Source organism: Bidens hawaiensis, unplaced genomic scaffold (assembly GCF_021521415.1).
Source record: "Bidens hawaiensis isolate Kalapana, Puna unplaced genomic scaffold, B.hawaiensis_p1.1 tig00011271_1, whole genome shotgun sequence".
Classification (NCBI taxonomy): domain Eukaryota; kingdom Viridiplantae; phylum Streptophyta; class Magnoliopsida; order Asterales; family Asteraceae; genus Bidens; species Bidens hawaiensis.
Genome location: NW_027491878.1, coordinates 763,526 through 835,614, shown reverse-complemented (window position 1 = coordinate 835,614; position 72,089 = coordinate 763,526). Strand labels below are relative to the sequence as shown.

Here is a 72,089-nt window from a genome sequence, read left to right as displayed (position 1 = left end):
ACATTGGACTATAAGTATATACATCACAGACGTGGGAATACGAAAAGCAACAAAATACTAATTTCTATCCTAAATAACTGATACAAGGAATAGACTAATTCTTTATCGCGATGTCCACTTCCTCAAGCATAAGCCTTCACTACAAGTGATCAACATCTGCCCACTTTCATTATTTAACTTGCAGAGAAAGCAACAACCTGGTCCGAAGGACCCGCTAACCTACTGATCCGAGTGCCCAATTTGCTTGGGGATTAGGTTGAAGAAATGACCACAAGATGCAGTCACATGTATTGTCATGGATGCATTAGAAGTGCTACGTCAGCTCAGGGGTGATCTCTTCCCGACAGATTATGCACTTGCTGACATGGCACTTCTTATGCAGCCATAGCAATAAAAATGTGACCACATTTTGTGGTAATTTCTTCAAAATAAGAGCCCAACCAAATTGGAGCGGAGACTCCATACATATTCTCTTAGCCGGAACAAGAAGAATGAATACATTCTTACGGGAGGCTAGAGTGCTATGAACAAGCCTAACACACCACTATGAACAATCAATATGTTATGATCTGATCCGGATAGACTGTCAAAGATCAGTGTGTAGAGTGAGAAAACAAACTAAATTAATCAAACATAAAAACAACAAAAACATATTGAAAACACACCATTTTGAAAAAAAATCTACTCTTTCTGTCCTTGGTTTCTTTTGCAAAAAATCACTCTTTTCAAGTAGTTCTCCTGAAGTTGGTTGTTCTTCCGATTCATCTATAACCAAAAGAAAAATATATTTTATGAATCGCGCAATCCAAAAATTCACATCAAATAAACTGAAGGGAACAAATTACTTTCACTAAGTCTATAAAAAATGTATATAAACTGATAAGAAAAATAAATGTTGAAAGGATTAAAATGAATTTGACCATGCGACACAAATCCTAACGGGCTTAACGACCAAAATAAAAATTCTTTATTGTGCGAAAAGAGCTATATTTGTCTCAAATCAATAATAAGAAACAACTTTACTTTTGGGTATATCCCGAAACAGATTTAAATTGAAGTGTAGTGTTTTGCAACATAAACATATCCTTATTACCGAATTTGCTCGTAACTCATAAACAAGATCTACTTCAAAGTTATTATAAAAAATGATATAACTTTAACTAAACTCAAAAAAAAAGCAAGGTAAAAGATCCATTTTAAAAAACGCAGACGCGATTGATAAGTTCAACAATGCAAGAATTAAATTGAAAGGAAGATCCTACCATTCTTAGTCATTGTGCCCTGCTAGCTACTTCTGATAAACCTTGGTATGTGTGTGTCAGAGCCCTTTTTGCAGGATTGAACTGAAATGGAGAAGAATAGAGAATATTTATAGCCAGATATTAACATCATATTTTAAACATAACAAAAATAAGACTATTAATTAATGCACATTATTTCAATATATCGAACACAAAAGATATAAAATGATTGCAATGAACTAATTCTTTAATCGAAGACATAAATATCTTCATTTATACCATTTAGGGGTGTGAACCCTTGAATATGTTCATCAAAACCGCAAGTAAATATGTACATCATATTTTAATTAAATAAAATAATTTAAGTCTAGACATGAATGCTCGTTAATTCTGTCAATGAACTGAACAAACTCATCGTACGGTCGGCAATGAACTACATTTTATTCAAAAATATCTTATTGCAATTCCAATTAGGAGTGTGAATTTCTTACACAACACAAACCTTACACGAATTCGCAGGGTTTGGGTTTGGTACAAACGAGTTTAAGTCCTTTTTGGATCGACCTGCGAACATGTTTAGCTAGACAAGTCGTGTATGTGTCATCCTGATGGGTTCACAGGCTGACCCATATATTTACTTTTTATATTTTAAAAGTGTGTTACATGTCTACCCTAATGAATAATTGCATTATATGTCAAATAAACCAAATAAATGAACATTATAAATTATTACGCATTAATAATTCAGTATAATGAGCATTATATGTCAAAATACACCAAATAAATAAACACAACAAATTAATGCGAATTATTTTATTAAAAAAAAAAATAATTGTGTTTTTAGTTAAACCATGATGAGTTTGAGTGAAAAATTAGTGAGAGCCCCCAATCCTACGTGCAATGACGTGGCATGCTCGTATTTCAGTTTTTGTTAAACCACCACACAGTCACATAGTCTCAGCCTCTCGCGTCCCTCACACTTCGCCTTCTTCTCAACCTTCATCATTGTCTTCTTCAACTAGTCGACAACTCACACTTCGAAGCGATTCAAGAACCCGCCATTTTCTAACGAACAGTTCTAAATAATGTATATATGATATGGGATCTTTGTTGTTATCAGCAAACTTTCAATTTGCAATTTGCAGCCCTTAAGTGTCTTGAGATCATGAACAATATCTTAGTCAATGCTGAAGTCAAAATTGAACAAGAACAGTTGTATTTCATTAGAAGTCTTACTACATTAACAACAAAATTGACCCTTTACAACTTAACTGGTCAATAGATACATGACAACAAAAAAGTAAAACAAACTGAAGGCGATAACTAACAACATAAATTGTGCAACAGTAACAGTCAAAAGCAACTATACAAAGACTAGACTCAAGGCGCGATAACTCCTCCATAGCAAGCTCCAATCCATCCACAGTCTCCTTCCACTTCGTTTCAAACTCGTCAATGGACTTCTGAGCCTCGACCAATTTCGGGGCTAGTTCATCTAGCTTTTGTTTAGCCTTGTCACAGGCCTCCCCACTAGAAATTCTTTCAGCTCGTGCAGCAGCAGCCTTGGCCTCGGCTTCTGCCTTTTTCCCCTCCGCCTTCTTAACATACGACTTAGAAGCTTGATTTCATCTGTGCGTTCATTGATATCATCTTGTGCCTCTTTAAGCGCCCGATCATAAACGGTGCATCTTTCTCCCTCCTTGGAGAATTCTAAAGCCACTTGGTCATGGCCAGCTTTTATCTCAAATTCAGAATGCAGTTTCTGTTTGGCTAGAGCTTCTTTGTCACACTGGTGACTAATAACAAGATAAACAGCTTTGTACAACGGTGTGTAATCTACCCGGAGAGCATCAAGAGATGTGAATGCGTCGGATGACATATCAATCATATCATCAGCATCATCAGCCTCTTTGATGTAGGAAATCAACTTTTCTGATTTCCAGTTTAGTATCAAAAGAGATGACAGTTTCGTGCTGAAACCATCGGATCTTGATGGAGGCTTGAGTTCGGACAAGCGCGGGTGTTTATGAACAGCTATGTGTTGATTGTCCTCTTCCTCACTGGATGAGGGGTTGTTGTAACATGTTGGCCCTTGCATGCGAACTCGCTTTGTTCGGCTTCTTCTAGCAGAACTTTCCAACAAATTACTACTTTCAAGACAATGTGGTGTCTCAAGTAGCAATGCTCCGTCTTCATCGTCTGTAACATTAAAAAAAACAGAATATGATTCACATAATCCAAAAATTCACAAAAAAAAAAAAAAAAAAAAGTAATCAGATGGAGCAGTAAAAATTTATCGAACTTTCTTTTTTTGCATATATATAATTTAAAAATCAAAACTTACATATTATATATATTTTTTAAAGCAATTAAGTTTAAAATATGCCAATTTTTCTTTAAAGATTAAAAATGTGGCATAAAAACACCCAAAAAGATTTTTAGTTATTGCATAAGTACATTAAAAAAATAAAAAAAAACAGCTAAAGAATTAATGAATAAGTTAAACACGCCAACCCGCGAACCCGCCGGATTCGACACGAACACGACCCGTTTAGCTGAACGTGTTCGTGGTTCGACCCGAACTCGCTTACACAAAACGCAAAAGTAGGCAACTAGAGAGATCTTTTTCACAATCCTCTTCATAGCCGCTCCTAAGAGATTGATTATTAAAAATGGTAAAAGCTTTAACTAAACTCAACAAAAAAATCGATCCGTTTCAAAACAAGCAACCGCGATCGATAGATTCAACAATGAATGAACGAAATCAAAATATAGATGTTACTGATTTCAGCCATTGCACCCTGCCGTTGATTTGGCTTACGCTGGCGGAGATTATATGACATCTTGACAAACCTCGGTGTGTGTTTGTGCTAGTGTGTGTGTGTGTTTGCAAAGAATAGTGAACAGAATTTATAGCAGTGTGTCTGTGCTTGTGTATGTGTGTTTGCAAAGATCAGTGAACAGAATTTATAGCAGTGTGTCTGTGCTTGTGTATGTGTGTTTGCAAAGATCAGTGAACAGAATTTATAAAAAACTTATAACAAACCACAGGTATATATTTACATCATATTTTAAATAGTAGATTAACGCTATAATTGAATGCTCATTAATTCCAAATGATGTGCTAGAAGACAGAGAACGTAACGGTCTGCACCCCGCAATGAACTACCTCTTAACCATATTCTCGGGAGGGTGGGATGTGGGCGAACCTTATAGTAAAACAAATAAAATAATATATTAGAAGGGTGTAGTATTTAGTCCTAGCAAAAGGTTTAAAATAAAAATAAATAATAATTATAAATTTATAATAATAATAATAATAATAATAATAATAATAATAAAAGTAAAGAATGCTAAGTAGGTAAAGTTATGACTATAACGCATATTTCTAATCAAAACTATCTCTTCCCCATAAAAGTCATTAACCTTTTAATCCTACGTCTCCAAGAAGTCCTATTATCAACCATATCCTCACTAAGTATAATGCAGCCTGACCCGTATATCCAGAACCGGTGAAATTATATTGTTAAAAAACTAAAGATATAGGCATGTAAACAACTCCAATGAATACAATTACGAACGGAGCATGTTCGTATTCGTTCATTTAAGTTTAACCGCTTAAATGATCGAACATGAACAATTAAAATAACGAACGATTTTCTTGTCTATGTTCATTTGTTAAGAAAATGAGGGTGTTAAGTTATGTCCGTTTGTTATTAGTATAAACATACAATTCACGAATGTAAACAAACGAACATAAATGTGAACAACAATGTGTGGAGCCTAAAAAGATATTAAAACTACACTAAGTTGTAATGGGCCGAAACAATTTAAATGCATATATTAAGTGTAACGAACGTAAACTAATGAATCGAAGCAAACACATACTAACAAACATGAATGAACAAATGAGACATGTGTTCATGTTCGTTCGTTTAATATAAAGTTCATGTTATCCAGTGTCATACAGTTCTTTTGATCCAAATAGCATATGGATCAAAGAATGGTGTTCATAAAGAAGCATAACATACAGTTGCTTAAAGATTTCTTGAAATGGTAAACAAACTCCAAATTAACCGAAAAACAAACACAAAAGTGCAATAATAAAGCTGAAAGTTGTTCTGAAGCATACCACAAGAACTAAACGTTTTGAAACTTGGCGTCATTTTTTCAGCTTGCGCAGCAGCAAGCTTGGCTTCATCTTTTACATTTTTATTCTTTAATTCTTCCACTAGATAGTCAATGTTAGCTATAATGACAGCAAGCTCATGTTGACCGTCTTTGACCACCGAGTCAACTCCAGACTTTGTTTCTTTGACCAAACTTTGACATAATTTGGTCATGCAAATTTTGAAACAAATGCATGATCCTATTTTTGTTTGTGAAGAGGCGGAAGCTTATTTATCTCTTTGACGAAGGAGAACGATAAAAAACGCTTTGTACATAACTGCAGTGAATAAGGAAGTAGTGAACAACTTACAACAGCTAAAACAATGATTGCAGGCTAATAACAATTTAACAGAAAACGTAACTAAAAGAATCACATAGACAGTGAACCTAGAAGTATAAACCGAAAAAAACCGATTTGAAACCGAGAAATCCAAATCGAAACAAAACGAAAACTGAAACCGAATGGTTTTTAAATATCAAAAACTGAACCCTAAATTACTAATCAAACAAACAGTATATGGGAATAATCAGACATTTTGTCAATGAAAAATAAAAATGTATGTAAATTAAAGTAACAAGTTATTCCTAATTTGAGTCTATGTATGTGTATGTGTATCTTATTAAAGTAACAACCATAAAATAATTCTGATTCAACAATTAACAAACTCAATTATCAAGAATTAAGCTTCTTATAATAAAAATAAAAACTTTACTTGGTCTTCGCCGGAGCTGAGGTGTCCGGTTAGGGTTTACCATAGACACACATTCGCCGTTTCAAATCATTTTGAAGATATACATACATATATTTAAATATTATAGATGCACAGTTTCTTCACAAAACTGAACTGTTGTTTGTTTTTATAACAACCATTTAGGTTTTTTTATATACTTTTATGCCAAAAATTTGAAGTTCAAAAATAAATTACCATGCTTTTAACTTAATTTCTTTTTAACTAAATTAATATGTAAGTTAAGAATTTTGAAGTACTAATATGCATAAAAAAATATTATAATTGTTTTTCAAGCTAAACCTGTCGAGTTCATGTCAACCTGCGAATATATGTGTCATGTTCAGGTCCATGTGTGTGACATGTTGTGTCAGGTTTGACCTGCTAACCTACAAAAACAACCCGTTTAATGCGCCTAAGTAGAACCGGTTGTTATGTACAAATGTATGAATCTCATTTATGAATTAAATTAATGTTCCAGGTTGTTTGGGCCTTAACTCTTTGAGCCCCATCTCATGTCACGCGGTTGTTTAGATCTAAATGACAAACAGTTACACACTAATGATGTTGAACAGTTTATTAGAAACCTTCCAACTAAATGTAAGCATGAACAAAATTGTTTTGTTTATTTGATTAAACGAACGAGCATAAACACATGTTTTGTTCGTTATTTATGTTCGTGGACGTCCATTTATGTTCACTCGTTTAAACTTTAATAAGTGATATAATTAGTTATAACTATATAAATATAAACATTAATTCATACATTTGAATAAATTGTTATGTATTAGACTTGTTCGTGTGTGTTCATTATTGATGTTAACTTATGTCTGTTTATGTTTGGTTAAATATGTTCGTTTGAATTTGTTTGTTTACGTTAGTGAACTGTTAGTATAGTTTTAAACAAACAAACATGAATAAACACGATTAATGAACATGTTGATTTTCTTGATGAACGAACATGAACAAAAAATTGTTTTATTACGTGTTATTATTTGTTCGGCTCGTTTACAAACTTGTAAGGTTTAGAACCGGACGTGACACAGAAAATAGTTTTTCTCTACATAATAAAATTCAAATATGCAATACTAGGTTTTAAGCTTACAACTCTTCCGGTCAGTTATGTTATATTGCATTTATCCTCAAAAAAAGTCATTCTTTTACACTAGGTTGCTTCTTCAAATTTGTATCTCTTAAAACAAAAATTCATAAAACTATGACCAGATCTATTTTCCCAAAAACTGCAAATTTGTTATTGCAACACATCCTAAAAAATCAGATTTATTAATATAGTTAAAGCAAACTCCTTATGTAGCAGGTAAGAACACAAACAATATACAGCTAACAGCCCTATTCATATTCAGCATGCCCAAAAGTTATATGATGATATTATTAAATATTAAGTTCTTAAAGGCACCTATGAGTTGAATAAAAACTACCAACTATCTTCTGTCAGTCTGTCACTGTGTCATGAACATAACATTTTGATGATGATGATGATGATGATGTGAATTCATTATCTATTTGAAATTGTGGTTTTGTGAGTTCTCAAAAAAGATGTTCTAACTTTGTAATATTCCAATAAACTGACACATGTTTTACATAGATTGAAAACCATAAATAAATGAATACCGGTATCAGTTCTAATAATACTATTACTATAGTTTATAGTACCAAGAAACACTCTATTCTAAATACTTAACTTTCAACATTGTTCGGTCAGAACAGATTCGGTTGATCATGGCACGTGTACGATACCGGCACTAACTATATAGTTTACTATACCAAAGAAAAAACACTCTATGTTGCTAATAACTCCGTTCACAAGAAAAATTTTACCACAATGTCAAGAGAAAAAATTAAACACATTGTGTGTTCATCTTTTTTTTTTAAGTTAACAAACAAAGATTATTAGAAAACAACTCTGATAAAAACTAAATGAGCTAAAAACGTATATTATTTATAGCATTAGTGATAAAACTGAAACTTATAAAAAACATTACAAACATGTTTTGATGAGTTATACCTCATCGATCATTATTCATAAACACGCTTTTTACGGTTAATATAATGTAATGCAATGTAATTGACAACCGACAAGGACAGTTATTATCAATCTGAATAATTGTTTTATACTTATTTAAGAATAAAAAGGTATATGGCATTATGAGACTACCTCTGAATCGTGTGACTATTTCGGGATAGTTGTTATAACTGCGTTGAGCCGTTTAGAAGTCAAGCGATTAAGCAAGTAGCCTCCAAACCAGTAAGTATGTTTCTAAAACTTATCCATTAAAAGGCTCAATGAACCATTAAGCGGTGTATTCTTAAGAGGTTGTCATACAACCTCTTAATCAATTAAAGATCATTTTAGTTAATATTCGAATTATATATTGAAATCAATAAAAAGTTACATCAAAAGCATAATGCCAACTCAGCTAGGGCATTCACATTCAATCCATTAAAAAATATAAATGAATTTTTTATAATGTAGTACTGGTTTAGGGTATTGTGAGTGGAGATGAGAGGAATATAGTGATTTTCTATAAAATTTAAAAGTTATTGTTCACCCCTATAATTTTTTAATATATTTTGAAAGTGGTTGTGAGTGAAAGAAAGATAACGTTAATGATAAATGTATAAAAAAATATTATTTAATTATAGATATGAGAGAAAATGTAATTATTTTTAATGTAATTTTGGGTCTACAGATAGAGGAAAGAATGAGAATGCTCTAATTCACATCTCTTCCTCTATATATTGTTAGTGGGTGTTTTTGTAATTTAGAAAGGGTTGTGAATGAAGTAGAAATATATGTTATTGTATATCAATATAGAAGACACTATTCACCCCATTAATTTTTTAATTGTTTTGAAAATGGTAAAAAAAAAGTTAATGATAATAATATAAAAAAGTATTATATAATTGAAAAAGAAAAAATAAAAGTAGTGCTTTTTAGTATAGGTATAGAAACGAGAATATCGAAAGGGATATGAATGCTCTAATGTAATGTAATAATATAATGTAATGTCATATCATGTAATATGATGTAATGTGATATAATATAATATAATAGTATTGTTTTATAATAACAAATAAAAAACATAATAATTACAAATGGTCATGTTATTCTATAAAAAAGAATAAAAATGAGAACGATGAGAATGTTTTGTAGCTACAAAAAAAACCTTAAGAAAATAATAAAAAAAAATCATAAATCAAAATATAATTAAAAAAACAAAAGTAAAAATAAAAACACAAATAATGTTTTCATTGTCTCCCTCGTACTCATAAAAAAACGCAATGTTGAGGAAAAAGATAATTATGTCATTTTATTTATCATTGTGTTTGTGTTTATTTCCATCATTGGTTGTGTATTTTTTTCGTTGAAATTGTGTATTTTTCTTGATATTGTGTTATGGTATTCAACATTTTGTTATATTTTGTTCTGCATTGTGTTATATTTGCAATCTATTATGTTTTTTTATTTATAATTGTGTCTTTTGTTAATTTTTGACACTGTGTTTTTTTTGTCGTCGTTTTTTTTCTGAAACATGAATGACAGAGGAAACATTTAAGTTTTAAATTTTTTTAGTTTTTTATTTATATTTGAGTTATGTTTTTTTTAATGTTTTTTTAAATATTTTTTATGGTATTTTTTTCCACAAATCCTTCTCATGCTTCATATTTTTGTCTCAAATTGTATTTTAACTTTCCCTTAATAACAAAAGAATCGGAATCAACAACAACATAATAACAACAGATAATCATAAGAACAAAATAAATAAATAAAAATGATAATAACAACAACAAAATTGAAATCAACAAACACTTATAATGTTTCATAATCGAAAATTAGGAAAATCCGAACAAAAAATAAGAGCAAACACTTGTAAAAGCATACCTAATATAACAATAAATTGATTCTCGTTGTTTTCATACTAATAAGTATTTGTGTTTGATTCTAAAACATATCTAGCATAATATAGTATAGTGTGATGTGATATTTTATGTTATGTTATGATAATATAATATAATATAACATAACATAATATTGGTTAAAAGTTAAAATTTGAGGGAAATAAACTTTATAATTTTCTTGATCGGTAATGTAAAAAAATATTAAATACACTATAATTTGACTGTTTTTATCTCAACTTAAAAAAAATTACTTTAGAAATTTATATTATTCTCAAGTAGCTTTATTCTTGGTTGGATGGTCGTTTGTTTTATACATTATATTTTTTTAAGTATTATTATACTAACTTTAGAAACCCGTGTATTATACGGGATAAATTAATGTATAAACTACAATGAATAATTTAATACAAATAAAAAAATAATTAAGTCTCTTTATATTACGTAAAAAATGTATTACAAATATAGTCGTTTTATATCATCAAATATATTTGAATTTTAAATTAAGAATGTTTGTTGTTAATTTTTGGATTTCACTAAGTTTTTTTTATGTTAATATTTATTTTGGAATAAAATGTAAAAGGAAAGTGAATATGGCAAATATTGAAATCAATTAAGATGTTGGTTTGAGAGGGAAAAAGTTGTGAGGTTTAACCACAAACTGACACGTGTCACAATTATTTTCTTTTATTAAAAAAGTTATTTACAATTAAAGACAGAATTGCAAACTTTGTCCTTTAAAAAAAGCCAAATTACGGTTCGTGTCCTTTTTTTAGTTTCCTTGCAGGCGGTATCCTTTAAATATTTTTTCCTACACGTTATGTCCTTTATGCTAACTGGGTTAGAAAAACTTAGTTAAATACCCACACGTGAAGCGCATGTGAGGGCATTTTGGTCTTTTCAAAACAAACTCATATATACTCGTATTAATAATAATAACAATAAATATACATACACATACACCACTCTCCCTACCAAGTCTTCTTCACCATTCTCTTCTCTCAACAACAATGGAGGAGTTTACCAGGTGAAGAGGTAGGTCCCAGCAGAGGTGGTTAGGACCCGCAAGACTCCCTTAAAAGGAGACGTCTGCGCAGTTGAACACGCAAGACTACTTAAACGGACGTCTGCGCAGTTGAACCCGCAGACTTCACCATAGGGACGTCTGCGCCGCGACCTACCAGACCCGCAGGACCCACCACGCTCAGAGTTGTGACGACCTCACATGCGGTACGCAAGCTGGTCCTGCAGGAAATGCCTCCCTATGGTTTCCAAGTAACCCGCCTGTTCCCGCAGGCGCGGGTACCCGCCATCAGGGACTGGTCACCCGCGCAGCATGGCTACACGCATAAGGCTCAAACTCGTAATAATTCAGTAGTCACCTGAAGAAGGAATGAGCAAAGCCGGGAACATTCCCGCATAAAGGCGGGAGGGGGAAAACTCCCGCCTAAATGAGCCAGTCCGTATAATAATGGAGGATCTTTTGTGTGATACCTGACGAGGTATGGACAAAAGATCTGACCAAGGATACGACAGCTCACTGACAGCAGCATGGCGGACAACACGCCACAGCACTGTGACCAATAGCCGCCGCCTGCTCACCAACTCCTGCCATACCACGTGCCTAGCCTGTAGTTGGTGGAAAAGGAAAAGTGAACAGCACGCCTGGTCACTGCCAGCCGCTACCTATCCACCAATTACTAGCAGAGCACGTGTGTAGGCCACAGTTGGCAGAGTAGTAGGCCGGCTAAACCTCCTTGGAAACCCACCTTCGGCTATAAAAGACATCAAATGGTATTATCATTTCATCATCTTATATCATCTAATATCTTGTATAATTTACCTGATAACTGCTCTAGTATTCTTAATATACTTTTATATTCAAAGAGTAATATAGACTGATTCTCACGCCGGAGGGTGGTCACAAGGAGGAACCCCCCCCCCCTTTCTTAGTGACGAGCTCACGGTGTCTGTTTTGCAGGTTATCGGAAGAACCATCTTGCCGGAATTAACCCCTCGTGGGAAACGTCTATCTAACCCTCAGGTTACTCGTAACCTGTCGGGGTTCGACTGGTGTTTCTTCATTGGCGCCATCCGTGCATAAAGCTAGAAGTTTATTTTTCTCCAGTTTTTTCAAAATCTCTGGAAAGATGGTTAAGGATACTCCGGTCCCAAAACCGAGTAACCAACAAACTCCGGTAATTACGACCCCAGCTATAGGGGGGAATACCGAGTACACAAACTTTACGAACACTACCCCAGCTACCCAAGCCGGGGCAAGTGAAGTAAATAATCAGACACTGGGATTCACCGATACCCAGTTAGAAAATCAACAGACGAAGTTCCCCTGCCAAACACTCGATGAGGTTAAAGCGTGGGCCGAAGCACGTCAAAGAGAGTTCCAAGCTGAGTTGGATGAACGTTTACGTTCACTCCAACAAGTGGAAGAATTCGAATACGACGATGATTCGGAGGAATCCGAGGAAGACGCGAACCCTCGCCATAGGGCGAAAGGGAAGCGTAAAGAAACGGATTCCCAACCGAGAAGGCGTTTTGGAGAAGCATTCAGTCCAATAAACGTGGGCAACAGCCCACGAGACTTCTCCAAAACATTCACGCCAACCGCGGCAAGGGCGGGAACGTCCAAATTCGCAAGGGACATTGCGGAAGCAATCGCCCCAAGAAGTGCCAAACAAATGTCCAACATAGGCACGTACGATGGTATTTCTGACCCTGACGATCACTTGAACAGATTCATCGCGGGGGCGACCGTCAGTAACTGGACGGAACCCACGTGGTGTTATATGTTCCAAATGACGCTGGTCGGGGCAGCTAGAGCGTGGTTCGACCGTCTGCCGGTCCACCACCTCTACGATTGGGCAGACTTCCAACAGAAGTTCAGCCAACACTTTAGTCAGCAAAGAAAGTACACTGAGGAGCAGTGGACAATCCTCAAGTGTGTCCGAGAGGAGGAAGAATCTTTGCCTGACTTCATCACTCGCTTCAACTCGAAGAAGCTAAGCCTGGGCAACGTTAGCGAAGATCTCGTTCGCGCCGCTTTCATCCAGGGCGCAAACGATCCGGAGCTCATCCGCACCCTAACGGGCAAAGATGGCATGCCATCCACATGGGATGCCATCATGACCGCAGCTAAACGCTTTGCGGAAACTGAGAGGCAACTGGGCAGAGATCTTCCGCAGAGCACGAACCTCTACACCCAGAAGACGAGGGAAAACAACGTCCTTACCGCCCGATTGAACAAAAAACGGAAGCTGGGCATTTGGCAGTCAAGGGTAAACTTTGACACCCTGTCTGGCTTCCAACATCGGTTGGGCGGAAGAGATAACGTGAAACCGGAGAAGAACTCCAGGTGGACGCCACTCACAAAGAGTGTGTCCGAGATATTCGCAACGAAGGAGCTCCCGTGGCCGAAGGCTCCATACATCCGACATCGCCACAATGCTGACCGGAGAAAGTATTGTGATTTTCACAAAACCAAAGGTCATAACACTGAAGAATGCTTAGACGTAAAGGACTTGGTCGAAGCATTTGTCAAGGATGGGACACTCGCGTACCTTGTGGCGAAGTGAGCGTCGAGCAGGCTGATGCGTGAACCCCAGCTGGGGAAACGCACGAATAAAATCGCAGCTTCAACGGAGACTACATACTGCGTAAACAACGAGATCCCGAACAAGATACATGTCGGCTCGATGGTGCTCCCATCCAAGCCACGTCTAATGGGAGCTCAATTACACAGTTTGTATGTAGATCAAATCCAAATTTGTAAAGAGAAGGCCTAGAGCCACTTCTAATGGAAACGATTCTCCTTTAAATTGAAGCTGATGATTTTACATTTATATTTTATGAACTTTGCACATGGAGATGCCGGTATCCGCCGCATCAAGTGAAGAATCGTTGCGCAGGGAAGGCGGCAAAACACGCACAAACCCAAAAGCATCAAACCTTCACGCAGGTTAGTTAAAGGGGAAAGGTTCAGCCATCCCACTATGTGAAAGTGCCGGTATATCCGCATGAATCCTGGTAGAGGAAGCTGAACACTAACCTATTAACAACCACGTGTTGAACGGTCGATTCGAACACTAATGCCGGTAGTCATCGCATCAAGTCAAGAGTCGTTGCGCAGGGAAGGCGGCAAAACCCGCATAAACCCAAAAAACGACAGGACCTTCACGCAGGTTAGTTAAAGGGGAAAGGTTCAGCCATCCCACTATGTGAAAGTGCCGGTATATCCGCATGAATCCTGGTAGAGGAAGCTGAACACTAACCTATTAACAACCACGCGTTGAACGGTCGATTCGAACACTAATGCCGGTATTCACCGCATCAAGTGAAGAATCGTTGCGTGGGGAAGGCGGCCAAACCCGCATAAACCCAGAAAATGACAAGACCTTCACGCAGGACAGTTAAAGGGAAAGAGTTCAGCCATCCCACTATGTGAAAGTGCCGGTATACCCGCATGAATCCTGGTAGCGGAAGCTGAACACTAACTCATTAACAGCCGCGCGTCGAACGGTTAAAAGTCATTCTGAAAGGATAAGGAAAAACCTATGCACAGGTCAGACATAGGTAAAGTTTAGCCATCCTACCAAGTGCAAGTGCCGGTGCTATCCGCACACTCACAAAGGGGAGCAAAACTTCAACCTACTGAACCACATTCAAGGTTAACTTATTCTAAACACTTGGGAAATCGCTAATTTAAACTAAGTATGCAAGTCATATAAGGTTTATAAAGCAATGAACCCAAAGGAAGTAACAGTCTTATCCGCAAAAAGATTTGTATTTCACAAAAGATATATTACAAGAATGGCCGGGTAACTACCCGCCTACAAAACAAAATCTATAGTCTATCCTAGCAGCGGGAAGGGATCTTCAGAATCAAGCTTCAGGACCACTTCCACTTGGACCCGCCCCATCAGTAGAGCGTGGCGGTTCAAGGAAAGCCTTGAGGATAGCAAGTCCATCATCAGCAGCAGCGACTTCCTTCACCTTCTCCACCACTGGATGCGGGAAGGCGGCATATTGGTTTACCGCTTGGTCATATGCAGCTTCGGTGTCCACATCGAACAAAGGGAAGTTGGAAGGCGGGACGCCTTTCTCAACGAACCCTAGACCAAGCAGAAAGCCGGCCTTTTCCCCATCCTCATGAGAAGCGTTGAGGGCTGCGCTCATGGCATCATCGTAAGTAGTCTCTGAGAAGACCCGATGCACAACCTACAAAGAAAATACAAGTGTCAAACACCTTTTCTATGTACAAAGGAAAGCGTGAAGACATAAAGCTAAACATACCTGAGACAACGCTTCTCGAAGAAGCCATTCCTTGGCAACCAGAGCTTCTTTAAGGGCGGCTTGGGCTTGGGTGCAGGCGAGTTCGGCTTCGCTTTTGTTAAGGTTGGCAAGTAGCACTTCCTTTGCGGCAGCCTCTTCGACGCCCTTAAGCTTCCGCTCGGTGTGGTCAAGCACGCCCCTCTGGTCCAAGATCTCTTGGAGCTTCTTGGCATCTTCCATCGCCAAGGCATCATGAGCACGTTGGAGAGCCTCTAATTTGGCCTTGAGCTCCTCGTTCTCCATGCGTAAAGGCTCAGCAACGGCTTCAGCCTTGGTGGCCCTCTCGGTTGCGTTCCTCGCAGTCTCCTTAGCCAGCCGAAGCTGTTCGTTAACAGCTTGGACAGCCTTGGAGCGGGCCTCGAGTCGCGCTTGAACCTCAACCTCGAGGGCCTTGAAGGCCTTCTCCTTCTCCGCAGCAGCTGCGGCCAACTGTTGGTTCTCCTCCCGAAGAGCCCGCGCTTGAGATACTGCCTTGGCGCGAGCTGCTTTCAACTTGTCGTTTTCACGACAAAGCAGCTCGACGCGCGGCTGCATCCGGGCCAGGAGAACCCGAAGCTCATTGGTTAGCCTACCCTCCTGGTAGCTAGCCATGGCTTCCCCAACGCACCATGGGGAGCAGCATGGCGAGCCCATTCCACGCACTCCACAGGGGTACGAAGGGTTGTTCCTCGGCGGATGTTCCATCGCGGAACATACACTTCATTGGAATCCGGCACTGCAAAAGAAACAAAGCAGTTAGGAAAAGATGAAGAAAAATATAAAGGCCAAAAGAACCCTACGCACCTGTAGGGTCGATCACAGGCCGATAGCCACCGAACCCATCACCTGAACCTAAGGGAAATCCATCCAAAAGGTCGGGCAGATGGGAAGGTGACAAAGATTGGCGAGAAGCCCCGCGCGTACCTGATGGGCCGGCCGTCGTTGCCGGTGGCGGAGGCATAGTAGCGGCCGCCGTAGTCGCCGCCGCGGTCGCCGCCGCAGAATCCACAGCAATCGTAACCGCCGGCTCGGTGAAAGATGCTGTAAAAATCGCACTTACCACCGGCGGTGACGTCATCTCGGCGGGAACAGTCGGCTCAAGGGAGTGAGCAACTGATCCAGCGGAAGCAGGCGCAGGCGCCTGGGTCGTCGCCTCAGGTAGGCTGACCGAGCCTACCGTCATCGGCGGAAGGGTACTCTGCGCTCCACCCTGGAATGCGTCAACATCCACGCCTGCACAAGAAGACAAGTGTTTCAATAAATTTATAAAGTGACAAATCTACAGAAATAAGGATGGTTGTACTTACGGGTTTTCTTGAGCCTGAACGTACGGACGGGCGGGGACGAGCCCGATGGAGCCGGTCTCTTGACGCCGGTCACCGTCGTCGTCGTTGGTTCTCCGGAGGTAACAGTCGTAGCCTCCGGAGCAGTGGTCTTCTCACCACCGGGGTTCCCCGCCACCTCTTCACTATTTGACTCGGTGTCAGATAGAAGCACCGGATCAGCTGTGGAGGCCACCTTCTCCTTCCCTTTCCCGCCGGCAGCCTTCCTCTTCCGCACCAGCGGGGGACCATCTGCGGATTCCTCAGAAGACAGGATTTCAGGAATTCCAGCAGCAGGTACAGCATTGAGGGGTTGAGGATAGAGTATCGCCTTACCTGGCCGCCGGTGGCTCAAGATCTCGTGGCCCAGCGGATAGACCTCCACAAACCGATCCACTGTTTGCTCCAGGATGGGCAACTCGTTCTCGTCTAGAGCACGAGTACCCACCCGCACGGGACTGTCAGCTTCCCGCGGGTACAGGAGCGACTCCAAATCGTTCCCCTTTGAAAGAAAATAAACAGTTAGAAGACAAACTAATATCAGCAAGAAAGTCTAAGACATACCATAAGGAATAGAGTTCAAACCGTATTCGAGAATGATGGGAAACCGAGACGCCTCCTTCCATACCCGGCTCATCCCCAGCATCACCATCCCGGACTCCGCAAACCGGTAAACCGGAGATTGGACCCGGGATATCTTCGCGAACCATTCCGCCTCCTGGTAGTTGGAAGCGTGAAGGCTCGGAAGCGCTTGCCCCTTCTTAAACTTCATGGCAATAGGGATGGCGCGGGCAGAAATGTAGAAGAACTCCCGCTTCCACGATCGGAGACTGCGCTCGGTAACGCAAATCTTCAAACCCTTAATACGGGTTGTCAGGGTGTACCACCCCTGGATGCACCTCCAAGTATAGAAGGTCATCAGGCGGTCCACATAGGGCTCAATGCCCAGAATCCGGCACACCCACTCGAAGTGCCGGATCTTGGCAATAGCCATCGGATGCACCTCGGTCAGGTGCACACCGTGCCTCTCCAGGACACGGTACACAAACTTTGTCAATGGAAACCTAAGGTTCCCATAAACAAAGAATGCAGCATATACCCCGATCTTGCCGCTGGGGGCATCGTACACAGTCTGGTGGGGTTCAGGAAACTCAGGCTCGAGAGACTCAAGCATGAATTTCCTGACGACGTACTGGTACTGATCGACAGGTAGAGCACACTGGCACTCGCCAGCAGTACTCCTATCGTCGGCTACAGCTTCAGCATCATGGGAAGACATATTGCAGAGGAAGAAGAAACGATTTCGGAGGAATGCTCAACTGAATAAGGGAGTATTCACCAGAAATCGCTTTAGAGATGAAGAGAAGAAGTGAATGTGTGAATTACAGAGGACCCTCTTCCCCTTTATATAGTGATCACAATTAATGCGGTGAATTTAATGCGAAGGAGAGAGAAATTGAAGGTGCAATGGAACCATGACATGTGGCACCGAGCAAGCTGGCAACAGCTGTTGACAGGACGAGTGCCATTAATTTTACGGCCACGCGCCCGAAAAATCGCGCCCACGCGCCGTAAAAAGCGTCTGGAATGACCATATAATGTCACGTCGCCATAACTTCCTGCACGTCCTGACACAGTCAGAAGAAACTGTCGCACGACGACTGTTCTTATCCTTTCACCAACTCTTCAAATTTCAAATATTCAAAAAGATTTGAAAAGTAAGCGGGAAAAAACCCCTTACCCTGGCTATCCAGTTGACCGTAAGTCGGCTGCGGGTACAGTGTTAAGGCAAAACCCTTCACATACCTAGCACCCGCAGGGAACAGAGGCCAAGAATACCCAATTATGAAGCCGGGTGCGGGTACAGTGTTAAGGCAAAACCCTTCACATACCTAGCACCCGCAGGGCACGGAAACCGAAAAAACCAGACTATGAAGTCGGGTGCGGGTACATTGTAAAGGCAAAACCCTTCACATACCTAGCACCCGCAGGGAAGTGAAGCCGAGAATATCTTGGCATTCCACCCAACTACAAAACGGGCACAGGTGCAGTGTTAAGGCAAAACCGTTCACGTGCCTAACACCCGTAAAAAGTCATACCTCGGCACCCAATTGTAAGTCGGGCGCGGGTACAGTGTTAAGGCAAAACCCTTCACATACCTAGCGCCCGCAGGGGATTAAACGCCAGGAACACCTCGGCAACCATAAGTCAGGCGCGGGTACAATGTCAAGGCAAAACCCTTCACGCACCTAGCCCTGCAGGGATTTAAGGCCAGGGATACCTTGGGAGTAAAGTAACTAATAAGACGAAGTGCGGGTACAGCGTCAAGGCAAAACCCTTCGCATACCGAGCACTCCATGGGAATTGAAACCAAGAAGGATCTTCTGGGCCATGCTTGCAGAAACGGGATTAACATCCCCGCATAGCGGGAACATCAAGAACTAGATTGTTTGAAACTTCAGGATGGAATTGGTGGTTATAACATGATTGATCACTATGTTCAAAACCACCAAGACCTCATGGAGAATCTATACAAAAGGTTCTAAACGCTCCTGACTTGCGGGGAGGTTACAGACCTATCCGCATCATCCCAGAAATCAAGCAGAACATTGGGAAATTCTGCGTGACATTGGGAAACCCGTGGGTAAGACTTCCCGCGGAAAACCCATAAAACTAAACCCTTTTCAAAAACCCCTTGCTTAAGTCCAAAAGTTCACCTCACTTTATTAAACATTCATGAGAAGAACATTGGACTGGGGGGACTTGAAGAGGTAGGTCCCAGCAGAGGTGGTTAGGACCCGCAAGACTCCCTTAAAAGGAGACGTCTGCGCAGTTGAACACGCAAGACTACTTAAACGGACGTCTGCGCAGTTGAACCCGCAGACTTCACCATAGGGACGTCTGCGCCGCGACCTACCAGACCCGCAGGACCCACCACGCTCAGAGTTGTGACGACCTCACATGCGGTACGCAAGCTGGTCCTGCAGGAAATGCCTCCCTATGGTTTCCAAGTAACCCGCCTGTTCCCGCAGGCGCGGGTACCCGCCATCAGGGACTGGCCACCCGCGCAGCATGGCTACACGCATAAGGCTCAAACTCGTAATAATTCAGTAGTCACCTGAAGAAGGAATGAGCAAAGCCGGGAACATTCCCGCATAAAGGCGGGAGGGGGAAAACTCCCGCCTAAATGAGCCAGTCCGTATAATAATGGAGGATCTTTTGTGTGATACCTGACGAGGTATGGACAAAAGATCTGACCAAGGATACGACAGCTCACTGACAGCAGCATGGCGGACAACACGCCACAGCACTGTGACCAATAGCCGCCGCCTGCTCACCAACTCCTGCCATACCACGTGCCTAGCCTGTAGTTGGTGGAAAAGGAAAAGTGAACAGCACGCCTGGTCACTGCCAGCCGCTACCTATCCACCAATTACCAGCAGAGCACGTGTGTAGGCCACAGTTAGCAGAGTAGTAGGCCGGCTAAACCTCCTTGGAAACCCACCTTCGGCTATAAAAGACATCAAATGGTATTATCATTTCATCATCTTATATCATCTAATATCTTGTATAATTTACCTGATAACTGCTCTAGTATTCTTAATATACTTTTATATTCAAAGAGTAATATAGACTGATTCTCACGCCGGAGGGTGGTCACAAGGAGGAACCCCCCCCTTTCTTAGTGACGAGCTCACGGTGTCTGTTTTGCAGGTTATCGGAAGAACCATCTTGCCGGAATTAACCCCTCGTGGGAAACGTCTATCTAACCCTCAGGTTACTCGTAATCTGTCGGGGTTCGACTGGTGTTTCTTCACCAGGGAAGAAGTTGATGCCCTCTTGAATACCTCGACAACAACACTAGCAACCAAAAACCCATTTCTACATTTTACACTACTCTTTCAAATTAATAATAATCATTTTAAGAAAGAAGATCTAAACAATTAATATTAATAATAATATTTTGTGGGTTTTTAATGTTAAAGATCTGAAAAGGATGGTGGGAACAGCTAACGGCAGGAGCAGAACACCGATTACACCGCGCCAAGCATTCCGGGTCGTTAATGGCGGTCAAGATCCGAGTAATGGCCGGGTCGGATTGTGGAGCACCCATGGAGTTTACCAGGGAAGAAGTTGATGCCCTCTTGAATACCAAGATCCGACGAACGGTTACGAACCCACAAACCCAGATCCAATTCACGCCGGTAATCGGTTTCCCGTTGAAACCCAGATCGGCCGTTACGATTCCTACGAGTTTGAACCAAATCTCACCGGAGAATATAACACCGACGAGTTCGATAGTTTGGCCGAGGTGTACGACCAGGTTTTGGTTTGATTTGAATTTGGATTGAGGAATGGGGAGATGGTGGATTTTAGGAACTGGGTTTTTGTTTGATTTGAATTTGGGATGATGAAAATTTGTAGGAAAATGGATTTTAGGGTTTGGGATGATGAAAATTTGCAGGTAAGTGGACCTGCAGGTTTTGGGGTTGGTGGTAGGTTTTGGGGTTTTGTAAGTTAAAATTTGCAAGTACAGACGAAAAGACAAAAATGCCCTCACATGCGACTCACGTGAGGGTATTTAACTAAGTTTTTCTAACCTAGTTATCGTAAAGGACATAACGTATAGGAAAAAAATGTTTAAATGATACCGCCTGCAAGGAAACTAAAAAAAGGACACTAACCGTAATTTGGCTTTTTTTAAAGGACAAAATTTGTAATTTTACCACAATTAAATGATTGTAAGATCTTATACTTGTATTATCTAGGACTTGTGGTGAAAGATGAAAAAAAAAGACAATTGTGCATCAATTTGTGTGTGGTGGTGACGATTTGTGTGATCGACAATTCAACAAACATTTCTCACTATTGAGTGACGAGCGTAGTTAATTAAATAAAATTAAACGATGTAGTAAGTCCAAGAAATATGTTTTGAGTTAAATGGAAAATTGGGTGTGATGAAAAAGTGGAATAGCCTTTTCTTTCTTCCTTTCTATTTTTGTAATGTGTTCTTTGTATTATATAAATTGTTGTAAGTTAATGAAATAAAAAAAAATTTCATGACCCATGAGTAAGTTTGAATAAACATATTGCACCCTTCGTAATTTTTTAATGTTTTTATAAATTGATTGTGAATGAAGGAGATAAATATTATGATGATAAAAGTATAAAAACTAAAAAGTATTATTTAATTGTAAAGAAAAAATAAAATATAATATTTTTTAATGTAACTATGGAGATAGAGATGTCACTGATGATTTTTTTTTCCATACGCTCTGCTTGAGGTGCGCGCATATTATGTATATATGTGTAAACCCTCGGGTGGGCAAAAGTGAAATTGCACTAATTTTGACGTTATTTTACTAATCTCGTGAAAATAACGTTAAAAGTGGCGGAAGGTTAATTAGGCATCATGTGGTGGCGTTGATAGCCGAAAGACGAGGGTACATGCACCAATCAGCCGGTATCCCGATGATTGAGTGCTATGTGCTTTATGTCCAATGCTTGATGCAAAACTACTATCGAGCCGGGGTCTCACTGGAAGCAGCCTCTCTATCCCTATGAGGTAGAGGTAAGGTTGTCTATATCTTACCCTTCTCAGACCCTACCATAGCTTTGCTATTGGTGGGTACGATGATGATGATGATGATGATGATGATGATGATGATGACGACGACGACGAGACTAGATCTAATCCTCCACACAAACCCAAAACATTATCATGCACATATGACACATAGGTGCAAAAATCAAATCTTACCAAATCTACATCACCACATGTGAGTTACTTTGTACATATGTACACCTTCACTGGTTGAATGAATACATAAGTCTAGACAAAATATTCAAATTGTAGATGAACATACATTGTGAATTTATGATAGGGGTGTTAAAATAAAACGAATTCGAATTATCTGAAAAAAGAAAAATGACTAACAAAATACAAAAGTGATGATGAATTACTTTTGCTTAACCCCTCGTATTTTCACGTTATTTCACACACACACACAACTATTACATATTATTAATGTGTTTTTCTTCTTAATAACAATAAAATACAATATACTTCTATAGATTTAATTGTATTTGTCAACGATGTTCAGTCCAACTGGTCAGAGGTGGAAAGGTTTACCTACTCATGTGGGGTTCTAGAGATGGCAGTGAAACCCGAACCCGATGGAAAAACCCGAAACCCGACATAATTGGAACGGGTAATACCCGACCCATTAGGGTTTGATATTAGTTTTAAAATTTTTCGCGGGTTTGGGACGGGTTTGGGATTTCCAAAATTCCCGATTACCCGACCCGTTTACCCGATTATATACCCGACATAATTTTTTTATATATGTATTATATCTATATTTATATATAAATACGTAAGTTATATAATTACTTATATTGCAATTTGTTATTACCATACTTTTTCAACTTAATAAAAAGGGACTTTTGAGTTTCCATTATCTAAACTTGTGTCTCTAAAAAATTACGCTGGCTCCAATCTTCTGTGTGTCTATCAAAAATCGGGTATAATTTTTTTATGTATATATATTGTTAATTAATTATAGGAAAAGAGAGAAAGAATGAGTGCATTTAAAGCCAAAAGATGAATGAAGTTACGTCTTGAATTTTTTGATAGTTGCTAGCACGCTACTTTTATTTTTGTATTGTGTTTTCCTTTAATGGAACTTTTGAGAAATACTTATTTGTCCAAACTTAGTTATGTGAATCATTTGAAAATTTTACTTTTTATGGAAATCATTGTTTGTAATTAATTAGTTATGACGAGATTTGGCCGGGTATACCCGACGAGTTTTTTTGACAAAACCCGATAGGAAATCCGAAACCCGATGGGAAAACTCGAAACCCGACGGGTAATTACCCGATAAAAACCCGACGGGTTTGGGACGGGTTTGGTATGGGCTATAACAATCGGGTATGGGTTTGGGAATACATAAACTCGTACCAAACCCGACCCATTGTCATCCCTATGGGGTTCTTGCCCTGGTGGTCCAGGTTTGATTCCCGATTCATGTGCACACTTTGAAATATAGACAACAACATTGTAAAGAGGATTAAAACTCAGATAAGTGAGTTGTATAGATAATACACGTTTAAAGTCTCCAAACAACTAGTTTTCTTTCACCGTTAAAAAAGTTGTAACTCAAACACATGTATGCCTAACTGGAAAGTCAGTTTTAGATGTTTAGTGGAGTCGTCGAAAGATATGGTCACGTGGACGGATAAGATTAATTAAAGCTTCGTAATTATTTATTTATTAACATTTTCTAAGTTTGCCTTTTTGAAAAGCTTTTAATCTTTAATACATTTATATGTATTTAATTGGCTAGCAAATTCTAGATGTTCTAAAAGACGACCTATTCAAAGCAAGTTAATTACGATTTTATTAGTTGTTTTTGACCAAATCTCTTTGTTGTTTGTATTTTTTGGAATCGAATTTCAAAATTTTCCTTTTTAATTGCTATTGTTAATCACGGGGTTAATATATTTTATTTTTATTTTTTAGTTTTATGTTTATAATCTATGTTGATAAACTTCATGCTTTAGTTTACTCACACGAGTAACTATTAAACTATGTACAATGATGATAAAGAACATACATGTCGTATGTGCAAAATTCGTTATAGACATGTAGGATTGGTATCAGTAGTTATATGGTATCAACTGGATGCCGATTAACTGGTTGTTTCTCGCTTCACATTCTTTTTTCATTTTAGGTTTTAAGACGAAAGCAGTAGAAACCAAATGATCGGCTAAGTAGCAAAAAAATATTTTTTTAGCTAATAAAATATTTTCTTAAAAATCCGAAAAACCCTTCAACAATATCTCTAAAGTTTTCTAAGTGGACGCTTTGATGACATAAACAGTCAAGCCTACTTGGTTTTTTATGTTGTTGCCTTTCAAATTAGAATCAAAGTAAGCTTGTGTGATGAATTTGTGATATGTGGGGGACGATTGCACACATGTGTAGCAAAGTCGATGGAAACTGTTGCACCACAATTAGGTTTTTAGAGTTGATTATAAATTTCATGATGTTCATGCTTTTGTGTATGACAATGATCGTTAGTCACAACACATGATTAATATGTGATAAGAGTCATCGTTTTTTGGTCTTTGCGTGTCATCTTTTGATTTGATTTAGAGCATTCACATTCCATACCCCATAATTATGTGAGGGGAATTGGTAATTATAGGGTGGAGTTTTGAATAATTGTGAGTGTAAATTATAAGGTGAAGAGAGAAATGAAGTGATTTTTTGTAAATTTGGGGAAACATTGGGGAACATTGTTTGCCCCTATTTATTTTCTAATATTTGTTGGATTGGTTGTGAGTAGAGGAGAGAGAAACTGTAATGATAAAAGTATTATTTAATTAAACATGAAAGAGAAATATATCGTTTTGTAGTGTAATTATAGAGATGAGAATGGAGAACGGAATGTGAATGCTCTTATACAAATTTAAAGCGTATTTCAATTTCAACTTTATTTTTTTTTAAATGTTGGTGAAAACAACCTTAAAACATTGTTTTAGGAACTAAGTGTGCTCATAAAAATTTAACACGAGAGGTTTGATGCTTGAAATACGAGGGCGGAGACAAACTGGTCATGGATGGTATAAAGCCATTTGAACTAACAAATTTTTATGATAGTCGTCAATTTTGATCCACTGTCTAATTTGACTAGACTTGAATTGACTCTTTATCTAGTTTGACTTAACAAAGGGTTTATAGCATAACAGTACACGTTGTGTAATAAATGTGTTTTTCTTATTTGCTTTATGTTTCTAGTTTCATGGTGAATAATTGTATAAATTTATAAACAATTGTGTAAATTTATAAGTAGTTTTACATATGGATGAGCTTGGGACAATACATGTATCTGTACCCGTACCAAAAATCAATCAAAACATGTATCAATACTTGTACCAAATTTTTCGGTACGATACATGTATTTCGGTACGGTACCCGTTTTTATACCACTTTGCTTTATTATTTTCAAATCTTCGACGATCTTGAAACCGATACCAGTACAAGTAACAGACAATTTGAACTAGTCCGGGTATCGGTACTTGCACAAGTACATGACGGGTACCAAATTAGTATAAGTACCATATTGGTTGTCGATTTAATGAAGATAATATTGAATATCCTTAATTCGATCGCCGACTTTAAGTGATTTGTTTGTTGGTTCGAGACTTGGATATTATATTATTTAATATTGAAGAAGCGTTTGATAACTGTTGAATAATAACATGGTTGGATAATTTATTTTATATATCAAATATGAAGAATCCTAATTAAACCCCTATATATTCCTAACACGTACAACATACCAAATGTACTAATAAAGTTCGACTCCCTGCACCCCCGGGGTTTTTGATAATTTTTTTATTTAATTCATTTTAAATCATTAAATGATTATATTAATAATAATAATAACTAATAAAGTTTATTATAATAAAAACATGCTTTGTAATACCCGTTTAACTCTCGTTTTCGTTTTCGTGTTCGTGTATGTGTGTGTGTATATATATATATAAGTATATAATAATTTAAAAACTCTATAAATATAAAATCAAGTAAACTATATATTACTTATATTTATAAAAGTAAAAGTAATATTTTTCAAGATATGTTTATTAATGTAGCTAATTATTTTATATAATAAATTCTTATATAAACAAGGATACTTAGAAACAAATAATAATATATATCAAGTAAATTTTATTAATTAGGTTTTTATAAATTTAATTAAGTATTTTATAATAAATCTTTATGTATAACGGTATATTATTTTACATTATTACCGAGTTGTTGTAATCAATCTTAAATCTTTGCTTAAGCGTATCCGTTACTCTCTTTGCTTTTAGGCTTCTCGACATCTCAGTTATACTTGCTCATTTGGTTATTTTGTTATTCGCATATGACTTGTTGCAAATACACATTTTTATTTATACTTTGAACTGGTGTGTTGCTCACTCAACCTCGTGTTGACAAACTATATTATTTTCAACGCATATACAGGTATTCGTTTGATGTGAAGTACAAGATCACTTAAGGATTTATGCTAGAAGAAAAACTTAATAAGATATATTGTTATTGATTGATATATGTACTTGTGTATTTGAATTTTGTATGGATAATTGTTATTTGGAAATTTATTTAATAGATATCGACACATTTAATAATGCATGATAGTAACCTTGAGAGCTGTGATAATCAGTTCACGCCCCGGCATTTCCGCCGTAGGTTGGGGTGTGACACAGTGCAACGTGATTGGACAAACACACAAGACACTATTTAAAGTGACAATATTTATTCAACTCATTTTAGTTCAACAAATCAATAAACTACACATCTCATTCACACAACCAAGTTAAATATAAGTAGCAAATATATTGTTCGTTTTACTAATATCCTAATAGTCTTGGTAACGTTTTCGTCAAGTCCTCGAGTCAACAATAGTCAAACCTGTAACATTTCATAAAATAAAGTTTGTCAACACAAAGGTTGGTGAGCAATTCATAAGTTTGAGCAACAATAGTATATAGTATGAAAAGCCACAAAACTAGTATACAAAACAATAAATAAGAGCTATAAACCTGGATAAAATAGTTATCGCTAAACAAGTTAGCGACACCTAACTATTGGCAATTAGTTTAGGATTTTAGCGACACCTAAATAGTTAAGGCTTACGTTTATCATGCGAAAATGTACATCTTTTATAAAAACAACTTTACCCAAAAGATGGTGTTGGGTTTAAATAAGTTAGAGTTCGTTATTTATATATTTTTGATATATACATACATATATATAGATATATATATATATATATATATACATATATATACATACATAAACACGAAAACCTTGAAACGAGATCGACATAAAAGTGTCGGTTTTTATAAGTTTATTAGAAACTATTTTTAATATTTATTATGATTTTTAGTTAATTAAAACGTATTTAATAAAACATTGTATAAATATATATTTATACATGTATATACATATATATATATATATCATCATCATCATCATCATCATCGTACTCAGTATATCCCACCAATAGCAATGCTATGGTAAGGTCTGAGGAGGGTAAGATGTAGACAGCCTTACCTCTATCCCATAGGGATAGAGAGGCTGCTTCCGGTGAGACCCCCGGCTCGATAGTAGTTTTGCATCAAGCCTTGGACATAAGGCACATAGCACTCAATCATCGGGACACCGGCTGATCGGTGCATGTGCCCTTGTCTTTCGGCTATCAACGCCACCACATGATGCCTGATTAACCTTCCGCCACTTTTAATGTTATTTTCACGAGATTAGTAAAATAACGTCAAAATTAGTGCAATTTTACTTTTGCCCACCCGAGGGTTCACACATATATACATTATATGCGCGCACCGCAAGCAGGGCGTATACATATATATATATATATATATATATATATATATATATATATATATATATCAGATAAAATTAGTTTAACGAGTCGAGCCCAGAAAACAGGTTATAATGATGTTCGGTTTTAATACGAAAAAGTTTATTTAAATTAAATATAAATTTCTATAAGTTTTATAACATTTAAAATACTTACAAAAAGAAATAGTCGAATAGCTCGAAACCATAACAAAAGAACTCTGATTTATGCAAATAAGATATCCACGCGACCGTCTCATTGAACTCCACTATCTGTACATGCTTTCGTCACTGGAAAACACCTTCACCGTCGCCGGAAAACCAAACAGTCAGCAGGAAAACTGACCCGACATCCGGAATACGAACCCTTTCTTGTTTTGCTCATAACTTGGTCATACGAACTCGAAATCAAGCAAATAATATATCCACGCGACCGCGTCGCTGAGAGTTACAGCTCTGAACCAGCGCTGTAGCCTGCAGCCACCGAAACTGTTGCCGGAAAAACGAGGGAAAGAGAATGAGAGGGTGTCGGAGGTGATGGGGTTTCCGGAGAAGGAGAGTGGTGGTGCTTTGGCACCGGAAAATAAGAGAAAGAGAGGAAGAGGGTGCTGGCTGGTGTGATGGCTACGGTGGAGGTGTCGGCTGGTGTTGGCTGGAGATGGTGGCCGGAGATTCGCCGGAAAACGGCGGCCGGCATGGTGGCGGGTGTGATGATAAATATGTTAGGTTTAGCTTATTTTAAGTAATATATATATATACATATTTACAAAAACACCCCCCTAAGTTTCAATCAATGTTTAAAACGAGTTTAAAGGTTCTAAAAGCTTATAATATCTTAATGAAAATTAGTTTAAACCACTTGTGTTTTTTTCTTAACGACTCTATAATATGACAAACATCGATTTATTGGTGATCGAGATATATAATAATATTATAATAAATAAATGAAGAAACAAAAAAAGATGTTGAGTCGGGTTTGTATAATAAAGGTTTACAACACGAATACAAATCGAGATCCAAATTTTGACGAATGTCACACACTGTCTGCCGCTACGTGTCACCACGTGGCAACACGCCCGCCACGTGGCGCGGCGAAAGCCACGTGGCTGGCCTATGCTGTGACTCAGCTGAGCTACGTCGACGAGCCAGCCTAAGGACCCATCGCGTACCGCGATGGGACCCAATTTCATGTCTATAAATAGCAAGGTCCGGGATTCATTCTTGGCACACCAAAACTCAGCCTTTTTTCTTTCTCTAACATCTCTCTAAATCCCGACAATCATATTAACAATCCACCTCGTTAAACGTGCCCTGATCCCTCGTTTGTGTACCGACGCTTCCTCGAAATGCGTGTCACCCTCCACCCACATTTGACCAATATGGTGTTTGTTCTCGAAGTACGTGCCAACGTGTGTTGAAGATTGGCGTTCATCGATTTGCGTGTCGAGAAAAGAATTGATCGAGAAGTGAAGCGGCGTTGGAGTGCTGTTCGAGTCCCTAGGGTTTCCAATACGCCAATAAGGTTAGGCGTAACGACAAATGAATATAATATAATATTATATTAAAGGCTTAAGCCTTAAGTCGAGGTTATACTCGATACCTCGATAAAAGAAAAAAAAAACATAATAAAGAAATGAATGAAAGATAAGATATTGAATATTGATACGTATATATGTGTGTAAGTATATATGTATGTTATTTGTTATGAAAATATTATTTACTGAATAATGAGTATTCTTAAATAATAAAAGAAAAAGAATATGTTTCTTGGAGAAGAAGAAACGTCGGGTTTTTATATAAACTAAAGGTTTATAATTACTTTTAAACTAAAGGTTTTCAAGTAAATGAGATATATGAACTAAAGGTTCATCGAGATATAAAACAAGACTAAAGGTATTAAGCCGGATTGTATATCTGACTAACAAATATTTATACTCGTACTATAGGTGCGAGATAAATAAGGGAAAGACCCTTGGACGGTGAGTGAAGCCGATCCTAAAGTGAAAAGGTGAATACGCCCCCAAACTTTTATAAACTTGTTTAAAAATGAGTCAAACATGTTATGTGAAATTGTTTACAAGGAACTACGTGTTCCTAAAACCGTTATAAATAAGGGTATAAACCTAGCCCTCAGACTGTGGTATACGTGTATTTGGATCCTTACATAGGTGGTACTACGCGATGAATGGGCACATCGCACCACCCTTGGTCGTAGGACGCTCTCCTGTAGGGAGTACGACCGTTGTGTATATTTACGGGTACTTAACTAAGTCGAACGCTGCGGTGTTTGCTGAGGTGACCTAGAGTAGAGGCTCGAGTTTATAATGTGTTATTTAACTTTGTTATTCCTAAGCCACGTTGGGTCGAGGTAGGCGTAGTCTCGAGGGGTAATAAAGTAAAAGAAAATATTGCGTCAGCGTGTTCACCAGCATTCGTTGCTGACGTATTTTAATGATATTTTGTAGGTGAACAAGATTAGCGCTTGGAATGTCGAAGTGCTACATTTTAATCCGATGGCTCGAATTTATTTTGTAAACTTAATATATGGTGTTTTGTAATTATGAAACAAGTAATACTTTTTGTAACAACTTAAACGAGTATTTTATAATCCCGTCTTTTGAATATATGTAAATGTTATATTTTGATCCTTAAAGTTTTATATGTCTTCCGCAAACTAACGCAACTCTGATTTATTTACAATTATGGTACCAACTATTGGTCACACTTCTAAGCCTAAAATGGGGGTGTGACATTTTAATTACCCATTTACCTATTGAAAATTAGTAAAGCATATTAATTTGGACTAGCAAAACCAACCATGCCTCTTTTTTTTTTTTTAACTAAACCATTACCTATTACCTACTATAAAATAAACACCTACTAATTCTTTAATCCAAATACAAATTTTGTGGTGCATAGAAATATTCAATGCTTAATCACATACTTTTTGTCCTTATACTCATATTTAACACATAATCATAGTAGTCCTTTGGCTAATGGGGTGGTCAAACAAGACAATTAGCAAAAACAATAAATAAGTTTAAAAGGTTTTATTGTCGGTGCAAAGTTGAAAATCCAGGACAGTAATTGTTTGCACACTTGGAATGCCAAAGGGATCTCATAATAATAATAACAATAATTATAATTATTATTATTATCAAACAACACACATGCTTTCAAGATTTCTCATTTCAACTCAATTTCTTCTTTCTTGATCTTGATCTCGATCTCTGATTCATTCAATCATCCAAGAGAGAGAAAAAGCAAGAATCTTGAAGGACCAAGTTGTCCTTTTTAACTCTTTGACCCATCTGGGTCCAAGAATCTGCAGCTCTTCTTGAATTTTTAAACAAAGGTTTGCAAGATTTCTTGATGGGTATTGATTCTTAAGTGTCTGATTTGATTTGGGTGTTTTGGGTTTGGGTTTGTTAGTTTAAAGTTGAAAGCTTTAGCTGATTTGAGCTTGAAGTTTGGTGCCCTAATATGATTCTTGAACTTGTGGTTTCTTGATTTTTTTTGATTTTCAAGATTTTTTGATGGGCATGTTGCATTAGTTGCTAATAAGTAAATTTGTAGATCAATTGGTTGAAGTATAGCTTTTAAGCAGGAAAAAGGTTTTACCTTTTGAAGCTTTATAGTCACTTTTTTGCCTAATTTGTATACTTTTTTGAATCTTTCTTGAATTAGGAGGAGTTTTATAACTGGGAGTTTTTAACTTTGTAACCCTAGTTAGATTCTTGTAACTGTAAGTTACTGATTTTTGCTAATTTAGGGTTGATTTTTATATGTGCATGCTACATTTATGGATAATAATGGAACTTGTAGATGCAAAGTTGAGATCTTGCTGATTGTGAAAAAGAATTTGGAGGTTTTGAGTTAGAAAAAAGCTATTATTTTTAAAAAAGATTATGCTTTTAATCTTGTTTTGTAGCATTTCAAGATTTGTGTTCTTTAAACATTTATTAGGCTAGCCTAATTTGTGTTCCAATGCTGTTTACCAGGTGTTTTGATGTTACAAAAAGCAGAATCTTGATTCCTTGGTTATTAATTATTAAATATACTGAATCTTGATCATAAATTATATATATTGAGAAGTCAAAGATTACAAGTAAAGGTAAACTATCTAGAGCTTATTTGAAATCATGGGCTGCGAGTTTTCTAGAATGTGCTCGTGTTGTGATACCGTGCAAGATGGAGTTGTAGCTCAACCTGGTAATGTTGGTAAGTGAAAATACTCATTTTGTTCATTTAGTTTGCTAATATATATATTTAAAATTTTAGACCCTTTACAATTTAGTCTAGTTTGAATAACTTTTTAGGCCCAATGAATTGTTGTTCACTTTTACTTAAATTGGTTTTAATCCATTTATGTTTGTTCATCTATGTTTAGTTATGTTTGTTCGTTTACGTTTGTGAATCGTTTGTTTGAACTGTTAACAAACGAACATACTGGACACAAACACTTTTATGTTCTTAACCAACGAACACGGACAAGCGTTCTTTTAATTGTGATGTTTGATTGTTTGTTCGGTCAAAGTTAAACAGGCTAACATGAACATGCTCTATTCGTGTTCATTCTGTTTGTTTACAGCCCTAGACGTGGGTTATGTTACGGGCCAATTTGTTAAGCTAAAAGATACGACTAAAAAGGAAACAGGTTAAATAGGTCATGAAAGTCATCTAATTACGGTTTGATTGAATAAAATCGTTTAAAACATTTTATGAAAAGAATCATGTAATTATTGTTAAATTCGTGTTTTTAAATCAGAAATTAAGAAACAATACAAAGCTTATGCGGGTCGGCTTGACCCGACAGGCCAACACATTTTAAACTGGATCCATTATGAATTTATGATCCGCCACCCGACACGCCTGCGCAACTTTGCTTATTTTGCCACTGCACACATTATCATTATCGTATCAGAAAATGGCTTATGTTTAGTGGATTTGATGTTTTTATTTATTTATATTTTATGGACAGAAAATGAGTTGGGTGAGGCAAGTGATCTGCCGGCATTTCGTGAATTTTCTATCGAACAATTAAGGACAGCTACTTCTGGATTTTCTGTTGAAAACATTGTTTCTGAACATGGGGAAAAAGCCCCTAATGTGGTCTACAAAGGGAAGTTAGCAAATCAAAGGAGGATCGTTGTCAAACGGTTTAATAGATCCGCTTGGCCTGATCCGAGGCAGTTTCTGGTAAATACACTATATATAAATATTTATTTTTTTATGCATAGTTTTTTATTCATGTCATTGTGTTGGCTAAAGTATTTTTTGGGACCTGAAGAATTATAATAAGATAATATTAAGCTATGGATGGTTATGCAATTTTACATTTATTTCATTAATCAATTTTTATGGCAAGTATGATTGTGTTGATCTTAAATAATCAGAATTGGTTTATTGTTTACATATGATTATCTACTAGAATTTGTTTACTTTTGCTTATTTTTAGGGATTGTGATACTTGAAGTAGATATATGCATTCTTTCTTGTGCTTTATTTATATTTCTTGATTAATCAAAAAATGAATATTTTTTTTGAGTATGTTCAACTTAATTTTGTGTATCATAACAGGAAGAAGCAAGAGCTGTTGGTCAGCTTCGGAACCCTAGATTAGCCAACCTGCTCGGCTGTTGTTGTGAAGGTGATGAAAGATTACTTGTGGCTGAATTTATGCCACACGAGACCCTTGCAAAACACTTATTTCACTGTAAGTTGGTAAAAAAGATACATTTTTCTTTCTTTCAACAAATTAAGTTAAAAACAACATTTTAAAGTTAAAGTTATCTTTTTTGAATCTTGAATTAGGGGAAACACAACCTATGCAATGGGCAATGCGCCTACGGGTGGCTTTGTATCTTGCGGAAGCTTTAGAGTATTGTACTAACAGAGGACGTGCTCTTTATCATGATCTTAATGCATATAGAATCGTCTTCGATGATGTATGCTATTAACTTTATTTATTTAACTATTATTATTTTGTTCAGCTTATAATATCTTTTTAAAACACTTTGTAGGATGTAAATCCAAGACTTTCTTGTTTTGGTTTGATGAAGAACAGTAGGGACGGAAAAAGTTACAGTACAAACTTAGCTTTTACCCCTCCTGAATATTTGAGGACTGGTATTTACCCTTTATTATTTTGAGCACATAATCACATATAAAATATCATTTTTACTATGTGTGCAAAAAAAGTTTGTATCTTTAGCATTGTCTTTTCATTTTTTTTATAGCAAATTATGATTTCTTGATTTCTTGATAGCTGTTTTTTGTTTTTTTTTCTTGAAATTGTAGGGCGGGTCACACCCGAAAGTGTAATGTATAGTTTTGGCACCCTTTTGCTCGATCTTCTAAGTGGAAAACATATTCCACCTAGCCATGTATGTGCATATTCCAAAATTACATTCATGTTTTGTAATCACGAAAGTGCATTTTAGTAAATAGTCAAACTGCTTATGTTATACTCTAAATATATTATCAGGCACTTGATCTGATACGAGACAGGAATCTTCAAATGCTTACTGATTCATGCTTAGAAGGTCAATTCTCTAACGATGATGGAACCGAGTTGGTACGGTTAGCTTCACGGTGTTTGCAATACGAGCCACGTGAGCGCCCAAATCCAAGATCATTAGTTTCTGCTTTAATTCCTCTGCAAAAGGAAACCGAGGTAATTTATATTTATCTTATCATTAGATCACACACAAAAAAAACATTTTTTTTAACTATAATGTATAATGGATATGCAGGTGCCATCTCATGTGTTAATGGGAATCCCACAAGGTGGATCCGCCGTGCCGTTAACCGCACTCGGAGAAGCATGTTTAAGAAGGGATTTAACGTTTATACATGGAGTTATGGAAAAATTGGGGTATAAAGATGATGAGGGTGCTGCAACTGAGGTCTGATTATTGACTTTCTTTTTTTTTTGGTATTTTGACTTTTTAAAGACGGATATGCTTGACTTTGACTTTTGCAGTTGTCATTTGGGATGTGGACTAATCAAATACACGACACGTTAAACTCCAAGAAAAAAGGTGACTCGGCTTTTCATCATAAGGAGTTTAAAGCTGCAATAGACTTTTATACTCAGGTTTGTATTTGTCATCTAAAAAAAGTAATATCCAAAAAAACATCAAACAAACGCCGGTTTTTTAATGTTTGTGTTTTTTTGCAGTTTATTGATGTTGGAACGATGGTCTCACCAACAGTGTTTGCTAGGCGAAGTTTGTCATATTTAATGAGTGATAATCCACAAGAAGCACTTAATGACGCGGTACAAGCACAAGTAATATCGCCTATTTGGCATATCGCGTCTTATTTACAAGCGGCTGCTTTATTTGCACTCAGGAGGGAAAACGAGGCTCAAATTGCACTCAGAGAAGGCACGGTTCTTGAAGAGAAACATGAAGCTGTTTAAAAACTATGTGAGAAAAGGGTTTAACTTGTTTGTTTATGTTGAATTATTTTCGGTACTCGTTTGATAAAATTGGTTTTTTGGTTATTTGTCGCGTTTTTTATAAAAGATTAGGGGGTGGTGTAATGACATGGTTTTTACTTGTTTCTTTAAGGAAAGTAATGACCTTTTTCTTTCTTCATGTTAATACAAATCTTTGGTGGATGGAATGGATTTTTATTAAATAATTTTGGTTATTTAAGCTTCAAACTTTAAAAGAAACTTCAAAAAATGAGTTTTGTTATTTAAGTACTACTACATTATCTGCAATAAGCTTTTCAATGCTCATAAGTTGTTGTATTCCTACTCTTCATAATTTTCTTTTCATGAAAAATGTTTTGTAGTATGATGCTTAATATGATTTTGACTTAAGTTTTTATTTGCAATAAGCATGTTTAATATTCTTAAGTTGTATTCTACTCGTGTAACCTGTGTGTTCTTTTAAAAAATGTTTATATTCGTCATAATTTTTATAAAATGAACATTTTGAAGAAAAAAGTGTGTGTGATGCCTTTGAATAACTTATAGAATTAAATAATCTAGTTTTTATTTTAAACAGTCAGTATAGAGATAACTGCAAACTTAATCTGAAGACAAAATATATCAATCAATCAATGACAAAATATATAGAAGTTAAAAATAAAAAGGGCCCAACCGGGTTCGAACCGGTGACCTCTTGATCTGCAGTCAAATGCTCTACCACTGAGCTATTGACCCTTGCTTGTCGTTTCGTTCATCATCATATATTTTATCTGGTTAAAACAATTTAATTGCCAAGATTAAGTTAACAACACTACTAACCAAGCTGTATACAACTACACAAGCATCAAGTATGTGAGAGAAACCATCCAGTGTAACAACATATATCATTACTTATATAGTTATATTATAACAAACATATCTATATCAGTTTTCCTTAAAAAAATTATTATGGTAATGTTGTTGTCATGTGACATAAAGGTCGTAGAAATAAACTCTTGTAAATATACAAGATAAAGGCCGACTTGATCTATTTGATAACCCCAAACTGTTCACTTTAAGAACCATCTTTATCATTTAAATAAATTTTGATACAAACTAATGATTTTGATCCGTTCAAAATGTTAAATCGAGTCGTTAAACCATTAAACCACGCAGTCCACCAAAGCCACCCGTATGATTTGCTGTTTTTTAAAACCATAGTTAATAATTAATTAATAGTTTAGCATATAATTTTTTTTATCAAAACATTCGTGACAATAAGGCAATCATCATTTTTTTCTTTTATTTGATCATGGGAAGGGAAGCGAAGATTTGGACTACATGCTATAGTGGGTCTTTGGACGGCTATTACTTTAATCCCTTTATCACTTGTATTTTCACAAATTTGTCTTCATCTTTTCGGTTCAAACATTGATACGAAATAAAACTCGTGGAATTATCGAGTCCAAGCTCGAGCCTTGTATGGAAAGATTGTTTAGGCTCGTCTAGTCTTAACCAACAAACCTAGTGTATTTTTTAAGTTATAACTTATTTCAACTTCTATATAAAAGTTTCTCACCGCACAGTCGAGCTCAAGCTGAGCTTTGGCTCGTTTAAGGTACCCGCGCACAAGCTCGAGTAAGAGTCGTTTTTTTCTTTTCAAAGTATATCAATAATTAAAATGTATATAAATTAATCAATAAGTAATAAACGAGTTGAGCCTGAGCTTGAAAAATAACTTACGAACCGAGCTCGAGTTCTCATAAGTCAAAATGAGCCAAGCTCGAACCTGGTCTATCTCAACTCAGCTCGTTTGCACCCTTAGTTTAGAAGTAATATAACTAACCTAAACATGATGTATTCGTGTTTCCCCTCGAAAATCGTATGCTTGAATATGACAGCTGATTTAGATATATATGCGTTTAATTTATACGCGTATCATACACAAAGTTGCGCGCTTCAACGTTGTAGGACAAACAGCAGTAACAGAGAATGTTGTGATGCCTCTTCATGAAGTACTAAATGCATTAAGAATGCTGAAAAATGAAGATATCAATCCTCTTATCATCACTCAAGCTTCATTACTAAGTACATCTCCTTTTACGTGCATGTTAATGACTTGAACCTCTGTAAACCGTCATCATTTGTTATTATGAGTAACAGGTTCCTTGCCAATGGACCCGTCATCCGTTGATTTTATCATATGCATGAGTCAATCACAAGATTTCCCGGGTGACAAGCTGTTTCATGAGTTTTCACGGGTGTTAAAGCCCGGTGGAGAATTGTTGGTTCATCAAGATGCTGCTAAAGATAATGTAAAGGCATTTCACTTATTAAACTCAAACTACACTCGGGTTTGAAACTTTGAATATTGAATATTGAATAATAATTTCTCTTTGACCATTTTGCAGACAACATCCTCGCTCGAACGCGAATTATTAGTCGCAGGTTTTTCAGATATTGAGGTGGTTCAGATGGGTGTACAGTCTTTTGGAGTAAGCAACTGGCTTTTATTTCATCTTAAGATGATGAAAGTGTTAATCGAGTTCGGTTTTCTTGACAACAGGTTAAGGGAAAGAAGCCTTCTTGGAAAACCGGCTCATCCTTTTCTCTTAAGAAAGCCGTGAAAAACCTACCAAAAATCCAACTAGTTGATGAAACGGATCTTATTGACGAAGATAGTCTTTTATCCAAAGAGGATTTGAAGAAGCCCGCGGTCCCATCTGGTAATCCCATATACTTTGATTTTTACGATAATATTTTGTTTCTTATTTTTATAGTGTTTATAATATGGTTTTGCAGTTGGAAGCACAAGGAAAGCATGCAAGAACTGTGTTTGTGGACGGGCCGAAGAAGAAGAGAAAGTACAAAAGTTGGGAGTTACTGTTGACCAGCTTGAAAACCCGCAGTCAGCCTGTGGCAGTGTATGCTCTCTATGTTAAACAGTCGGGTTAAATGGGTCGGGTTGAGTTTTTTATGTATTATATTATATATCAAATGCGATTAGTAAACCGTATTATCAAAGTAATAATTCTATATCTGACATACGTTTTTGTGTGCAAATGCAGTGTGGATTAGGTGATGCATTTCGTTGCAATACATGTCCTTACAAGGGTCTTCCTCCTTTCAAGCTGGGTCAGAAGGTATGTTAGGGTGTAAGCGACCCAAGCCGCTCGTGAGATGCTCGAGATTGGCTAGCTTATACGAGCTCAAGCCTAAAAATAAGCTCGTTTAGTAAATGAGTCCGTGCTTCACCTATTGATCTCAAGCTGGCTTCTAAGCCCGCACAAGTCTTTTATTTATATAATTTTTATATGATATGTCAAATATATATTTTTATATTTATTATTATATGTAAAATTATGATAAAATAACTAAATAATATATATTATATTAAATATAAAAATGAATTATAAATGTCTATATCTATAAATTATTTTATAAATAACAAACAAGCCAAGCTCGAGCTTAAACACTACTCACGAGCTCCCTTAAGCTAAACAAGTCGAGACGAGCTCAGGCCTGGCTTGTTTACACTTTACAGCTTACACAAAACTCTTTTATTTTTAAGAAACCATTGAGTATTATTACTTTTGATTTTTGACCCATAATGATGCCTTTTCTTAGTGTAAACCATGGTAAGAAATTTCATATATGCAGGTGTCATTATCTGAAAATTTTCTTGCTGCTGACCTTTAAAGACCAGAAGAAAGAAGAAAATATTCAACATCACATACGAGTGTTATTGACGGTTTTGATCGAAACTTTGTATGGAATATTTATGGAAGCAAATAAAGTAATTAATTACGCTTTGTTCATAATCTGTATACATTTAGCAAAAGATGAATAAGCCATGATATTGAGCAGACTTCTGTAACACTAACAACATATGATTTATAACTTCAATGACTCTTTGGGGCGTTGGCGATTGTTTTCTCAAGAAGCAAGTTGATTTCATGTTGTTTAGCATCATCATAACATGTGTCTACTAACTCGGTGAGTTTCTTATATTTGGAATCATATATCTTTCGAACTATGAAACCCGGCTGGTCTTTAGCACACGGGATCTCCTTGTTTGGTGGGATAAAGTGAACGCGACACTTGTGCATAACATTGTTAGCCAGGAACTCGGACTTATCAAAGCTATAGAAAAGTTCTTTTGACTCGCTCGATTCCCACTTTTCACCGTTTTTGTTTACTGCTACTTCAAGTCGATAAAACCTTTGTCCAGTCACTGTAATCCTTCCATCTTGTGTTGCACTAATATCCTGTTTACATAAATGAACATGAAAATATGTTCAATATTGAATGAATGAAAAAAATAAAATGAACCATCAACTAATTTTGTAATATGTAAACCACCATATAATAAACAAAAATAGAAAAACTACAAGAAGCCATACAAATAAATTTTACCAAAGTACATCAAAAAAATCACTTTATCATATTTTGACATATTAAAGTCCAAAACTTGTCTCATGTAGTTATGGAAAATTGCAGACTAAAATAATGGTTTGCCACTCATATAGTCATCAAAATTTGATAAAAAAGAGTAAACCGCCAAAATCGTCTATGAGAGTTCGGTCATTTTTACGACTTTTTCAAACGCAGTGATGTTTTTAGATGTGTTTCTTTACTTTTTTTCACTATATTACATAGAAAATGCAGCAATATAAAGGCTACAATATGAATGCTAACATATGTAAACAAGAAAATATATCATTTTATCTTGACCAATTAAAAAATATAACTCCTTTTCATGATTTTTTAATCAAATTTAGAGTTTAATATAGATTAAAATAAAAATTTAACATAACTTCATAACAAAATTTATATAAAATTTAGTATGAAAATGTGAAATACCTTGATGATAGCCACAGAGGTCTTCATGTTCTCATAAGGGTCATCTGGAGCTACAAGAATAGCATCCTCCTGCAATCAAAACACGTCTTAATCTTGAAATCAAAACTAACAAATTATTACATTCAGTAAAAGTTATGCGAACGAGCCGAGCTGCTTGCGAGCTACTCGAAACGAGCCGAATCTTTTTGAGGTAGAGCCCGAGCCTCAAATAAAGCACGTTTAGTTATCGAGCCTGGGTTTGAGCATTGTGTATTTTTATGTTTTGTCTGTGTTGATTTTTATGTATTAATTTCACACCCGAGCTTTGGCTCGTTTAAGTTACCACACGACCTCGAGCCAAGCTTAGACTCATTTTTAAGGTTTTTCTCAAAAGGAATAAATACATATCGTGACAACCATATTTATTCCTTTTGCTTTTGACGCTTTTGGTTTCCTCGCGCCCGAAGCTATGAAGTTACTTTTGCCGAGTTCAAGTAATGAATAGTAAAGTAAAGTTGTAGAGTTCAACGGGTCATGCAATGTAACGTTGTGACTTAAAGATCAGCCAATGTAGTTTTAAAAGGATTGGGTTTTACAATTCAAAAATGGTGGCAACGCGCAGCTTGTTGCTCAATGTGATCACTACTTTTTAATATTGTACGCAAATTATATAGAAACTAAAAAAATATGTATATAAATTTAATTAAAAAATAATAAACGAGCATGGAGCAAAAAATAAGCATCGTTTTGTATAAAGGGCAATATGAGGCGAATAGACAACTCATGAGTGGTACATGTAGGGAACATGATGGCAGCTTTATCAGTCTATATGGGTAAAAAATAAAAAAACAACTAAAGAGCCGAGCTCAAGAAATGATGACTTACGAGGTGGTAAGAAACGCCACGGGCTTCGAAGGCGTTGAAATGATTATGTATTATCGATTCTCCTGGATTGGCTTTATGTCATCTCTAACTTCTTCGTATTCGTCCATTGCAACAAACAAACCCTAACATGCAAATAGTATGTTACTTGTCGGCGGTGGTGTGGGCTAGATACATATACTACTTGTTTTTACTATTTTACTTCTTTCTTTCAAAGTTATCTTGTAATATTTTTTTGAAAAATTGGATTTAAATAATCCAAACTATTAGGTTTTGGTCAATAATAATCACAACTAACGATGTAACTAGTGGCAATCCCAACTTTCAACTCTATTACTCGTAACAATCCCACACTAACTGACCGTTAACTTTGTTTTTATTTACACAAATAGTCCCCTTGGTTTACGCATAGTATAGATTTGATACACCTAAAAACCATTATATATCTCTCTCTTTATATCTCAGTTTCCGGCCGTCACCACCACCGGCCGCCGCCACTAACACCAGTCGCCACCAGCCAGCTGAGCCACCACGAACCACCATCTTCTTTTAGTTTTTACTTTATTTTTTGTCTAAACCACCGTGGACCACCCCTAACCGATGAAATCTGCCACCGGTGAGAAAGGCGATATATCTGTGAAGTGGCGGTTCAGATGTGTGAACATTAATTCCAATGAAATGAAGCTGATGGCCGGAATCGTTTGTTTTGTACAGGTTAGGGGTAGTGGACCGTGGTTCAGACGAGAAAGAAAGAATACGAAGATGGCTGTGCACGGTGGTTTATGTGAGAACGAAACAAAACGAAGATGGTGGTGTACAATGGTTCAGGTGACGGGTAGCGACCAGTGGTGGTCGTTGTAGCAGCAGTCGGTGGTGGCCGCATCCCGTTGTGGTGATTTCACGCAGAAGTTTTATTTGATAAACAATTAAATTTATTTTAATTTTTAAAGCATTTATTTCTTTCAATAAAAATAAATAGGTAATTATTAATAGTTACATTTTCTGTTAAAAAAATACTTAACATTTCGAATTTGGAATAATCAATATACCAAATTATTACGATATAAATAATAAATAACGGTACAATTATATTATAATATACGTAATTAAAAATTAAGCCAAAGGGACTATTTGTGTAACTAAAAACAAACGGAGTTAACGGCCAGTTAGTGTGGGATTGTTAGACTATACGCTATGGTGAGAGGCTTCGAAGCCCCTTCACCGTGACACGTCATCGCCACGTAAGCAACGGAGAGGCATCGAAGCCCGCTATGGTTTGAGGCCACCAAAGGCGCCCCTATATATATATATATATATATATATACTAGACAAGTGCCCGCGCGATGCAGCGGGAAATACAGGCCTTAATAATCACGTAAGAGATTTTTGGGTGCTCATCGTTCCATTTGAAACCGTGGATTAAGAATTCTTATTTTAAACTCAATTTAGTAGCAAAGTACAAATGAAACCGAAATCTAACCATTGTTAATGGTTTGTTTTTGTTGGGTCTTAATTTTCAACGGTTTGGTTTCAGTTTTCGATGACAAAAAACAGCTTGGCTCACGGCTTAGTTTAAAACCATCAAAACCGGACCACAAACAACTATCGTAAGATGTTATTTTTTTAAGTGAAAATAAACTATGACAATATCATACTCAAATTAAAGAGAATTAAATGCTTGTTTTTATGGTGCAATTTTTTTTAAAAAATATTAACGTATGAAAAAGTTATGAACGTTTAAAAATCGTTGAGGAATTTGAGTTAAAAGTGAAATTATAAAAAATATATAGTTAAAAGATTAGGGATTAGAGTTGTAACTATTCTTTAAATTTCCAAATGTTGATTAAAGTTGAGAGGGCAAGGTTGTAAATAATTTGAAGAAATATGAAGGAAACGTTAAATTTAGTGTTAGAATGACTACTATACCCATATTTTAGGTTGTACTATGTGTTTAGAGAATTGTAAATTACTTAAAATTAAGTGTCTTAATTTACCCATAAGTGGTGCATTATATATAGTATAGATAGAGATGGCCAAAAAAAACCGGTTGGGGAACCGGTTTACCGGTTTAAACCGGAAACCGGTTTTTACGAAAAACCGGTTTTGACCGGTTTAGAAACCGCCGGTTCGTCTTTCGGTTACAAGTTCTAGATCCAAAACCGGTTAACGAACCGGTTAATGGAAAAACCGGTTTTTTTTATTAACCGGTTATGGAAAAACCGGTTAACCGGTTTATAACGGCTATATGCCCGTTTTTTTTGTTTTTTGACCGTTTTTTTTTTTACCATTTTACCCCCCACAAACATCTATATATAGTTTAGGTTGGGTATTGGTTAGATCACACTCGATTATACAACTCCAAACGCTCTAAACGTTTATTTCATACGCGATTATTTTGTTATCTCACGCTCAATTATACCACATTACCACTCCATACGCTCTTATTTCGTAGTCGTTTATTTCATACTCGAGTATACCACTCTTATTTCGTAGTCGATTATCATGGCATCCCAAAGTGCTGCTTCATCCGTCAACATGGGTGCCTCGAACACGGGAGAAACGGTCGTTCGGGTCATCCCCACGAAACGAAACCATGATGTTTGGCAACATTTCGACCTATGCGAAATGTCTAACGGTAGCCAAAAAGCTCGATGCAAACATTGTTTGAAGTTTTATGGCAAAGATGCAAACTCCACTTTAAAAGCGCATGTACAAAGGCCCTTTTGCAAGGCCTTGAAGAACGAATCGGGAAGTAGTTCGCAGCCGGAGATGACGAATCAAGGAGCGGTGTTTACGTACGACGTTGAAGCGGTACGTCAACAGTTTTCAAACTTTGTGATTCAACAAACACTTCCTTTCAACCACTTCGACAACCCTCAATTCACGGAGATGATGCAAAACTATGTTCAACCACGCTACCAACACGTAAGTCGTTCGACCCTTAGAAGAGATTGTCTTAAAGCATGGAAAAACGCTAAATCCGAACTAATTTCATACTTTTCAAACTTACAAACTGGTGTAAACTTAACAACGGATGTGTGGTCGGTACCTCATGGTTCGCCCGACTCATACATTTGTGTGACGGCTCATTGGGTTGACCCCGAGTCGTGGCAAATGATGAAACGAACCGTTGCGTTTCAATTGTTTGATTACCCGCACACGGGTAGAAATATTTTTCAAATCTTGGATAAAGTCATTCGACAATAAAAGATTGAACATAAAATCTTTTCAATTTCGTTTGATAACGCGTCCAACAATACGACCGCGGTTAGCCATTTAAAATTAAAGTATAAACCTATTTGTGATGGAGCGTTTTTTCATAGCCGATGCATTGCACATATTATCAACTTGGCCGTGCAAGATGAGTTAAACGTGATCGAAACGCAAAGAAACAATTTTAAAAGAATGTTACGAGATGTTTTTAGCAATAATAAAACATTTTCAAGATACAAAAAATTTTGTGTAGAAGCTAATTGTCAATGGTTGGGGCCAAATTGGGATTGTCCAACAAGATGGAACTCCACTTGTAATATGTTTGAGAAAGCCATCAAACAAAAAGAATCATTAATTGCGTTTCATCAAATTTTGTCAAGTAGGGGTAAATGTGCACCGTACGATCCTATAAACTGGTTATTGATTGAAATCGTTACGGAGGTCATTCAAATTTTTAAATCTTGCACAACTAGTTTATCCGGGGTTTACTATCCAACAAGCCCCATTGCTTTACCAAAAATTGCTGTCATGTGCACAAAGTTGAGTGAACTTCATTGTAGGGGTGCACCTTATTTTGATATGGGTGTAAAAATGAAAGAAAAATTTAGAAAATATTTTCAAGAACTACCCGCTGTTTTGACATGTGCTGCTGCGTTAAACCCTTGCATCAATGTTGGTGATGTTGAAGCTTTAATAGAAAAAATTTGTGATGAGCTAGGGTTAAACGACGATCAAAACCCTTATTATAGCCAAACTTTAAAGAATGCTTTCAACACCACATTGTCAAACATGTATGATGTCTACCTTACAAAATACGGGTCGTCTTCCCGAATTCATGACTCGTTAAGAGCTGTTGCCCAATCCCAATCCCAAACCGACCTTGAAATGGGGATGTACTACATGATTTGGGAAGACGCCGGTAAACGTCAAAAGGTAAAGACCCCAAGCAGTGAACTTGGAAGGTATGGTGGTACCAACTTTGTGAAACACATGACTCCGGATGAATTTAGAAGTCTTGATTTACTGGCTTGGTGGAGAGGTAAGGAGGATGAGTTTCCGATCCTCGCCGCCATGGCCAAAGATTTACTAACGGTCCAAACTTCCACGGTAGCTTCGGAGTCTGCTTTTTCTGTTTCTGGCAGGGTTATATCGATTAAGAGGACTCGACTCACTGCACCAGCTATAGAGATGTCGATTTGCTACAAGGATTACTTGGACTCTTTAGATAGGGCACAACATCAACGCTCACTCGAGGGGGAAATGGAGTATGAAGCGGGCTTGTATGAAGACGAGGTCAATGAAGGACACACTCAACCAATGACCGATGAAGAAGCCGCGTACGACGATTACCTAAGAAATAGCTCGGGATCGGGTAGCGAAGAAAATTATTTAAAGAAACAGCAAACATGGAGGCAAATCATGAGTAAGAAACAGCAAGTTGTTCATGTAATCGTGTCTAAGCATTCTTTTTCCTAATATGTGCTCTTATTTACTTGTTGATTTGGATTTTTCTAATTTAGTTAAAGAAACAGCAAACATGGAGGCAAATCATGAACAAACTGCGATTGGGAACAACAGGAGCATCTGCTAGTTCACGATTTAATGTTTGTATTTTTGAGTTAAATCATGAACAACAGTTCTTGGCAGAGATTTCTTCAGTGTTAATGATTTAATGTTTGTATTTTTGAGTTACGAATATGCGATAACGATTTAATGTTTGTATTTTTAATGTAAAAACTATAAATGAAAGTTATGTGTTTTTAATCTTCGGTTTGTTGAAAACACATTCACCAACACACACTCATACTCATCTTCCAAGCAAAGAACCCTAACAACGAAAGCAAAGAATGGCTTCGGTCAGTCCGTTTTGCCTTGTAGTTACCGTTTTGCCTTTTAGTTACCGGTTTGTTTATACTGTGAAAAAATAATGGTCTTCATTAAGTACAAAATATAAAAAACAAATATTCGTATCTGAAACCGCGAAATTTAAAAAAAAAAAAAAAACCGGTTAATAAAAAAACCGGTTTATTAACCGGTTCTAACCGGTTTCTAAACCGGTCCTAACCGGTTAGACCGGTTAGGGTTTTGACAGCAAAAAACCGGTTATTAACCGAACCGGTTTTTTTCCGGGCCAAAAAAAACCGGTCCGGTTAATTTTGTGCACCTCTAAGTATAGATATGCATATGTATGTATGTGTGTGTGTGTGAGAGGGGGGCCCACATTCACCATCAACCGCGCCGGCCGTTGGAACCACCCAACCTTCGGCGCCCTTGGTTTGACGGAGCCCCACGGCGGCGTTCGGCGCCCATCGGCGCCCGCCACCTCAGCAAGGGGCGCCCCATAGCGAAGAGTCTTATGAGTAATAGAGTTGAAAGTTGAGATTGCCACTAGTTACATTGTTATTTTAGATTATTACTGGTCAATACCTGATATTTTGGATTATTTAAGCCCAATTTTCCTATTTTTTTAAAAGGGAGTACTCCTGAAAGTTGTTCCAATCAAGAAACTTTTGTGCCAATTAAGTCACTGAACTTTCATTTTTGTTTCAATCCTAGATATTTTACATGGATTACAGGTAATATAGATTTTTTTAATTTTTTAATGTTTAGTTTGCATAATAACTTTTAAAGGTTGCGAAAATTAGTAAAAATGCGAAATATAATTTTAAAATTCTGAAAATTTGCAAAAAGAGTTCGGAAAATTGAGGTTCAGGTTAGAACGGGTCAAGCTCGGAACGGGTCAAAACGGGTTTCGGGTCAAAAAAATTTTTTTTGAACCAACGAATCAACGCGTTTTCAACACGTTACAACACATTTTAACAGCAAAAGCTCGTTTAAGTGATTTTTTTAGTTCGTTTAAGCACCTAACAGCTCGTTTAAGCGATTTTTAAGTTCGTTTCAGCACCTAACAGCTCGTTTAAGTGGTTTTTCAGTTCGTTTAAGCACTTAATAGCTTGTTTAAGCGATTTTTCAGTTCGTTTCAGCACCTAACAACTCGTTTAAGCGATTTTTCAGTTTGTTTCAGCACCTAACAGCTCGTTAAAACGATTTTTAAGGTTCGTTTTAGCACCTAAAAGCTCATTTAAGCGATTTTTCAATTCGTTTCAGCACCTAACAGCTAGTTTAAGCGATTTTTCAGTTCGTTTCAGCACCTAACAGCTTGTTTAAGCGATTTTTAAGTTTCGTTTCAGCACCTAACAGCTCATTTAAGCAATTTTTCAGTTCGTTTCAGCACCTAACAGCTTGTTTCAGCACCTAACAGCTCGTTTAAGCGATTTTTCAGTTCGTTTCAGCACCTAACAGCTCGTTTAAGCGATTTTTAAGGTTCGTTTCAGCACCTAACAGCTCATTTAAGCAATTTTTTAGTTGATATCAGCACCTAACAACTCGTTTAAGCAATTTTTCAGTTCGTTTCAGCACGTAATCGCTTAAAAGAGCTGTTAGGTGCTGAAACGAAATGAAAAATCGCTTAAACGAGCTGTTAGTTGCTAATACCAACTGAAAAACATTTAAACGAGCTGTTAGGTGCTGAAACAAACCTTAAAAATCGCTTAAATGAGCTGTTAGGTGCTTAAACGAACTGAAAAATCGCTTATACGAGCTGTTAGGTGCTGAAACGAACTGAAAAATTGATTAAACGAGCTGTTAAGTGCTGAAACAAACTTAAAAACCGCTTAAACGAGCTACTACGTGCTGAAACGAACTGAAAAACCGCTTAAACGAGCTGTTAGGTGCTGAAACGAACTGAGAACTCGCTTAAACGAGCTGTTGGGTGCTGAAACGAACTGAAAAGTCGCTTAAACGCGTTGTTAAGTGCTGAAACGAGCTGCTAAATGCTGAAACGAACTGAAAAAACCGCTTAAACGAGCTGTTAGGTGCTGAAACGAACCTTAAAAATCGCTTAAACGAGCTATTAGGTGCTGAAACGAACTGAAAAATCGCTTAAACGAGCTGTTAGGTGCTGAAACGAACTGAAAAATCGCTTAAACAAGCTGTTAAGTGCTGAAACGAACTGAAAAAATCGCTTAAACGAGCTTTTGCTGTTAAAATGGGTTGTAACGTGTTGAAAACGCGCTGATTCGTTGGTTCAAAAAAAAAACTGACCCGAAACCCGTTTTAACCCGAACCTCAATTTTCCGAAACTCTTTTTGCATATTTTCGGAATTTTAAAATTATATTTCGCATTTTTACTAATTTTGCAACTTTTTAAAGTTATTATGCAAAGTAAAAACATTGAAAAATTAAAAAAAAACTTAGATTACCTACTATCTAGGTAAAATATCTATGATTAGAACAAAAATGAAAGTTCAATGACCTGATTGTAACAAAAGTTTTAATCAGTGACCTGAGTGGAACAATTTTTAAAGTTGGCTACTATTCTATGGAGTAGTCATTTTTTTAAAAGTGCATAAGTTTGGCTTGGGCATTCCTCGGATAACCATACCGCCGATTGCCATTTGACGGACGTTGTGCTACCACAAGAGCAAAACTCTCTACGGTGGGACGAAAACCCAGAAGGGATCGAAATTCGAACTAACAACCTTACACAATACCTAGCTTAAATCTTTCATTGCCGTAATACACCAAAAGTGACACAAGTATTGATCGAACTTGGGCCTCTATTGAAAAAAATTTCAATACCAATAGGCCACCATAAATTGTATTTTTAATTATAAATTAGTCATTATTAATTAATTAATTATTTAATATGAATAAGATTGAGGTTTGGCGACGCAAGATTCCTCGTTGGGCCAAGTGGCGGTCACGATTGAGCCATGTCAACCTTACCTTGTGGATAATTTTTAGTTCCGACCCATAACAAATGTAATTGAAATCGACGGAATTCGCATCGACTCACTTTCGCAACGCACGAGACCGACATGACTTACTAACGCTCGAGTTTTACCGGTATGTTTTGTTTTAGTTCCACTAATGTGCATTCGAGTGTTGCACTGTTACCTGCGTTAAAAAATTATTTTTTTCTATATACTATCGGTGTCTTAGAGAATTTAACCTATTATATTTTTTGGTTTAAAATTATTTAATGTTATATTTCAGGGTTCAGATCTCCTCCTCAAATCGCGTTGCAATACACGCCCTTACAAGGGACTTCCTTCAAGTTGGGTTTGAAGGAATGTTAGGGTGTAAATGATCCAAGTCGCTCGTGAGATACTCGAGATCGGCTCGCTAAAAGCTTAAATCAGGACACGCTTAAACAGGCTCAAGACTAAAAATAAGTTTGTTTAATAAACAAGCCCGAGATTCACTTAGCTCGAGTGGGCTTCTAAGCCTTAACGAACCTATTGTTTGTAAGTTTTTTTTATTTGATATGTTAGATATGTATTTTATTATTATATATTTATATGCAGAGTTATGATAATACAATTAAATAATATATATTATGTTAAAAATAAAATTATATATATATATAAGTTAATTATAAATTATGTAAAAAATAATAAATGAGCTGAGCTCGAGCTTAAAAAACTACAAATGAGCCGAGTTTGAAGTCTTGTAAGTTAACAAGCTGAGGATAGGCTTGTTTACACAATGTACCCAACACTACAAACCTCTTTGAAGATTCAAAAACCATCACTAATATTACTTTTGAATTTAACTCGTAATAAACCGTGGCCGAATCATACATTTTTGACCAATAATAAGTCAATCGCGCCCATTTATTCTTGCTGCTGACATTTGAAGACCAAAAGAAAGAAGACAATACTCAAGATCACTAGTTTTACCGACGATTTTGATCAAAACCTTGTATGGAATACTTGTAGAAGCAAATAAAGTAATTCGTTATGCGTAGTTCATCATCTATATATACATTTTACATTTAGCAAAAGGTGAATAAGTTATAATGTAGAGCTGTTTCTATACAACTAATATATAGCTTACAACTTCAACGACTCTTTTGCAACGGTGGCGATTGTTTTCGCAAGAAGCAAGTTGAGTTCATGTTGTTTAGAATCATCATAACATGTATCCACTAACTCGGAGAGTTCCTTGTATTTGGAGTCATATACCTTTCGAACTATGAAGCCTGGTTGGTGTTTAGCACGTGGGATCTCCTTGTTTGGTGGAATAAAGTTAACACGACACTTGTGCATAACCGCGCTAGCCGGGAACTCAGTCTTATCAAAGCTATAGAAAAGTTCTCTCGAGTCACTCGATTCCCACTTTTCACCATTTTCATTTACTGCTACATCGAGTCGGTAAAACCTTTGTCCGGTCACTGTAATCCTTCCATCTTGTGTTGCAGTAATATCCTGTTTACATAAGCGAGCATGGAAATGTTATGGTCTAGATATGTCATATGAGAACCCAACCCAAAAGACTGGTTTGGCGAGTGAGAAAGTTCATTATCTTTTTTCTCTCATCCGCCCACAACAACTTTCAGAATATATTAAAAAAATTATAACATTGAACTTTCACAATGTATACTCAAATTTAGTTTTCCCATATAACATTTTCTCTTTTCTCTACTCACAGGACTCATACCATAGTACCATGCCATATAATTTACAAAACTCAATATAGAACGAGTTGAGAATGCTCTAAACCCACATATGTTGCAACCGACGTGAAACAAGTTTCATACCTCACATTCTTGCAATGGTTTCAGTACGTATCATAAAATGAGTCCAATATATAATAAATGTAAAAATAAAATGAACTACCAACTTTTCTAATGAAAGGAAAAATATCACAAATTGTTGTAACCACCATGTAACTTTAAAAGAGAACAGGGAAACCAAAAAAGAAAAACTACAACAAACCATACTAGAATGGTAATGTTGTACTGTTTTAACTTATGTATTGGTCAATTTAATCACTAATTACACATTTGTGATGTGATCGGTTTTATTATTTTCTTTATACCATCGAATGTATAATTTTATTTACTTCGTAACTTTGAACATATTAGGGGTTGTTTGGCAAGATAAACCATTAAGATACATGACCAATTAAGAAGTAACTTTTAAACCATCCAACATCTTTTAAGTGAATCAAATACACTCTATTTCTGATCACGTAGTCTCTTGTTAAAATCATTTAAAGTCTAACAATCAACCACAAGTTATCAAAATATATATAAAAAAATCAAGTGTTAATATATAAAAGCCTAAACATGCTCACGTGCTTGTAAAAAAATCAAGTAAATAATGACTGGCTACTGATGAAGTAACCAATAATTGTTAAAAGTAATAACTAGTAATGTCAAATGTCACCGCATTTATATTGGAATCTCTATATTATCCGAAAATGTTTAAAATTTTCACTAATTTTAGTGTTTTATCAAATTCTCTAAAATTTGATATACGGATCGAAAAGTAATTCTCTCTGTATTAATTAATTACTCCATTCACTTCATATATGAAAAGGTGAAATACCTTGATGATAGCCACTGAGGGCTTCATGTTCACGTAAGGATCATCAGGTACTACAAGAACGGTATCCTCCTGCATGTCCGACAATCAAACAAGGTGTTACAGCATTCTCAGCAGATCTTTTATAATTTTATGAGAGGAATCTCTAAATTTTTTTAGAGGTTTAGTGGTTGTGAGTGGAGGATAAATAATTTTCTAAAGAGAAATAAATTTAAAGGAATATTGTTTATCTTCTAGTTGTTTTTTAATATATTTAAAATTGATTATGAGTAGAGGAAAAAGAAAAGATAATGATAAATATATAAAAAATATTATTTAATTATATATAATAGAGAAAATATAGTTTTTTTAATGTAATTATATAGATAGAAAAAAAGAAGCTGCTGGGAACACTTACGGTATTCACATTAGAGTTTTTATCTGCATCTTTATAATTTAAACACATTTTTCTTTTGACTTTTTGTTTACTTTTCACAACCCCCTCCCCCCAACACAACAACCAACGCGTTTATCTAAATCATACTCATAATCACTTCTTTTATTATTCTAATTCTTCTTTTCCATGCACTCATAATAAATTATAAAGAACTGAGCCTTTAAACTTTAGATATAATAAATTATAGAGAGTTGAGCCTTTAGAAACCAAATATAGATATATAATTTAGTTTTCAATAAATTTTTTCTTAGGCTATGTGTAGTGGACTACAATTTTGGGCGACAAAAGGGAACGGGGCAAGAACACCGCCCCGGGGACGACAACTTGGGCGATAAAGGGGCGAATAGGGCTGGGCGATTGCTTTTTGTCGCCGGCTAACTCTTTGAAGATATTATTATTATATTCTTGTGTGTTTGGTATATATATATATATATATATATATATATATATATATATATGTTGGGCCACAACACCACTACACCCCAAAAACAAAAACTCATCATTTACTGGTTGAACGTCACATGGCGTAAAACGATCCAATTTGTAACCCCCTCCACTACACATAGCCTTATTAGTTTATAGAGATTTCAATGTGGTGGTGTTATAGCTATTTCATGTACTTTTACTTTATACTATATAGAATGCTCATTATCTAAGTAAGCCTTTCTGAAATGGAATGTCAACCATTCATACTGATTTTGACGTTTCATACATGAGTCATCCAGGAATACCATCAAAGAGGAAACCCACTAGTGTGAGAAAACCCCATTCAATCAGGTTTCGAACCTGTGACTATCAAGATCCCAAGCCTCAATCACGTCCCCATGCCCTTAGATCAGAAGACCAATTACATAAAAGCTCCAATGTGAATGCTCTTTGTTTAAGAGCGTTTTCAAAACTACCTTCAATACTTGAGTAAGCCCTCTTGAGATGGGATGTCACCCGTCTATACTAATTTTGGCTCTCCAGCCTGACTCACTCACAAACACCGTCAAAGAGAAAACCCACCATTGTAAGAAACCCTTAATCAGATTTCAAACCTAAAACCCTCTCATTAGTAGTGGTTCATGTGTCAAATTTATGTTTTTTTCTAAACAAGGTAAATTTCTTTGTAGCGTATGAGGCTCGAACTTAAAATTTTTAAATGTTTAAAAGACTTTGTTTCAGTTACTAGACCACCAACTCCGAACATGTCACATAGTTAATGGTTTTATTGTTTTTATATAATTAAATTATTTTCAAAATTTTAAATGACCATTTGTTATTCTTTTTTATTAGTCTAACAACTTCGCTGTGAAGCGCGGGGTCTACTACTAGTTTAAAAAAAAATGTAGCACGACTTACAAGCTGGTAACAAACGCCACGCGCTTCGAAACCATTGAAATGATATCTTTTTGATCCTCCAATGCATGAAACTTTAACTGCATTTCCAATCGGCTTTACACCGTTTCCAACTCCATCTTCTTCTTCTTCATCGTCTTCGTATTCGATCAAGCCGACCCGCAACGGTGTTGGTGGTGGTGGAGAGCCGGAAGAGTGGCCGGAGGGAATAGAGGGAGTGTAACCATCGGTAATCTCCGCCATGGTCAGGGTGGCAGAGTGTAGCAGTGGGCAGAGTAGTCTGATTATATGGAGGGTGATGGGCTAGATATACCAGTTCTTGTTTTTACTATTTTACCCTTCTCTCTATCAATATTTATTTATTTATTTAGTAAAAGTTGGGTTTGTTTAACATCAGTTTTAAACGCCGGCTTTCTTACAGTTTTTACGTTCACACATTTCAATTTGGAGATTCTCATTGTCTTATTTAGTTAAGACTATGTTGTTTTAACAAGCATGTAATAAATTTAGAGTTTGGTTTGACCGCTCTCATAGGAAATCATACAGTCGTTTGTCACTTGACAGCCCTTGTACCACCACAAGAGCACGACTCTTTATGATGGGATGAAAACGCAGATGAGCTCGGAATTCGAACTGATAACATTTCAAAGTCTAACTCAAATATTTAATTGTCAATATCCACCCCCGACGTGACACAAGTGAAAGTCAAACTTGGATCTTCACAAGAACTCACTTGGCCCACAAGTGGGGATGTGACTTTCGTATACTTGTATTTTCTAAACTTAATAGTTGCGTTTATTTAATTGAATTTGTTAAATAAATCTAGTTTAGTACTTTAGCTAAGACTACATTTTTTAAAAATTATTATTTATTTGCTTAAATAATCTTTTTAATTAAAACTAGTATTAGGGCCGCGGCTTTGCCGCGGGACCGTCGCATTGTGGCGCGTTACGTTTGGAAATGTTAACATCATTTATATCGAAACTTTGATAAAAATAAGATGTCGCAATGGAAAATCCAAATATTGTAAAACATCATGTTCTTAATATTATAAGAGAAAAATAAATTTGTAAAAAAAATCGAAACCTTGAAACAACTTTGAGGGGTTGTATGTGCGCTTCGATGACTTGTATATTACGATAACACATCTACGTTTTGAGTTAAATTAACATCAAAACGTAGATATATAAACTTGTCGCAACAATATACTATAAATCTAACATAACATCTAAAGTTAAAAGAGTAAAACAATAAAAACCAAAGAAATGAGACTATGCCATAAATTAATGTATGTGAACTTGAGGGAGTGAAGTGCAAAATTTGAGGTATAACTGGTTTTGTTGGTTATTTCTATTTTTTTAATGGCGTTTGGATCCATCATTAATACCCAAGTGAGCCTTCCTGAGACGGGATGTCAATCGTCCATACTGATTTTGACGCTTCAGGACTGACTCACGCAAGAACACCATCAAGGAGGAAATCCACCACTGTAGAAACACCCCTTTGAATCAGGTTTTAAATCTAAGACCTTAACGATCTCAAATCTTAACCATCACGCTAGTGCTATTTAGCCAGAATGCCAATTGATGTGGGTTACTTCTAATAACCCATGTGTGTGCTCAAAAGAACATGCATTATAATGTTTTATCAAATGCTTAGAACTTTGTTAAAAAAAAGTGAAATATTAAAACATAGAAGCCTAAGAATACGTGTAATACAAAAGACAAAAGAATAATGGGTGAATATCATGCATCAAAAGCTTGTAATATGTGCATTAAATATACCAACATAATTGAATAGTTATCTCTCCTCACAAACGAATTCTACAAATTAATATACATAATAATAACTAAAAAAAGATTATTGATTGACTGGAAAATGAGATAGTAAACGTAAAATTAGAGGGTAATGAGTTGACATTCTTCTTTTATTTTTTCTTTTCAAATCTGTGACTTGAACTCAAAATTTTTTTCTTTTAAACCAAATTGTTTAAAGATTTTACCTTCATTGATGGACATAACACTTACTTGACAACTTTTTTTACTAGATAGGAGATACAAATATGAGAATTTTAAATGAAACATGTTACTCCTCCGTCAATTGAATCAATATCTTTATCTTTTTTTTTTATTTTTTTTAATTTAACCGGAAAAAAATTGAAGTTTTTTAACTCTTTTGAAAAAAAAGGTTTTCTTTAACTTCTGTTTATCCACTTTTTTTCCTTTTTCTAATTTGGTTCTTATGTATCTTTATAACATTTTTTAAATATTTTATATTAAATGATTTGATGTAACACAACTTTATAACAGTTATTTGATATGACATAGTATTCTTTGAAATTATTTTTTATATGTATATAAATTATTTTATACAACACAAGCTTATGTAAAAATTAAATTTGATTTTACAATAAATTCTATAAATAATTGATATGACATTAGATTTTATAAAAATAATATTCAACATGACAAAATATTGTATCCATACTATTCTATATTTCTTTTATATGGTATACATATGCATACCAGTGACATGCTAGCCACACTCACCACTTACAACTAGAGGTGCACAAATCGGTTTTTTTGAAAAAACCGGTTCGGTTTTTAACCGGACCGGTTTTTTTTATCCAGAAAAAAACCGGTTCGGTTAATAACCGGACCGGTTATTAACCGGTTATTATTGCTGAAAACTCAAACCGGCCAAACCGGTTTGGACCGGTTTAGAAACCGGTTAGAACCGGTTATTAAACCGGTTTTTTTATAACCGGTTTTTAAAAACCGGTCTAACCGGTTAACCGGTTTTTTTTTTTTTTTTTTTTTTTTTTTTTTTTTTTTTGCTTTAGGGTTTAGGGTTTCGTTGTTAGCATTCTTTGCTTGGAAGATTAAAAACACATAACTTTCATTTATAGCTTTTACATTAAAAATACAAACATTAAATCGTTATCGCATATTCGTAACTCAAAAATACAAACATTAAAGAATGTTTAGACACGATTACATTAACAAGTTGATGTTTGTTACTCATTTTCTTCGCTACCCGATCCCGAGCTATTCCTTAGGTAATCGTCGTACGCGGCTTCTTCATCGGTCATTGGTTGAGTGTGTCCTTGATTGACCTCGTCTTCATACAAGGCCGCCTCATAGTCCATTTCCCCCTCGAGTGAGCGTTGATGTTGTGCCCTGTCTAAAGAGTCCAAGTAATCCTTGTAGCAAATCGACATCTCTACAGCTGGTGGAGTGAGTCGAGTCCTCCTAATCGATATAACCCTGCCAGAAACAGAAAAAGCAGACTCCGAAGCTACCGTGGAAGCTTGGACCGTTAGTAAATCTTTGGCCATGGCGGCGAGGATCGGAAACTCATCCTCCTTACCTCTCCACCAAGCCAGCAAATCAAGACTTCTAAATTCATCCGGAGTCATGTGTTTCACAAAGTTGGTACCACCATACCTTCCAAGTTCACTGCTTGGGGTGTTTACCCTTTGACGTTTACCGGCGTCTTCCCAAATCATGTAGTACATCCCCATTTCAAGGTCGGTTTGGGATTGGGATTGGGCAACAGCTCTTAACGAGTCATGAATTTGGGAAGACGACCCGTATCTTGTAAGGTAAACATCATACATGTTTGCCAAGGTGGTGTTGAAATCATTCTTTAAAGTTTGGCTATAATAGGGGTTTTGATCGTCGTTTAACCCTAGCTCATCACAAATTTTTTCTATTAAAGCTTCAACACCACCAACATTGATGCAAGGGTTTAACGCAGCAGCACAGGTCAAAACAGCGGGTAGTTCTTGAAAATATTTTTTAAATTTTTCTTTCATTTTTACACCCATATCAAAATAAGGTGCACCCCTACAATGAAGGTCACTCAACTTTGTGCACATGACAGCAATTTTTGGTAAAGCAATGGGGCTTGTTGGATAGTAAACCCCGGATAAACTACTTGTGCAAGATTTAAAAATTTGAAGAACCTCCGTAACGATCTCAATCAATAACCAGTTTCTAGGATCGTACGGTGCACATTTACCCCTATTTGACAAAATTTGATGAAACGCAATTAACGATTGTTTTTGTTGGATGGCTTTCTCAAACATTTCACAAGTCGAGTTCCATCTTGTTGGACAATCCCAGTTAGGCCCCAACCATTGACAGTTAGCTTCTTCACAAAATTTTTTGTATCTTGAAAATGTTGAATTGTTGCTAAAAACATCTCGTAACATTCTTTTAAAATTGTTTCTTTGCGTTTCGATCACGTTTAACCCATCTTGCACGGCCAAGTTGATAATATGTGCAATGCATCGGCTATGAAAAAACGCTCCATCACAGATAGGTTTATACTTTAATTTTAAATGGCCAACCGCGGCCGTATTGTTGGACGCGTTATCAAACGATATTGAAAAGATTTTATCTTCAATCTTGTATTGTCGAATGACTTTATCCAAGAGTTTAAAAATATTTCTACCCGTGTGCGGGTAATCAAACAATTGAAACGCAACGGTTCGTTTCATCATTTGCCACGACCGGGGGTCAACCCAATGAGCCGTCACACAAATGTATGAGTCGGGCGAACCATTAGGTACCGACCACACATCCGTGGTTAAGTTCACACCAGTTTGTAAGTTTGAAAAGTATGAAATTAGTTCGGATTTAGCGTTTTTCCATGCTTTAAGCATATCTCTTCTAAGGGTCGAACGACTTACGTGTTGGTAGCGTGGTTGAACATACGTTTGCATCATCTGCGTGAATTGAGGGTTGTCGAAGTGGTTGAAAGGAAGTGATTGTTGAATCACAAAGTTGCCAAACTGTTGACGTACCGCTTCAAGGTCGTACGTAAACACCGTTCCTTGATTCGTCATCTCCGGCTGCGAACTACTTCCGGATTCGTCCTTCAAGACCTTGCAAGAGGGCTTTTCTACATGAGCTCTTAAACTGGAGTTTGCTTCTTTGTTATAAAACTTCAAACAATGTTTGCATCTAGCTTTTTGGGTTCCGTTAGACATTTCGCATAGGTCGAAATGTTGCCAAATATCTTGGTTTCGTTTCGTGGGGATGACCCGAACGACGGTTTCTCCCGTGTTCGAGGCACCCATGTTGACCGATGAAGCAGCACTTTGGGAGGCCATGATAATCGACTACGAATTAAGAGTGGTATACTCGAGTATGAAATAAACGACTACGAAAGAAGAGCGTTTGGAGTTGTATAATCGCGTATGAAATAAACGTTTAGAGCTTTTGGAGTTGTATAATCAAGTGTGATCTAACCAATACCCAACCTAAACTATATATAGATGTTTGTGGGGGTAAAATGGTAAAAAAACCAAAAAAAAACGGCTAAAAAACGGTCAAAAACACAAAAAAACGGCTATAAGGCCGTTTGGTAACGTTCGAAAACCGGTTAAACCGGTTAACCGGTTATTAAAAAACCGGTTAACCGGTTTTTTTTATAACGGTAATAACCGGTTATTTTAAAAACCGGTTAACCGGTTTTTTAATAACCGGTTATTAAAAAAAACCGGTTTTTTTTATAACCGGTTATAAAACCGGTTTTGGGTCCAAAACTTATAACCGATACGTAAACCGGTTACGTAAACCGGTCAAACCGGTTTTTAAAAAAACCGGTTTTTAAAAAACCGGTTTTCGGTTAAACCGGCCAAACCGGTTCCGTAACCGGTTTTTTTGACCACCCAGACTTACAACTCATGTGTGTCATTTGATTATATACGTCATATGAGAGCATTCGCATCCAGTTTTTTATAATCTTTATCTTCAGAATACATGAAAAAAAATTCACTCCATCCTGTTCTTTATATAATTTTTCATATTCATAAATTATATGGTTTATATATATGGGTTAAATAGTGATTTCTTATATTTACCAGCTCAATATTCGCCCCATATTTTTTTTGTTAATGAAAGAGAGAAATACTTGTAAAAAATGATTAAAAGTGTATTATTTAATTGAATAGTGATAGTGATAAGAAATGAGATGTGGAAGTTTTCTAAAAAATGAATAAAATTTAAGGTTAAAATTAATTTTTTGCTAAATTATACATATAAGAATAGAATGTGAATGCTATGAAGAGGTTATGTGTGGTCATATGACTATGATAGTAGCTAATCATACAAGGCAATGTGTATACAACTGTATGAGTTGGTATTATTACAAATTATACAAGTCATATGATGTGTTACATATACAAACTGCCCTAACAAAGGCCATATTACCCCTATGACTTTTTTTTAAAACCATTGATATGGCTGGTATGAGGATTGGTGTAATGTATGTTTAGTGGCATCCTAATTCTTTGATCTTCTCTCTTTCTCTTTCTTTGTCTTTGAAGTTTTAATACAAAGATATGTTGACATTGTCAATAAGCAAAAAAAAAATAAAATATACCTGATATTTGCCCTTGATATGTGACCCAACTGTGTTGGTATATGAGTCAAAATCTTTCAAGAACAATATACAATATACTGTATTCAAACAAAAGTACAACACCATCATTAGTCTTGTGGGCAAGCTAAGCTAGAAAACAAATTTGTAAAATAAAATTGTATCTTGGAATTTAATACATACTTGTTTCAACATTTAAAGTATATTTCATTACAAGTTAAAAGCGTGTCTATAAGATGCATCTAGACAACATGTTTAATTATTGCGTTTCTGGCGAGGGTAGGCATTTTAGATGATTGATGGTCTTCATCCGACTGCTGGCCTAACTGTTCTTCTCGACCTTAGCTTCAATAGTTGCTCGATTCGTTTTAGCCTCAGCCCTTTAACTGGTTTAGGGCTTCTCATTTTCTTTAGTTGTTTTTCACTAAAGGATTTATGAACTTTTAAGAATAGTTATCTAATGGGTTAGAGAAAGATTATTGAGAAATAAATGTTTAGTTTTGAGAATTAAACAAATAAATATTGAAAATCACATCCATCTACTTTTTGATTGCACAATAAATAGTGAATTTATATCAATTATTTTGCAAGGTTATTGGTGTACCCATGTGAGAGAGAGAAAAACAAAAATAAAGTAAAAAGAGTTAACAAAGTGATGAGAGAGAATGGTAGGTGTGGAAAAGCATTAAAGAAGAGAGATATAATAGCATTTACGGCTTATTTCATATATTTTATCTATAATTTAGCTAAAAAACATTATTTCATAACTTAATCTATTATTTTTAAAAAAATCTTTCACATTCTATTCCCTATTCAAATTCATAAATTCTTATTTTATTATTTTTTTTTTCTCTTTTGTCTTTTTATATAGTATATGGTGGGGATGAGATTTTTTTCCCGAATACTCGTACCCGTACCTGTTCAGTACCCATACGTGTCTATTGGGTACGGGTACCCAAATTTACTGATTATAGGTACGGGAAATTTCGGGTACAAGTACGAGTATTACGAGTACTGGTACCTGTTTAGAATATGTAGGGACTTTTATTAGGTTTCCAACATCCATGACTTAACTTGCAAGCGAAAATTTTAAAACATGATATATATTATTTGAATAAATTCATTTTCAATCTATATGTGTATATTCATATATTGTGTATTCGTGTATTTTTATTTCATATACGTGTAATTGTATATATCAGTAAATAACATGTATTACTTTTTGTCACACCCCAACCAAAGGCGGAATATGCTGGGGCGTAACATATTAATTGGACAGTAGCTCAAAAGACACTAATTAAAGCGACAGTAATTATTTAATTTCATTAACATTAAAACAAGTACACAAATTCAATAAACAGAACAAATACATCATACATTTGTATTTTGACTAATATACTAAGGTAAAACTAATTTCTTCGATCTTGAACAAGGTAAATCACTTGTACCTGTAGCATGTATAAAAATAAAGTTTGTCAACACGAATGTTGGTGAGAATACATAAGTTTTAGTTATATATATATATATATATATATATATAGATAAATCACAATTCATATGTAAATGATGAATATTACAATTCTTATGAAAATGTAAACAACTAAATAGATGTGGACAAGTTCTTATTGATACGAAATCAAAGTACTTAGGTAAATGTATGATCATAATAGAAGATGATAGATGAGGATGAGATACCAACCACCAAACATAAAATAAACACTTAAACACATAGAGCATGGTCATAGATATTGCAATCATCACACATAAACATATAACGAATATTGTTTGAAATAGATGTAGAAATAAAACAATAAAAAGATTGAATAAGGTATACATGCTACCCCCAAAATATAAAAGATGAAAAAAGGGGGATATGTAAACTCACATGAATGATAGGGCGATATTGAAAAGTAGTCTAAACGAGTTGGATGATGGGGCGGAGAGTCACACCAGATTATCCTTGATTTGCCAATAATAGAAAAGGAATCCTTGCGTTTAAAAAGTAAACGACGCGAAACCTATAATTATTATGATTTAGAATCTAAAGTCAATATTTGATAAACATAATAAGTGTCTGGTCGAAATTCATTGTTTAAACTTTAATTTTTAAAGATGGAATCGTTTAAAATAACATTATATATGTGTAGTCTTTGAATGATATTGGCAAGCATATGGTCTCACTAACACACTTTTAACATTTGAACAATGTTCAGGGATTATTTGTAAACTAACGTGGAAGAATTGATAGTATAGTTAATACATGAAAACTGTATCTCAAATTTGAATAATAATAATAATAATACAAAATTCCGTAGTACAGTTTACGTATATATTATATCGAAATGTAGTTTATTACTAATATAGCATCTCACTATTAATAATAATAATAATAATAAAATTAAAAGTGTTTAAAATAATGAAATTTGGTCATCTTCTTCATTTAACTTATTATTATTATTATTATTATTATTATTTTTGCTAAAATTCCATATCGAAATTATAGTTTGATAAAAACAGTTTGTTAGTGAGCATTGAGTCTTTTATTTACTAGATCAAAACGAATGTATTGGTACAAGACTAACCTTCTTCGTTACTTAAACAAGCGGTGGAGGGGTTCGTCGGAGTTCCAACACGGCAGTGGCGATCGACTAAACACTAACACACACAGAGAGAAAGAGAGAGATGTAGAGTGAAATAGACCGATCGGCAAGTGAGGTGCGTCAAATATGAGCAAGGTCGTCTCAATTTATAGGATTTACATACGTGAAGAAACACTAACCGGACCCCGGACAGATTACTGATAACCTGGGGGTTAGATAGATGTTTCCCACGAGGGGTTAGACCCTTTGAAGATGGTTCTTCTGATAACCTGCAAAACAGACACCGTGAGCTCGTCACTGAGAAGGGGGGGGGTTCCTCCTTGTGACCACCCTCCGGCGTGAGAATCAGACTAGATTGCTCTTTAAATATAAAAGTATATTAAGAGATTGCTAGAGCAGATATCAGGTATAATATGATGATAATGTGATATGATATGATAAGATGAGATGGTCATACCATTTGTGGTATTTATAGCCGAAGGTAGGTTTCCAAGGAGGTATGGCCGGCTGCAACAGTGTTCCTGTTCCACCAACAGTAGCCTACGCACGTGCCCTGCTGGTAGTTGGTGGGTAGGTAGCGGCTGATAGCGACCAGGCCTGCTGTATACTATTCCTTTTCCACCAACTGCCAGCTACGCACGTGGTATGACAAGAGTTGGTGAGTAGGCAGCGGCTAATAGTGACATACAGTGTAGGAGCATGCTGCTCGCCATACTGTTGTCCATAAGCTGTCGTATCTTTAGTCAGATCTTTTTCCCATACCTCGTCAGGTACAGTACAGAAGATCTTCCCGTATCGTACGGACTGGCTTATTTGGGCGGGAGTATTCCCCCTCCCGCCCTTATGCGGGATTGTTCCCGGCTTCGCTCATTCCTTCAGGTGACACTGAATGAGAGCTAAGTGCCTTGTGCGTGTAGCCTTGCTGCGCGGGTGGCCTTCCCTAATGGCTTGTATCCGAGGCTGCGGGGACAGGCGGAGTCCTTCACCATTGGGAGGCATTTCCTGCGGGACCAGCTTGCGTACTGCGCGTAAGGACGTTACGTCTCTGAGCATGGTTGGTCCTGCGGATCCAGTTGGTTTCTGCGCAGACGTCCCTGTTTAAGGTGAGTCTTGCGGGTCCAACTGGGCTCTGCTGGGACCTACCTCTTCAAGTCCCCCCAGTCCAATGTTCTTCTCATGCGTGTTTAATAAAGTGAGGTGAACTTTTGGACTTAAGCAAAGGGTTTTGAAAAGGGGTTTTTAAGGTTTTCCATGGGGATTCTTCCCGCGGAAGTCCTTGTCACTTGCAGAAATTCCCGAGTTTCCTGCTTGGTCTTTGGGTATGATGCGGGTAGGTCTGTAACCTCCTCGCAAGTCAGGAGCGTTGAGTCCCACTTGTGTAGACTCTCCATGAGGTTTTGGTAGTTTTGAACATAGTGATCAATTATGTTAAAACCACCAATTCCATCCTGGAGCTTCAAACAACGTAGTTCTCGACGTTCCCGCTATGCGGGGATGTTATTTCCGTTTCCGCAAGCATTGCCCAGAAGATCCTTCTTGGTTTCAATTCCCAGCGGAGCGCTAGGTATGTGAAGGGTTTTGCCTTAACACTGTACTAGCGCTCGTCTTACGGTTACTTTACTTCCAAGGTATTCCTGGCGTCAATTCCCTGCGGGTGCTAGGTATGTGAAGGGTTTTGCCTTTACACTGTACCCGCACCCGTCTTATAGTTACTTGGTTGCCGAGGAATACTTGGCTTCAATTCCCTGCGGGTGCTAGGTATGTGAAGGGTTTTGCCTTAACACTGTACCCGCAGCCGTCTTACGGTTACTTGTTCGCCAAGGTTTGCTTGGCTTCAATTCCCTGCGGGTGCTAGGTATGTGAAGGGTTTTGCCTTAACACTGTACCCGCAGCCGTCTTACGGTTACTTGTTTGCCAAGGTTTTACTTAGCTTCAATTCCCTGCGGGTGCTAGGTACGTGAAGGGTTTTGCCTTTACACTGTACCCGCATCCGTCTTACGGTTAATTGTTTGCCAAGGTAAGGGGTATTTTCCCGCTTACTTTTTAATATTTTCAAATTTTGAATTTTGAAATTCGAAAGGTTGGTGGAAAGATAGGAACAGTCCAAACCTCTGAAACGTCGTGCGACGGTCTCTTCTGACTGTGTCAGGACGTGCAGGAAGTTATGGTGACGTGACATTATATGGTCATTCCAGACGCTTTTTCAGGCGCGTGGGCGCGATTTTTCGGGCGCGTGGCCGCGAAATTGCTGGCACACGTCCTGTCAACAGCTGTTGCCAGCCTGCTCTTTGCCACGTGTCATAGTTTCATTGCACCTTCGATTTCTCTCTCCTTCGCATTAAATTCACCGCATTAATTGCGATCACTATATAAAGGGGAAGAGGGTTCTTTGTAATCCACACTTTCACCCTTCTCTTCTTCTTCTTAGCGATTTCCGGCAAATACTCCCCTTTTCAGGCAAGCATTTTCCCGAAATCGTTTTCTTCTTCCTCTGCAATATGTCTTCCCATGATGCTGAAGCTGTAGCCGACGATAGGAGTACTGCTGGCGAGTGCCAGTGTGCTCTACCTGTCGATCAGTACCAGTATGTGGACAGGAAATTCATGCTTGAGTCTCTTGAGCCTGAGTTTCCTGAACCCCACCAGACTGTGTACGATGCCCCCAGTGGCAAGATCGGGGTATATGCTGCATTCTTTGTTTATGGGAACCTTAGGTTCCCATTGACAAAGTTTATGTACCGTGTCTTGGAGAGGCACGGTGTGCACCTGACCGAGGTGCATCCGATGGCGATTGCCAAGATCCGGCACTTCGAGTGGGTGTGCCGGATTCTGGGTATTGAGCCCTATGTGGACCGCCTGATGACCTTCTATACTTGGAGGTGCATCCAGGGGTGGTACACCCTGACAACCCGGATCAAGGGTTTGAAGATTTGCGCGACCGAGCGCAGTCTCCGATCGTGGAAGCGGGAGTTCTTCTACATTTCTGCCCGCGCCGTCCCCATTGCCATGAAGTTTAAAAATGGCCAAGCAATTCCGAGCCACCACGCCACCAACTACCAGGAGGCGGAGTGGTTTGCGAAGATATCCCGGGTCCAATCTCCGGTTTACCGGTTTGCGGAGTCCGGGATGGTGATGCTGGGGATGAGCCGGGTATGGAAGGAGGCGTCTCAGGTTCCCATCCTTCTCGAATACGGTTTGAACTCTACTCCTTATGGTATGTCTTGTCTTTCTTGCTGATATGAGTTTGTCTTCTAACTGTTTCTTTTCTTTCAGAGGGGAACAATTTGGAGTCGCTCCTGTACCCGCGGGAAGCTGACGGTCCCGTGCGGGTGGGTACTCGTGCTCTTGACGAGAACGAGTTGCCCATCCTGGAGCAAACAGCGGATCGGTTTGTGGAGGTCTATCCGCTGGGCCACGAGATCCTGAGCCACCGGCGGCCAGGTAAGGCGTTATTCTCTCCTCCACCCCTCAGTGCTGTACCCGCTGCTGGAATTCCTGACATCCTGTCTTCTTCTGAGGAATCCGCAGATGGTCCTCCGTTAGTGCGGAAGAAGAGGGCTGCCGGCGGGAAAGGGAAGGAGAAGGCAGCCTCCACAGCCGATCCAGTGCTCCTATCTGACACTGAGTCAGATAGTGAAGAGGTGGCGGGGAACCCCGGTGGTGAGAAGACCACTGTTCCGGAGGCTACGACTGTTACCTCCGGAGAACCAATGGCGACGACGGTGACCGGCATCAAGAGACCGGCTCCATCGGGTTCGTCCCCGCCCGTCCGTACGTTCAAGCTCAAGAAAACCCGTAAGTACAACTCTTGGCTTTTATCTTCGTAGTTTAATCTTCCAAGTCTTTTAACACTTTTCTTCTTTACGCAGGTGTGGATGTTGGCGCATTCCAGGGTGGAGCGCAGAGGAGTACCTCTCCGCCGATGACGGTAGGCTCGGTCAGCCTATCTGAGGCGACGACCCAGGCGCCTGCGCCTGCTTCCGCTGGATCAGTTGCTCAGTCCCTTGAGCCGACTGTTCCAGTCGAGATGACGTCACCGCCGGTGGTAAGTGCGATTTTTACAGCATCTTTCACCGAGCCGGCGGTTACGATTGCTGCGGATTCTGCGGCAGCGACTGCGGCGGCTGCCACCATGCCCCCGCCACCGGCACCGACGGCCGGCCCATCAGGTACGCATGGGAGTACTCGCCAATCTTTGCCACCTTCCCATCTGCCTGACCTTTTGGATGGGTTTCCTTTGGGTTCAGGTGATGGGTTCGGCGGCTATCGGCCTGTTATAGACCCTACAGGTGCGTAGGGTTCCTTTGGCCCTTTTTTACTTATATATTTTTTATCATCTTTTTCCTAACTGCTTTTTTGTTTTTTGCAGTGTCGGATTCCAATGAAGTGTATGTTCCGCGATGGAACATACGCCGAGGAACAACCCTTCGTACCCCTGTGGAGTGCGTGGAATGGGCTCGCCACGCTGCTCCCCATGGTGCGTTGGGGGAAGCCATGGCTAGCTACCAGGAGGGTAGGCTAACCAATGAGCTTCGGGTTCTCCAGGCCCGGATGCAGCCGCGCGTCGAGCTGCTTTGTCGTGAAAACGACAAGTTAAAAGCAGCTCGCGCCAAGGATGTATCTCAAGCGCGGGCTCTTCGGGAGGAGAACCAAAAGTTGGCCGCAGCTGCTGCGGAGAAGGAGAAGGCCTTCAAGGCCCTCGAGGTTGAGGTTCAAGCGCGACTCGAGGCCCGCTCCAAGGCTGCCCAAGCTGTTAACGAACAGCTTCGGCTGGCTAAGGAGACTGCGAGGAACGCAACCGAGAGGGCCACCAAGGCTGAAGCCGTTGCTGAGCCTTTACGCGTGGAGAACGAGGAGCTCAAGGCCAAATTGGAGGCTCTCCAACGTGCTCATGATGCCTTGGCGATGGAGGATGCCAAGAAGCTTCAAGAGATCCTGGACCAGAGGGGCGTGCTTGATCACACCGAGCGGAAGCTTAAGGGCGTTGAAGAGGCTGCTGCAAAGAAAGTGCTACTTGCCAACCTTAACAAAAGCGAAGCCGAACGCGCCTGCACCCAAGCTCAAACCGCCCTCCAAGAAGCTCTGGTTGCCAAGGAATGGCTTCTTCGAGAAGCGTTGCCTCAGGTATGTTTGGCTTTACGTCTTCACGCTTTCCTTTGTACATAGAAAAGGTGTTTGACACTTGTATTTTCTTTGTAGGTTGTGCATCGGGTCTTCTCAGAGACTACTTACGATGATGCCATGAGCGCAGCCCTCAACGCTTCTCATGAGGATGGGGACAAGGCCGGCTTTCTGCTTGGTCTAGGGTTCGTTGAGAAAGGCGTCCCGCCTTCCAACTTCCCTTTGTTCGATGCGGACACCGAAGCTGCATATGACCAAGCGGTGAACCAATACGCCGCCTTCCCGCATCCGGTGGTGGAGAAGGTAAACGAAGTTGCTGCTGCTGATGATGGGCTAGCTATCCTCAAAGCTTTCCTTGAACTGCCACGCTCTACTGATGGGGCTGGTCCAAGTGGAAGTGGCCCTGAAGCCTAATCCTGAAGATCCCTTCCCATTGCTAGGATAGTCTTGTACAGATGTATTTATTTTCTTTTCGTAGGCGGGTAGTTACCCGGCCATTCTTGTAATAATTCGTTTGTGAAATATTAATCTTTTTGAGTATAAGATTGTTATTTCCTTCTTTGGGTTTCTTGCTTTATAAACTTATGACTTGCATACTTAGTTTAAATTAGCAATTTTCCAAGTGTAGAATAAGTTAACCTGTTGAACGTGGTTGATAATGGGTTAAAGTTTTGCTTCCTCTTTCGTGATTGTGCGGGTAGAACCGTCACTTGCACTTAGTAGGATGGCTAAACTTTAACCTTCATCTGACCTGCGTGTAGGTTTTCCTCATCTTTTGAGGATAAGTTAACCTGCGAACGTGGTTGATAATAGGTGTGAAGTTTTGCTTCCTCTTTCATGATTGTGCGGGTAGAACCGTCACTTGCACTTAGTAGGATGGCGAAACTTTACCCTTATCTGACCTGCGTGTAGGTCTTCCTCATCCTTTGAGGATAAGTTAACCTTTGAACGTGGTTGATAATAGGTGAAGTTTTGCTTCCTCTTTCGTGATTGTGCGGGTAGAACCGTCACTTGCACTTAGTAGGATGGCGAAACTTTACCCTTATCTGACCTGCGTGTAGGTTTTCCTCATCCTTTTAAGAATTTTTTTTTGAACCGTTCGACGCACAGTTGTCAATAGGTTAGTGTTCAGTTTCCTTTCATGATTCATGCGGATAGAACGGCACTTTCATTTAATGGGATAATTGAACTCTTCCCCTTTAACTGACCTGCGTGAAGGTTTTTTCCTGTTATTGGGTTTGTGCGGGTAGGACCGCCTTCCCACGCAACGACTTCACATAATGTGAATGCCGTTACCAGTGTTGCATAATTTAACCGTTCGACGCGCGGTTGTTGATAGGTTATTGTTCAGTTTCCCCATTATGATTCGTGCGGATAGACCGGCACTTTCATTTTTGGGTGCTGAACCTTTCCCCTTCAACTGACCTGCGTGAAGGTTTTTTTCACATTATTGGGTTTGTGCGGGTAGAACCGCCTTCCCACGCAACGACTTCACATAATGTGAATATCGTCATATTAGTGTTCAGAAAAGTAAAATCATCAGCTTCGATGTTCTAAAGAGAATCATTTCCATTAGAAGTGGCTCTTGGCCTTTTCTTTACAAATTGGAATTGATTTACATGCAAACTGTGTAAATGAGCTCCCTTCCATGTTGTTGGGATGGGAGTGCCATCGAGCCGATACGCACCTGGTTCGGGATCTCGTTCTTTACGCAGCATGTAGTCTCGATATTGAAGCTGGAATTTTTATTCGTGTTTTCCCCAGCTGGGGTTCTACACGCACCCGCCTGCTCAGCCTTTATTGCGCCACGAGGTGCGCGAGCGTCCCATCTCTGACAAATGCTTCAACCATGTCTTTTACGTCTATGCATTCTTCAGTGTTGTGGCCTTTTGTCTTGTGAAAGTCACAGTATTTGTTCCGATCAGCATCGTGACGATGTCGGATTATTGGAGGCTTTGGCCACGGGAGCTCTTCAGTGGCGAATATCTCAGTGACGCTTTTGGTGAGTGGGGTCCATCTGGAGTTTCGGTGCGGCTGTACATTATCCTTTCCGCCCAATCGATGTTGGAAGCCGGATGAGGTGTCAAAGTTTACCCTTGACTGCCAAATGCCTAGCTTCCGCTTTTTATTTAATCGGGCGGTGAGGACGTTGTCTTCTCTCGTCTTCTGAGTGTAGAGGTTTGTGTTCTGGGGGAGATCTCTACCCAGTTGCTTCTCCGTTTCCGCATAGCGTTTTGCTGCTGTCATGATGGCATCCCATGTGGATGGCATGCCATCTTTACCCGTTAGGGTGCGGATGAGCTCTGGGTCATGCGCGCCCTGGATGAAGGCAGCGCGAACAAGATCTTCACTGATATTGCCCAAGCTTAGCTTCTTTGAGTTGAAGCGAGTGATGAAGTTTGGCAGAGATTCATCTTCTTCTCGTATGCATTTGAGGATTGTCCATTGTTCCTCGGTATACTTCCGTTGCTGGCTGAAGTGTTGGCTAAACTTCTGCGGGAAGTCTGCCCAGTCGTAGATGTGGTTGACCGGTAGACGATCAAACCAAGCTCTAGCAGCCCCAACAAGCGTCATTTGGAACATGTAGCACCACGTGGGTTCCGTCCAATTGCTGACGGTTGCCCCCGCTATGAACCTGTTCAAATGATCGTCTGGATCAGATATACCGTCATATGTGCCTATGTTAGGCATTTGTTTGGCACTCTTTGGGGCGATTGCTTCCGCAATGTCCCTTGCAAACTTGGACGTTCCTGCATTTGCAACGTTTGGTCTGAACGTTTTGGAGAAGTCTCGTGGACTTCCATCTGTGCTTTTTGGTTTGAAGGCTTGTCTAAAATGCCTTTTCGGTTGGGATTCCATTTCCTTACGCTTCCCTTTTGCCCTATGGCGAGGGTTCGCGTCGGAGTCGGATTCCTCCGAGTCATCCTCCCAGTATTCGAATTCGTCGGCCTGTTGTACGGAACGCAAGCGTTCGTTCAACTCGGCCTGGAATTCCTTTTGTCGTGCTTCCGCCCATGCCTTGACTTCATCGAGAGTTTGGCGGGGGAGTCTTCGTTTCTCAACCTGGGTATCAGTGGATCCCGGTAGGCGATCATTTACTGCACTTGCCCCAGCATGAGTAACTGGGGTAGTGTTCGTAAAATTTACTTCACTTGCCCCGGCTTGGGTAACCGGGGTAGTGTTTGTAAAAACTGTGTTACCGGTATTCCCCCCAGTAGCTGGGGTTGTGGTTACCGGAATTTCTCTAACCATCTTTGTAGAAGTTTGAAAAAACTGGAGAAAAATGTAGATCTAGCTTTATGCACAGATGGCGCCAATGAAGAAACACTAACCGGACCCCGGACAGATTACTGATAACCTGGGGGTTAGATAGATGTTTCCCACGAGGGGTTAGACCCTTTGAAGATGGTTCTTCTGATAACCTGCAAAACAGACACCGTGAGCTCGTCACTGAGAAGGGGGGGGGTTCCTCCTTGTGACCACCCTCCGGCGTGAGAATCAGACTAGATTGCTCTTTAAATATAAAAGTATATTAAGAGATTGCTAGAGCAGATATCAGGTATAATATGATGATAATGTGATATGATATGATAAGATGAGATGGTCATACCATTTGTGGTATTTATAGCCGAAGGTAGGTTTCCAAGGAGGTATGGCCGGCTGCAACAGTGTTCCTGTTCCACCAACAGTAGCCTACGCACGTGCCCTGCTGGTAGTTGGTGGGTAGGTAGCGGCTGATAGCGACCAGGCCTGCTGTATACTATTCCTTTTCCACCAACTGCCAGCTACGCACGTGGTATGACAAGAGTTGGTGAGTAGGCAGCGGCTAATAGTGACATACAGTGTAGGAGCATGCTGCTCGCCATACTGTTGTCCATAAGCTGTCGTATCTTTAGTCAGATCTTTTTCCCATACCTCGTCAGGTACAGTACAGAAGATCTTCCCGTATCGTACGGACTGGCTTATTTGGGCGGGAGTATTCCCCCTCCCGCCCTTATGCGGGATTGTTCCCGGCTTCGCTCATTCCTTCAGGTGACACTGAATGAGAGCTAAGTGCCTTGTGCGTGTAGCCTTGCTGCGCGGGTGGCCTTCCCTAATGGCTTGTATCCGAGGCTGCGGGGACAGGCGGAGTCCTTCACCATTGGGAGGCATTTCCTGCGGGACCAGCTTGCGTACTGCGCGTAAGGACGTTACGTCTCTGAGCATGGTTGGTCCTGCGGATCCAGTTGGTTTCTGCGCAGACGTCCCTGTTTAAGGTGAGTCTTGCGGGTCCAACTGGGCTCTGCATTGAGTCTTTTATTTACTAG

General features: G+C 37.9%; 4 protein-coding genes, 1 non-coding gene and 1 pseudogene across 8 annotated transcripts; 2 read left to right on the top strand and 4 right to left on the bottom strand.

Moving 5' to 3' along the window:
* Positions 1-2,083: 2,083 nt before the first annotated feature.
* Positions 2,084-4,822, bottom strand: LOC143537640 (uncharacterized). Its single transcript, XM_077031364.1, has 2 exons — positions 4,024-4,822; positions 2,084-3,440 (listed from the first exon to the last, which is right to left on the bottom strand). Exons 1-2 carry the CDS (start codon positions 4,082-4,084, stop codon positions 2,737-2,739), a joined length of 765 nt encoding a protein of 254 aa, XP_076887479.1. The 5' UTR covers positions 4,085-4,822; the 3' UTR covers positions 2,084-2,736.
* A 26,477-nt stretch (positions 4,823-31,299) lies between these two features.
* Positions 31,300-35,672, top strand: LOC143537675 (serine/threonine-protein kinase BSK7-like). Of its 2 annotated transcripts, none has more exons than XM_077031391.1 (11): positions 31,300-31,496; positions 32,143-32,362; positions 33,123-33,340; positions 33,722-33,857; positions 33,956-34,089; positions 34,165-34,270; positions 34,442-34,527; positions 34,629-34,817; positions 34,897-35,049; positions 35,127-35,240; positions 35,325-35,672. In XM_077031391.1, the coding sequence occupies exons 2-11, from the start codon at positions 32,284-32,286 to the stop codon at positions 35,565-35,567; spliced, it is 1,458 nt and encodes a 485-aa protein (XP_076887506.1). In that variant the 5' UTR covers positions 31,300-31,496; positions 32,143-32,283; the 3' UTR covers positions 35,568-35,672. The 2 variants fall into 2 exon arrangements, with proteins under 2 accessions (XP_076887506.1, XP_076887507.1); XM_077031392.1 differs by having other exon boundaries at positions 31,345-31,517.
* Positions 35,673-36,248: 576 nt separating this feature from the next.
* Positions 36,249-36,320, bottom strand: TRNAC-GCA (transfer RNA cysteine (anticodon GCA)). Its single transcript has one exon. It is a non-coding gene; the product is annotated as a tRNA-Cys (tRNA).
* A 1,160-nt stretch (positions 36,321-37,480) lies between these two features.
* On the top strand, positions 37,481-39,349 carry LOC143537684 (anamorsin homolog; annotated as a pseudogene). Its single transcript, XR_013136106.1, has 7 exons — positions 37,481-37,652; positions 37,728-37,879; positions 37,976-38,059; positions 38,131-38,280; positions 38,345-38,488; positions 38,633-38,707; positions 39,225-39,349. The product of XR_013136106.1 is annotated as an anamorsin homolog (transcript).
* On the bottom strand, positions 39,333-41,355 carry LOC143537639 (ASI1-immunoprecipitated protein 3-like). Its single transcript, XM_077031363.1, has 3 exons — positions 41,292-41,355; positions 40,428-40,496; positions 39,333-39,832 (listed from the first exon to the last, which is right to left on the bottom strand). The coding sequence occupies exons 2-3, from the start codon at positions 40,452-40,454 to the stop codon at positions 39,467-39,469; spliced, it is 393 nt and encodes a 130-aa protein (XP_076887478.1). The 5' UTR covers positions 40,455-40,496; positions 41,292-41,355; the 3' UTR covers positions 39,333-39,466.
* Positions 41,356-50,213: 8,858 nt separating this feature from the next.
* On the bottom strand, positions 50,214-53,920 carry LOC143537638 (ASI1-immunoprecipitated protein 3-like). Of its 2 annotated transcripts, XM_077031361.1 has the most exons (3): positions 53,676-53,920; positions 51,899-51,967; positions 50,214-50,773 (listed from the first exon to the last, which is right to left on the bottom strand). In XM_077031361.1, exons 1-3 carry the CDS (start codon positions 53,913-53,915, stop codon positions 50,399-50,401), a joined length of 684 nt encoding a protein of 227 aa, XP_076887476.1. In that variant the 5' UTR covers positions 53,916-53,920; the 3' UTR covers positions 50,214-50,398. The 2 variants fall into 2 exon arrangements, with proteins under 2 accessions (XP_076887476.1, XP_076887477.1); XM_077031362.1 differs by lacking the exon at positions 51,899-51,967.
* Between the last annotated feature and the right edge of the window lie 18,169 nt (positions 53,921-72,089).

Bases quoted from the DNA above. Each gene is read 5' to 3' on its own strand.
- LOC143537640 (XM_077031364.1), bottom strand. From the start codon at position 4,084: ATGTCATATAATCTCCGCCAGCGTAAGCCAAATCAACGGCAGGGTGCA. The intron at 3,441-4,023 runs GTAACATCTATA...TTAATGTTACAG, and splicing joins GGGTGCAATGGCTGAAATCA to ACGATGAAGACGGAGCATTG.
- LOC143537675 (XM_077031391.1), top strand. From the start codon at position 32,284: ATGGGCTGCGAGTTTTCTAGAATGTGCTCGTGTTGTGATACCGTGCAA. The intron at 34,818-34,896 runs GTAATTTATATT...ATGGATATGCAG, and splicing joins CTCTGCAAAAGGAAACCGAG to GTGCCATCTCATGTGTTAAT. The intron at 35,241-35,324 runs GTTTGTATTTGT...GTTTTTTTGCAG, and splicing joins CAATAGACTTTTATACTCAG to TTTATTGATGTTGGAACGAT.
- LOC143537639 (XM_077031363.1), bottom strand. From the start codon at position 40,454: ATGAAGACCTCTGTGGCTATCATCAAG. The intron at 39,833-40,427 runs GTATTTCACATT...TTATGTAAACAG, and splicing joins CCTCTGTGGCTATCATCAAG to GATATTAGTGCAACACAAGA.
- LOC143537638 (XM_077031361.1), bottom strand. From the start codon at position 53,915: ATGGCGGAGATTACCGATGGTTACACTCCCTCTATTCCCTCCGGCCAC. The intron at 51,968-53,675 runs GTAAGTCGTGCT...TCGGACATGCAG, and splicing joins GTGGCGTTTGTTACCAGCTT to GAGGATACCGTTCTTGTAGT. The intron at 50,774-51,898 runs GTATTTCACCTT...TTATGTAAACAG, and splicing joins CCTCAGTGGCTATCATCAAG to GATATTACTGCAACACAAGA.